This window comes from Labeo rohita, chromosome 8, assembly GCF_022985175.1.
Source record: "Labeo rohita strain BAU-BD-2019 chromosome 8, IGBB_LRoh.1.0, whole genome shotgun sequence".
Lineage (NCBI taxonomy): Eukaryota > Metazoa > Chordata > Actinopteri > Cypriniformes > Cyprinidae > Labeo > Labeo rohita.
In genome coordinates, this window is record NC_066876.1 from 32,925,330 (window position 1) to 32,990,783 (window position 65,454).

The following is a 65,454-nucleotide window of genomic DNA, read 5'->3' on the forward strand; positions in this document are numbered from 1 at the left end:
ATTTCATATTCATTATGATATCTAATCTAACAACTTAAATTCTTTAATTAAAGAATCTAATCTTAACTAATCTTAAATTAAATTCTATTCTTTAATCTTATTTTATAATTCCTCACTGTACTGCAAGAAAATATTTTTTCAATATTTGGGAAATTTTGTCTATTATTACATGAAATTTGTAACAATCTGAGAATTTGAAATAAATGGATTTATTTAAAATTACAACTTGCTGTCCAAAAATGTCAAAATTTATGCAATCTACACCACTGGTCAAAAGATTTTTTTTCTTTAAGTCTCTTCCACTCACCAAGCTTGCATTTTTTTTTTTTTAAAATATTTTTACCATTTAAAATAACTTTACTATATTAATATATTTTAAAATGTAATTTATTCCTGTGATTTCAAAGCTACATTTTTAGCATCATTACCTCACTCACTTGATCCTTCAGAAATTATTCTAATATTCGGATTAGCTGCTTTAAAAAAAAAATAAATAATAATAATAATAATAATAATAATAATAATAAAAAAAAAAAAAAAAAAAAAAAACAGGCTTCTCTGATGAATAGAAAGTTCAGAAGAACAGCATTTATTGGAAATAGAAATTTTTTGTAACATTCAGCAAATCAGCATATCAGAATGATTTCTGAAGGATCATATGACAGGATTAAAGATGCTGAAAATTCAGAATTGATCACAGGAATAAATGGCATTTTAAAATATTTAAAATCAAAAGCAATTATTTTAAATAGTAAAAATATTTACAATTTTTATTGTCTTTGCTGTACTTTGAATCAAATAAATGCAGGCTTGGTGGAAAAAAAAAAAAATCTGACTGTTCAAAAACTTTTGACTGGTAGTGTACATATCCAATTTCTAACAAAACAAATATTACTCTAAAAGTAATATGCATTTTACTTGCGTAACTAACTTTTCCATGCTGCAATGGATCGTCATTAGACAAGCATTTTAACGTTTATCAAAATTCAGTCCAATATTCAGTCCGTAAAATATGAAAAAGAATGAGACTAAATACATTTATAAATTTAACTCACAGACTCCATAAGCCCTGCATACAGTTAACTGCAAGATTAAAACCAGGGTCCAAATGGACCAGGATTGTATAGTTTTATGGCCAAATCACTTTCTAAACAAGATCTCAGTGACTGTCAAATGTCTTTCGCTCACCATTTTGCGCAGTTTGACCACACGGGTGCCTCCATTTTTGTCTCCACCAACAGTTTTGGTGACCGTTGTGGGAGCCCTCTCCTTTACTTTCTTTTCAATCTGAAAGACAGAAGACACAGCATTATAAAACACCTGCTTTGAGGTGTGGGTTCATTCTAAGACAGCCCCTGCAAACACTCACCTTTGTCACAGGAGCTTTAGTCTTCCTCTTGTACATGGCCCGGCGGGCATACATGGAAGACCGGGAATAGCGGCCGATACCCCGGGCCAGGACGGGGTTACGGCTGCCATGCTTATGGGCCTTCTTCTTCTTGTCGCCCTCAGCCATCTAAGAAAAAAACAGAAGTTATTATAACATGCATGCACAAAAGACAGTTCATTCAAGAGTTCTGAAAACATGCCCATTGTGAAAAATACTACAGCACTGACATCTCAACAGTGCCTTTCAACAACATCAGTACAGCTATTTTACTAATTATACTCACAATTCAATGAGAAGTCTTAAAGTAAACAGTAACTGACATTAAGAGTATTTGAACGGTCACATATAGAGACTGTTGACCGTGCAACACTTAAAAAAATGGAGTTAAATTAATATACATACATAATACTCGTCAGCATGGGGCTGCAGTTACTCAACGTGACCTGCTCTAGCATTGCTAACATGCTAAAGCACATACATAAACACCTATATAGACTGATAAACATCAATATATAAGCTATTTAACACTGCATTCACATGACAATCTGTCACGTACGACTTTACACGTCTTTAATGTGAATATAAACATACAAATCCCGTTTCGGTTCACACAGACCCGGTGTCAGGCCTCAACCCGCACCGAACACTCATAATGTACGTTAAAACACACACTAACATTACATCCACAAATATTCACAGTTACTAGCGCTATAGGTATCTTAAAACATTCATAGATGATCCAGAGTGCGATTTTAAGATCAGATGATTCGGATTAATACAGATTGTACTTGGAGAAAACAGACACGAAAGCCACAATTACCTTCAGCTAGAAAAAAAGACCGACATCCGGGCATTTGACGTATATATAGTCGTGACGTATGACGCCCGGGATTCTTCTTCCGTCATGTTTTCGTCTTAAAGGCACAGGCGCTTTTAGGGCCGCACGATGGACTCGTGAGCGCCAAACATCAGTCGAGGAGTGGAAATACTTTAAAACCTTTTAAAAAAACAAATTGTAAATTTGTACGTTGTTAAAATCAATTAAAGCAATAAAGCAGCTTTAGAAACGGAAGGTCATACTGCATTCATATAGTAGAGTAGTTTTTGATTATTTTGCTGTTGTCAATGCATACAAGCATATATATATATATATATATGTGTGTGTGTGACCCTGGACCACAAAACCAGTCATAAGGGTCGTTTTTTAAAAATTGAGCTTTATACATCATATGAAAGCTGAATATATAAACTTTCCATTGATGTATGGTTTGTTATTATAGGACAATATTTGGCCGAGATACAACTATTTAAATATCAGGAATCTGAGGGTGCAAAAAAATTTAAATATTGAGAAAATTGCCTTTAAAGTTCTTCAAATAATGTTCTTAATAATGTATATGACTAATCAAAAATTAAGTTTTCATACATTTACAGTAGGAATTTTACAAAATATCTTCATGGAACATGATCTTTACTTAATATCCTAATGATTTTTGCCATAAAAGAAAAATCAATAATTTTGACCCATACAATGTATTTTTGGCTATTGCTACAAATAAACCCCAGCGACTTAAGACTGGTTTTGTGGTATATATATATATATATATATATATATATATATATATATATATATATATATATATATATCTATATAAACGATTTAATTACGATTTTTAAATGTTTTTATGTGTCTTCTGCTCACCAAGGCTGCGTTTTTTGGATCAAAAATGCATTACAAATTAAAAATTGTAAAATAATATTATAAAGTAAAAGAACTGTTTTCTATGTGAATATATTTTAAGATGTAATTTATTCATGTGATCAAAGCTGAATTTAAAGCATCATTACTCCAGTCACATGTTTCTTCAGAAATCATTCTAATAATCTGATTTGCTTAAAAACATTTATTATTATTATTATGATTATTATTATTATTATTATTATTATTATGTTGAAAACAGCTGAGTAAATTTTTTTCAGGTTTGTTTGATGAATAGAAAATTCAAAAAATTTAAAGCACCCTTGCTAAATAAAAGTATTAATTTCTATAATTTATAAAAGAAATTACAAAGTTACAAATGCTTTTATTTATTTCAGATAAATGCTGATCTTTGAATCTGTCTATTCATCAAAGTATCCTGAAAAAAAATGTAGTCAGCTGTTTTAAATATTGACAAATAATAATAATTAAAAAATGTTTCTTTAACAGCAAATCAGAATATTAGAATGATTTCTGAAGGATCATGTGACTCTGAAGACTGGAGTAATGATGCTAAAAATTCAGCTTTGATCACAGGAATAAATTACATTTTAAAATATGTTCTGATAGAAAATAGTTATTTTAAATAGTAAAAATATTTCAAAATGATAGTTTTTTTTTTTTTGCTGTACTTCGAATCAAATAAATGCAGGCTTGGTAAGCAGAAGAGACTTCTTAAAAAAAAATATTAAAAATCTTTTCAAAAACGATTGTCTGGTAGTGTACATTAAAAATTGTAAAATATTAAATATTAAATTAAATTAAAAATTATATTAAATTAAAACAACTTCTTTTAAATGTGAATATTGTCAATTTTAATTTATTTCTGTGAAGCATCATTACTCCAGTCTTCAGTGTCACATGATACTTCAGAAATCATTCTAATATGCTGATTTGCTGCTGTATGTATACACTGTATATATACTATACACACATTTTACTAACATTTTAATCCCAAATACAATATTTCACATATGCAAGTTGGGTTACACTGCTTTTATTTATATGCAGCTGCATGTGAAACATATAACAAGATAGCCCTGGATTAACTCAAACAGAATCTAAAGACTGATTTAGAATCAGAAGACTAAAGGTTATGCTTAAATATTTATTTTCTTTAAAGACTCGTAGTGTATCCAAAGGTCAGAATCTAGCTTTGTTATTGTAGTATGTTTATCTCTGTTTAACTAATATATAAACACATCTGCAGGCCAAAGAGAAATTGCAGTATTATACAGCTCATTCTTTATTGATAAGGACAGTCAGGGCTCAGGTGAGTGAATGTGACAAGCATTCACTCCAACAATTTTAGTCAGCATTCCATACAAAACCATTTTCAAAAGTTACACGGAAACTGAATACATTGCATTTCTGGAAAACAGCTTATTTTAGATTAGGCACAGAGACTAAAAGTAAGGCACGTAACAGCATCACTGTCCCGCAACCAAACATCTGAACATATAGGAGCTTCTGCTCAGAAACAGCTCCGTCACTGATCCTGAAGTCATTTTATAAGCACAATCATGTTTTTACTCGACATTTGTAGATGGACACTTGTGTGACACATTGGGACGGTGTGAATTAGATTTTGAATTTGACTTGATTTGTTCTCAGTGAGTCTCCTCAACACGTGTGTGTTTGTTCTTCTCAGTTTGTATTTTCTAAGACAATGGCGATGCCCTGACCGCCGCCGATGCAGGCAGAGCCGACTGCATACTTTCCACCGCGTCTCCTGTAAACAGAGAATAGAATGACTTCATGCAGTATAAATACAGCAGTGCATGATTGGGATTATGCAACCTAAAAATAAATCAACAGCAAAATGCACAAGTTTTCATGCAACGCTGATTTTTCATGCAATTTTTTCACTAATATTCTCAGTTTACGAAATATTTATATATTCATTTATGTATCATTTATATTTTTTTCCAAAAGAAATAATAAAAAAAACCTGTAGTTTCATGCCAAAAGGTGTTTTATTTATATTTAAAAAGTTACTGCATTAATGTTACATTTTCTGGATAAATGAATCTATTGTTTTATTTATTTGTTTTATATTTTCCTGTATTTCTATATTGAACATTTACTAGAAAAATGAATAAAAATAAAGTAAAAAGAACTACAAACATTTCCTTCCTCATAATAAAATGCATTAATAAGTGGTGCACCAGAACTGTGCATTAGGAAAGCCATTTCATGTTGACTTTAAAGAGCACCCATGTAAATCTGTGTTTTTACCTGAGCTCATGGACGAGGTGTGCAGTGATTCTCGTCCCAGAGGCCCCAAGTGGGTGTCCAATGGCAATGGCTCCTCCATTGACGTTAGTCTTTGCAGGGTCCAAGCCCAAAGCTTTAGCCACGGACAGGTACTGAGGGGCAAATGCTTCATTGACCTGACAAACACATGAAACAGATACATGAAGCCTTGGATTAAACCTGCTCGAAACATCACCACCTAAATCCAGTTTGGTTAATGTTTAAAGCAAATGAAAAACACATAGTATGTTATTTTAATCTACCTCCACCAGGTCCATGTCTTTGAGTGAAAGACCAGCCTTCTTCAGAGCTTCTGTGATGGCTGGTACAGGCCCTGTTGCATTTACAAAATATTACGAAAAATTGTATGCATTGTTCTTCTACATTTAGTGGAAAAAATATTTGTGGACAGAGCACTCACCAATGCCCATGATGCTGGGATCACAGCCTGAGGTGTGATAGGACACGATTCTAGCCAATGGGGTGAGTTTGTGAGCCTTTAGCGCGTCCTCACTGGCTATGATCACGGCAGCAGCCCCATCAGACACGCCCTGTGGGAGGAGCCAAAAACAAAATAAAAGATATGCAAAATTGCACTGAAAACTACAAAATGACTACAGTGGCACTGCTTAATTACATTAAAACAAACAAGCATAGGGGTTAGCCTGGCTGATTATCTGCACCGATATTAAACCTTTTCATGGTTATCGGTTATCGGAGTCATTTGACGATAAAATAATTTAAACGCATTTAAAGAAAGTTCTTGTCAGAGCCCTTGTTATTCTTAATTTTAACATAAATTTAAATTTTTACACCTGACATATATATTGGTTCAAAATATTGGTTATCACTCTACTATGTGTAGATAATAAATATATGTATATATTTTTTAAACATTTGTATGTGTATATATAGTTATACTTGTATATAATTTATATAAAAATCTAAATATTATCATTTTATACTGATTATTACAGATCAAGCAGACCGATAACTGCTATTTTGAACAATATTTAACATATTTATGGTTATCGGTATCAGTCAATTGCCAATAAAATAATTTAAAAGCATTTTAAGAAAGTTCTTGTCAGTTTTTTGACATTAATTTTCAGTTTTACACCAGATATATACATTGGTTCAAAATATCGGTTATCGGTCTACATGATCTATATTAATAGGTATTGGCCCTGAAAAACACATATTGGTCGACCACTAATACAATGTATTTTATAAATATATCTTATATAACATATATAACGTATGTTCAGATATACATTATATACTGTATGTAATATATATGTATAAAATACATTAGAGGTCAACCAATATGTGTTTTCAGTGCCGATACAGATTATTACAGATCAAGTAGACCGATAACCGATATTTTGAATGGTAAGCGTTTTTATAGTTATTGTATTGGTCATTTGTCTATAAAATAATTTAAAAGCATTTAAAGAAAGTTGTTGTCAGAGCCCTTTTTATTCTTAATCTTGACACTAATTTTCCTTTTTACACCAGACATATATATTGGTTCAAAATATCGGTTATTAGTCTACTTGATGTGTAATAATCGGTATCGGCCCTGAAAAACGCATATCGGTCGATGCCTAATCTAATGAATTTCATATATTTCATATAAATTTCATATATACACACCTTTTTTTTTACTTGAAATACATTAGTCAAAATCCAAATGCTGTTTAAAAGCACATCCTCTCTCTGACTTTTATTTTGTAACTGATGGTTCAGAAATGTTTCACCCACCGAAGCATTGGCTGCAGTAACAGTGCCTCCTTTCTTGAAGACGGTCGGCAGCTTTGCCATCTGCTCCAGTGTGGTCTGAGGACGGGGGTGTTCATCAAATGTCATGGGCACTTTCCCTTTCTTGGCCTTCACCTCAATGGGTGCGATCTCAGCGTTGTAATAACCAGCCTCATGAGCTGTGGCAGAGACAGATGGATTGTGTGTGAGTGTGTGTGTGTATTGATGCAGTGTTGAACTGCTGTTGATCTGCTTACCTGCTTTCCACCTCTGCTGCGTCTGATACGCATGCTGGTCACATTCCTCACGGGTGATCTGGTATTTCTCTGCCAGGTTTTCTGCTGTGATGCCCATAGGGAGCTTTATGTTCAGATCCGTCAGTCCTGCCCACAGTGTGTCTTCCAGCTGATTCACACACAGACAAGAAGTATTATTCAGAGCCACTTACGTATTACATGCCTAACAAGACTACCTTAAATTCAGAATCAGACTTCAGTTGATCAGTCTGTTCTTTACCTTCAAATCCACTCCAAACTTGGTCCCGAAGCGGATGTTCCTGACGGCGTAAGGCGCTTGGCTCATGCTCTCTGAGCCTGCACACAGAACAACCTCTGACTCCTTAAGGCAGATTTCCTACAGCACAACACACACCGATCAGCACCTCACTGAGGAAACCACTGGGTTGTTTCAGTTTCGTTTAGGTTTGTACCTGTGCTCCGTTAATTATGGCCTGGAACCCGGAGCCACAGAGGCGGTTGACAGTAAGCGCCGGCACTGGGATGGGAATACCACACCGCAGACCCATGTGACGTGCAATGTACGGGGCATCTGCAGAGCTCTGGATTGCAGAAAGAAACCAATGACACAAACACAGATTTCAAAAAATGCTCAATTCGTGAATCATATTGTGTGTGTTAAATGATTTGTGATCTACACTCCAAATCCTGATCTGAAATGATTATTCACAAATCATTGTTTAGATCAGCGGATCGCAAATAATTCGATCTAGATTGGAATTTTCTTTTATCATGAATCATTTGATTTAGATTGGAACTTTGGAGCGGGCTTGTGAATCTTTTGATTCAGATCGGAACTCTGGAGCAGATATGCAAATCATTTTGCAAATTAAACGATTCAAGAAGCACGCTCCAAAGTCCCGATCTAAAACTATGGTTTGAATCATTATTCAGAATGGGACTATGTGGATTGTGAATCATTTGATTGAGATCAGAACTTCGGAGGAGGCTTGTGAATCTTTTGATTCAGATCAGAACTTCGGAGCAGGTTCGTGAATCAATTGATTTAGATCGAGACTTCAAAGCATGGATTGCAAATCTTTTGATTCAGATCAGAACTTCGGAACGCAGATCTCAAATTATTTGATCTAGATTGGAATTATGCATATCGTGAATCATCTGATTTAGATCAGAACTTCTGAGTGGGTTCATGAATCTTTTGATTCAAATTGGGACTTTGGAGCCGGTTTGCGAATCATTGGATTCAACTGAAACATCGACGCAGGTCCGTGAATCTTTTTTCATTCAGATTGGAATGTCAGAGTGAGTTTGTGAATCATTTCGCCAATTGAATAATGATGGTTTGCGAACCTTTTGATTTAGATCGCGACACAGTTTTTACTGCTTTAGGATTAACAGAGATTTGGATAGTTTCCATATACTTGTCTAGATCAGCTTTGAAAAAAGAAAAGAGAGTTTTAAAGACAGATTTTTGTGTTTATGTAGATTAAGTTTTACTTTCCTATATTCTCTTTTGAGCAGTCAAACAATCCAAAGAAAAAAAATTAAACCAAAAGAAAAGTGTGGGTACATTGCCAAAGCAAGTGAATAAATCTTCCTCAGAAGAGTGACAAAACAGCCACTGCAATGTCTGACTTATAGCCCATATAAGTACGTCCATCCATGAGCTTTTTGTAAAATTTGAATGAACTCATTCTTCATCTTCATATGTAAGGAAAGAATTATAGTTTCCAAATTAAGTAGAATTAAGTAAAGATGCTATGACATATCCCTACCAATATCCAGACACTACTAAATTGTCTCTATCAATAATTTTAATCAAACAATTAAATGACTGTTGTCTGCCTGTTAGGTCCCTATCAATGCCAAAATCAAATCTACACCCTTGGCTATTTGTACTGGTCATGATTCCTATGTATGTCTCTAGTCATTCAGAGCTGTCCATTAGTCTCTCACTTGCATGACATTTCCCACAATGACACTGTTGACCAGCTCAGGAGCCACATTCCCTGCAGCGAGAGCAGCTTTAGCAGCGTGTTCGGCCAGATCCGTGGCGCTGTGGTCTTTCAGAACTCCTCCATATGTGCCGAACGGCGTCCTCTTGGCCGAGACTATGAACACACCTAAACAAAACCAGAGAAAAGACAGCTGGTTATGTCCCTGCAGTTAATACACAAAACAAACTCAATGACAAAATCAATCATTTTTATTACTCAAAATACAGATATTATTACATTATCACCAACTTGCAACAATTTATACATAGGTAATGCCAAAGAGTAAACATTACAAGATTAAAGAGCAGCTTATGAAATGTCACTGACCTCTCCTTTAACCTAATTGTGTCAGTAATGACTTTTATACATAGTCTGATCTGATGCTTGAGTCTCCTACAGAATAAGTCGCTTTTTTTACTTATAATATTTATATTTATTACTTGATTTGGAATAAGAATTCAAACTAAAGCATTGAAACTCAATAAATAAGACAGAAACAGTAACTGTGCACCTATGAATATTTCAGAGGTGTTTTTACTGTTAAGGAAATTAAAACGCGTCAATATTTTTAAATATGAAACACAGGTAAAGTATATTAATAAAGTGACATTGAAGTTCAAGTGCAGTGCAAAAAAAAAAAACAAGCGCAAAATCAACTCAAAACAAATCATTCGAGCAGTTTCAGTATAATGCATTATTTCACAGCAAAAGATATAAAGTTTATTTACCTCTTAGGAGAGACATGATTACGATTGTGATCGTTTGAGATTCACTGCAGACTGACGGACACACACCGCGCTGACCTTTCACCCACTTACCCTCAACATTCACTTCACAACATTCGACAAACCTCTCAAATATTATGTTATGCCAAATTAACTTCTCACTTTTCACGTAAACTTACATTTTAAAATATCTATGTAATAAATATAATATTTAATTATACTTATTGATTGAATAATGGAAATAGATTCATGCGGAAAGTGCGTTTGTAATAACGGACGTGTTTTTACCCTGACCTACAGATCCACATTGGTCCACCGGAAGGTGTAAAACACTTTTAATTCCTCAACGCTGATGTCTGTAAAGTCGAAATTTATGTAAAATATGGCGGGGATTGTGTGTCATACCGTAAGCCGGATTTTATCAAGTCAAGCATCATGGTACGTATTTGGCATTAGATATCCATGCGTTGTAATAATATCAGTATGTCTCTCATAGAGGTCATTATGATGATAATGATGCAAAACTACTCTTTTACAGTAGCAGTTCTGTGGTTGCTGTCAGACACAGTCACTGGTTCACATCAGTGCTTTCCTTGAAAACCTCAATGCCGTTAAGGTCAGTGCAAATACAAATTAAACACATGTATTATTAAATACAAAAAAATAATACATTCAAGATGGATAATGTTTGTTATATATATACATACATATATATATATATATATATATATATATATATATATACATATATATATATATATATATATATATATATATATATATATATATATATATATATATATATATATATATATATATATATATATATATATATATATATATATATATGTGTATATATATATATGTATGTATATATATATATATATATATGTATGTATGTATATATATAGCAAACATGTAGTTTCTGTATATTAATTTTATACATTTGCATACAAATATTGGTAATACAGAGCAGAACCCAAGAAAAAGAAGAAGGTGGATCCACGTCGAGAGATAATGATGAAAGAACGTCTTAAGAAGAAGCTCAAAAGACTTGAGAGAGTTCCACCAGAACTGATTCCCATTGAAGACTTTATTACACCAGCCAAGTGCTTTGACGAGACCAGGTGAAATAATACACACAATAATCCATAACTACACCACCAGTCAAAAGTCTGTTTTATAGATGTTAGAGTAATAGTAAAATCTACGCACGTATGTGAATTATGTTTACTACCAGTCAGAAGTTTAAAATAATTCTGCATTTATTAAAATGCAGTAGAAATATAATTATTGTTAATATTTGAATATATTTTAAAATGTAATTTATTTCTGTGATCAAAGCTGAATTTTCAGCATCATTACTCCTGTCTTCAGTGTCACATGATCCTTCAGAAATCATTCTAATATGCTGATTTGCTGCTCAAGATAATTTCTAAATATTATCAGTTTTGACAACAGTTGTAAAATAGTGTACTCTTTTCAGTTTGAATATACACTACAGTCAAAGGTTTTTGAACAGTAATATTTAAAAAAAAAAAGTCTCTTCTGCTCACCAAGCCTGCATTTATTTGATCCAAAGTACAGCAAAAACAGAAAAAAAAAAAACTATTTGAATATGTTTTAAAATGTAATTTATTCCTGTGATTTCAAAGCTGAATTTTCAGCATCATTACTCCAGTTTTCAGTGTCACATGATCCTTCAGAAATCATTCTAATATTCTGGTTTGCTGCTCAAAAATTTTTATTATTATTATTATTATTATTATTATTATTATTATTATTATGTTAAAAACAGCTGAGCAGAATTTTTTCAGGTTTCTTTGATGCATACAAGTTCACAAGAACAGCATTTATTTGAAATAGAAATCTTTTGTAACATTATAAATGTCTTTATCATCACTTTTAAAGCATCCTTGCTAAATAAAAACTATTAATTTCTATAATTTCTTTACAAAAAAAAAAATACACATCTTTTTTTTCAGATAAATGCTGATCTTTGGATCTTTCTATTCATCAAAGTGAAAAATCTAAACTCAACTGTTTTAAAATTTGATAATAATAAATGTAAATAATAAAAATGTTTCATAAACAGCAAATCAGCATATTTGAATGATTTCTGAAGGATCATGTGACACTGAAGACTGGAGTAATGATGTTGAAAATTCACCTTTGATCAGAAATATAGAAAAAAATTTTTATAAAAACGTTTTAAAATATATTCAAATACAAAGCAGTTATTTTAAACTGTAAAAACATTTCACAATATTACTGATGGTACCTTGGGTTAAAATAAATGCAGTCTTGCATTTATTTTAAGATTAAAAATCTTACTGTTCAAAAACTTTTGACTGGTAGTGTATATAAAAATGTAATTTATTCATGTCATGTCAAAACTGTATATTTCCAATTCAAATAATTAAAAAAAAGTATCCTGAAAAATATTATGCAGCAAAAACTGTTTTCAACATTAATAATAAGATTCACTACTACCATTACTTATAACTGAGCACCAATAATAATTAATCAGCAAATCAGCATATTAGAATGATTTCTGAGGGATCATGTGACACTGAAGACTGGAGTAATGATGCTGAAAATTCAGCTTTGATCACATTGATTACATTTTAACATAATTCACATGGAAAACAGTTATTTGAAATTGTAATAATATTTCACAGTATTACTGTTTCTACTGTATTTTTGATCAAATAAATGCAGCCTTGATGAGCAGAAAAAACTTCTTTCAAACACATTTTAAAAATCTTAAAGAAGTTCACTTCCAGAACAACAATTTACAGATAATGTACTCACCCCCTTGTCATCCAAGATGTTCCTGTCTTTCTTTCTTCAGTCGTAAAGAAATAGTTTTTTTGAGGAAAACATTTCAGCATTTTTCTCCATATAATGGACTGATATGGTGCCCCGAGTTTGAACTTCCAAAATGCAGTTTAAATGCAGCTTCAAATGATCTAAACAATCCCAGCCGAGGAAGAAGGGTCTTATCTAGCGAAACGATCGGTTATTTTCATAAAAATAATACAATTTATATACTTTTTATGTCAAACGCTCGTCTTGTCTTGCTCTCCCTGAACAGTTTTTTCCGGTTCATGACAGTTAGGGTATGTCGAAAAACTCCCATCTCATTGTCTCCCTCAACTTCAAAATCGTTTTTTTTTTTTTTTTTTTTTTTTTTTGTTAAGGGTGTTTGATTACCTTTGCATGTTCACTTTGCAAAGACTGGGTCGGTACTTCTGCAGCAATTTAGGATGATTTTGAAATGATTTTTGAAGTTGAGGGAGAAAATACGATTGGAGTTTTCCGACATACCCTAACTGTCTAGAGCCAGAATACACAGAGTTCAGGGAGAGCAAGACAAGATGAGCATTTGACATTAAAAAGTATATAAACTGTATTATTTTTATGAAAATAACTGATTGTTTCGCTAGATAAGACCCTTCTTCCTCGGCTCTGAGCATTTACAGCCGCGTTTAAACTGCATTTTGGAAGTTCAAACTCGGGGCACCATATCAGTCCATTATATGGAGAAAAAGCTGAAATGTTTTCCTCAAAAAACATAATTTCTTTACGACTGAAGAAAGAATGACATTAACATCTTGGATGACAAGGGGGTGAGTGCATGATCTGTAAATTATTGTTTTGGAAGTGGACTTAATTATTCCAAACTTTTACCTACTAGTGTAGACACAAAAAATTTAAACAAACCTTTTATATTATTAACTTGGTTAATGGTTTCACAATGAAGGTGGGTGGGACTTACTGTATTATTGCAATTAGGTCATTTGAATTAAAATCGAATGTACTCTCCAGGATCCGTGACGCTCCTAAACTCTCTTTTGAGGAGAGCGAGCGCAGAGCCCTTCTGCTGAAGGAATGGTCCAGATACAAGTACGCCCAGCACCAGACAGAGATGGACACCATCAATGAAGCGCTGGAAGCCCAAAGACAAGCACTGGACGAGCTGAAGCTGGAGTCAGAAGAGCTTTATAAAGCAGCGGTCAGCCCAGATACAGACATATTCCCTTTCCAGCATGAGGGACCCAGTTACACACCTCCCATTACAAACTATGAGGCTCCAGAAGGCAAATACAACGACATTACACGAGTTTACACACAGTGAGGGCTTGAGAATAAATAAAAGTGGTGTTTTTCTGGTCTGATGACTGCTGGCAAAGAGATCAAAGAGAAGTGGACTGTGAAAAAGATGACATTTGACTTTATTACTGTGTTGTGAATCGTTGTTTTTCATCTGTTTAATTAAATCAGGTTGCAAATGAATAGTTGTCAACACCAATTACAGCAACTCAATAAAAATAAAAAAAAGTTTGCAATTCTTGATGTGGTCTTTAAATCATTTGTTTCCTTATTTATACATTGATTTTGGTTTATAGCTTCAGGCTATAATGACTTTTGGCCTTTTTGACTTTTAGGTGGTCAATGCTCATGATCACTTTTAAATATTTATTACAATATGTACTGATAAACTGAACACGATGCATAATGTTTCAATCTAACCTGTATTTTGAGCTGCAGCTCGTCATATTAATGGACCGTTTCACTAGTTAGCAGTAAACTAGCTACCTCCCCTGAATATGTTGGTAGATTTGTATTGGATGTTATCTATGGAATGGAAGTATTAATATTTTATTTGTAAACATAATACATTTTCCACATATTTCAGTTAATGTCATAAAACTAAGGAGCTAAACCAGTAGTAGTACAGTACTGACAGTGTAAACATAGCTGAAGACGCGAAAAGAGGAACAGATGAACCAAATCATTTGAGTCATTTATGCTGGAACTGCTCCGATTGATTCAAATTCGTGACTTCGATCATTTAGTTCATTAGCAAAAAAAACAAACAAAAAAACAGATTAAATTAAACGACCCATTAATTTGTTATGATTTAAAAAGTACTTATACTAATGGGTAAAACGTAGCTTTTTGAAACTCCGAAGTAATTAGTACAATTATTGCGCAAAGTGATTCACTGCTCCAATTGGATCGCGTATCTCATATCATTTGATTCAGATCAGTTTTGCGAATCATCTTAGCCTGGAACTTCGCGTATCGCGAATCGTTTGATTTCGATTTTGCCCGTGATCCTCGCTGTGAGTCCTGATCTGAAATGATGGTTGGCGAATCATTATTCAGATGGGGACTTCGGCGCGAATCGCGAATCATTTGATTTCGATCGGAACTTCGGAGCGGGTTCGCGAATCCTTTCTCGTATTAAATGATTCGCGATCCTCGCTCCGAGTGCTAATCCGAAATGATGGTTCGCGAATCATTATTCGGCGCGAATCGTGAATCATTTGATATCGATCGGAACTTCGGAGCGGGTTCGCGAATCCTTTCTCGTATTAAATGATTCGCGATCCTCGCTCCGAGTGGTAATCCGAAATGATGGTTCGCGAATCATTATTCGGCGCGAATCGTGAATCATTTGGTTTCGATCGGAACTTCGGAACGGGTTCTTGAATCATTTCGCGTATTAAATGATTCGCGATTCTCGCTCCGAGTCCTGATCCGAAATGATGGTTCGCGAATTATTATACAGATGGGGATTTCGGCGCGAATCGCGAATCATTTGATTTCGATCGGAACTTAGGAACAGGTTTGCGAATCATTTCGCGAATTTAATGAATTGCGATCCGAGTCCTGATCTGAAATGATGGTTTGCGAATCATTATTCAGATGGGGACTTCGGCGCGAATCGCGAATCATTTGATTTCGATCGGAACTTCGGAGCGGGTTCTTGAATCATTTCGCGCATTAAATGATTCGCGATCCTCGCTCCGAGTGCTAATCCGAAATGATGGTTCGCGAATCATTACTCGGCGCGAATCGCAAATCATTTGGTTTCGATCGGGACTTAGGAACAGGTTCGCGAATCATTTCGCGAATTTAATGCATTGCGATCCGAGTCCTGATCTGAAATGATGGTTGGCGAATCATTATTCAGATGGGGACTTCGGCGCGAATCGCGAATCATTTGATTTCGATCGGAACTTCGGAGCGGGTTCGCGAATCCTTTCTCGTATTAAATGATTCGCGATCCTCGCTCCGAGTGCTAATCCGAAATGATGGTTCGCGAATCATTATTCGGCGCGAATCGTGAATCATTTGATTTCGATCAGAACTTCGGAACGGGTTCTTGAATCATTTCTCGTATTAAATGATTCGCGATTCTCGCTCCGAGTCCTGATCTGAAATGATGGTTCGCGAATCATTATTCGGCGCGAATCATTTGATTTCGATCGGAACTAAGGAACAGGTTTGCGTATCATTTCGCGAATTTAATGAATTGCGATCCGAGTCCTGATCTGAAATGATGGTTCGCAAATCATTATTCAGATGGGGACTTCGGCGCGAATCGCGAATCATTTGATTTCGATCGGAACTTCGGAACGGGTTCTTGAATCATTTCGCGCATTAAATGATTCGCGATCCTCGCTCCGAGTGCTAATCCGAAATGATGGTTCGCGAATCATTTATCGCGAATCATTTGATTTGGGGACTTAGGAACAGGTTCGCGAATCATTTCGCGAATCATTTGATTTCTGAAATGATCGGAATCAATTTAGCAAATCACAGGTTAGGAACGGGTTCGAATCATTTCGCGAATTTAATGAATTGCGATCCGAGTCCTGATCTGAAATGATGGTTCGCGAATCATTATTCGGCGCGAATCGCAAATCATTTGGTTTCGATCGGGATTTAGGAACGGGTTCGCGAATCATTTCGCGAATTTAATGAATTGCGATCCGAGTCCTGATCTGAAATGATGGTTCGCGAATCATTATTCAGATGGAGACTTCGGCGCGAATCACGAATCATTTGATTTCGATCGGAACTTCGGAACGGGTTCTTGAATCATTTCTCGTATTAAATGATTCGCGATTCTCGCTCCGAGTCCTGATCTGAAATGATGGTTCGCGATTTAATCGAATCACGAATCATTTGGTTTCAGATGGGGACTGAATCGCGCGCTCCGAGTCCTGATCTGAAATCATTTGATTTCAGATGGGGACTTCGGCGCGAATCCCGAATCATTTGATTTCAATTGGAACTTCGGAGCGGGTTCGTGAATCCTTTCTTGTATTAAATGAATTGCGATCCGAATCCTGATCTGAAATTATGGTTCGCGAATCATTATTTAGATTGGGACTTCGGCGCGAATCATTTGATTTAGATCGGAACTTCAGAGTGGATTCGCGAATCATTTGACTCATATTGGGTTTTCTGAATTTAATGTTAAATGTGCTTTATTTCTCTTTCTGTTTTTGTTCATAAAATTAACATCATAGCATACTTTTTTTAAAAAAGTATAATTTTTTTAAAAGTATTTTTGAAAAATCCTTGAAACTCTTGGAATTTCATTTTGCAGTATATGGACGAATCCTGACAATCATTTCTGATTTCTGTAGCACAATAAATAAGGTATCTAGTGAAACAAAGGCCAAACTCTTGTACGAACATCCACAAAAACATTTATGATTGCATGTTTCCATTCATAAACACGTGTACAGAATTAACATACCTTCCGCATAACAACAACTGTGGTTTTGCGATACATTTTTAAATGGCAAATAAACAGAAGTAGGATAATATTCCTTTCTTATATGTGTTATATTGATTTATTCTTCAACGTTCACTCTGTTAATTCTGTCCTAACTTGATCAAGACTTTTCAAGCTGCTTTGCATTGAGCACCGGGAAAATCAGATCTACAACAGAACAGAAGTGCATCAGTCCAGGAGAGGTAGTGTGAGGAGATTCCCAGCTCATATACTTTCATGCGTCATAAATAGTCCCGTATGATCAACATCGGTGCTTTACGAGTCCTGTGGTTTGCCCTGGTTGAGCGGCAGGTGCCAATCAGCCGGAGGCGTCTGCCGAAGCTCCCAGACTGGAGTGAACTTCCTCTGCTCAGCGACCCGCTTCCTCTCGCTTTCCTGGAGGGATTCCTAATGGTGCATATGAGATGATAGATGAGTAGAAGTTGAAAAAGTATGCGATATTTGGCAGAGACCTAAAGTTAACAGTGACATACGTCCTACATCGGTCTGGACTCACCATGGCCTGTGTGCTGTGGTTTGTCTCCCACTCTTTGCAGGTGTAATAGTCTTCTTTCCACTGCTGGCAGTCTGGTGCTCTGCCGTAGGTGTAGTATTCATGGAATCTGTTAAATAAACTCTTGCAGTGCTTAAATTCACTCCAGTAGACGTCACATGAACGTGGTGGCTGTGGACAAAATGAAAAACATTTTTTTTAAAGGAAAAGTTTGTTCAAAAATTTAAATTGCACACATTCAAACCTTAAACTGCTAATAAAAACATCACAATAATCCATTTCACACCACTCCAGTCCATCAATTAACACTGTGAGAAGACAAAAGCTGTGCGTTTGTAAGAAACAAATCCATCATTAAGTCATGTTAACATAAACTAGTTGCTTCTGGCTAATAATCCAGTCCATAATCCAGAATAATGCTTCCTCAATTATTAGCATTATTAGCAGTGTTGGGAGTTTTAAAAGTAATGCATTACAATATTGAGTTACTCCCTAAAAAAGTAACTTATTACTAATTAGTTACTTTTTACTTTACTTTTGCGTTACTTTTTAAATCTGGGCAGGGCTTGATTATTTGTTTTTAATATAAAAAGTTCTATTTTTGGCAAATGTAAAAGCCTTTTCACACCAAAAGCCTCAGGCTTTGAGAAAAGTAAATTCACGTCTGTACAGTAGACCGCAGAAGACAAAAACTCAACTCTTCAGCAATAAAAAAAGGAAAACAAATGTTAGATTATCTTGAGTAATTTTTGCTTATTAGTATGGTTGAATTGCATCACTGAAGGTCGGCAGCAAAGACATCGGTTAATAAAATGGTATTAAATGCATATTTATTTGTATTATTTAACATATTTAATTATTGCAGGTTTGCGTCATATTCTGAGTTGAATTTCACTGTTTTTATTCATTTTGAGGAATACTGAATCTGTTTTTTGTGAGTGAGATGAATTAATTCATGTTCACATTTATTCTAGAACTAACGTCTACTCCCGATTTCTCGCAACATGGGGAAAGGACAGCTTTTAAGTAATAAATTCGGAGAAAAGTAACTCGGATATTTTCTTGTCAATTAAAAATTAATGCGTTACTTTACTAGTTACTTGGAAAAAGTAATAATATTACGTAACTTGCGTTACTTGTAATGCATTACCCCCCCAACACAGATTATTAGATTACAGACTCGTACTTGAAGTTAAAACATCTTGATGGATTTATTTCTTACAAACAAGCTTTTGGTTTCTCAGGATGGACTACTTGTGGATTATATTGATGTTTTTATCAGCTGTTTGGACTCTTTTTCTGACGGCACCCATTCACTGCAAAGGATCCACTGGTGAGCAAGTGATGCAATGCTACATTTCTCCAAATCTGATGAAAAAAACAAACTCATCTACATTTTGGATGGTCTGATATTTTGATATATGTTACCATAGTACTGAAAGATTACTAGAACTGTACCATAGTACTGCCACAGTACTTATTGGTACGAAGAACACGATGGTTTTACCAAAGTAATTCCACAAAAACATAGTAATACCATGGTATTTTTTGTTCGAATCATTTGAGCATAAAATCCTGAGTATACAAACATATATCATGGTCTGACAGTACACTTCACGATTGCAAGTACACTTAAAAATTGTATAATACACTATACTTACAATACAACTGCAAAACGAGTTACTTAATCAACATTTAATGCAAAATACTTAAATAAAATAATCGTATACTGACCCTCCAGTGTGAGTGTGACCCTGCCATACTGCGCGTTGTTCTCTGGTGAATTTCAGCGAGTCGCGATCGGTGTTTTAGTTCTGCACTGCCATCTACTGACAATGTCCAATAAATAATATTTGTCTTAAATTAAATATATATATTTTATTTTTTAATAAAGATATACTTTAATCGTGTTCACAATCTATTTACATGTCTGTAATATATGCTAATGCTTCATAAGAAATTTACACGAACAATAAAAACGTGTATTTAAGTCGTCGCCCAGACTTTTATTTTGTAGTCTTCATCAGGCGGAAGTGCCAGGGAGCACCGGCAGCTTGTTTAGGCTATGGCGGTATGTCTAGTTAGTTTCAAGTAACGCTAAAGTAAATCGGCGTGGGGTAAAAACACTTTAATGCCTCCAAAATGCCATCTGAAAATCTACGATGGGAAACGTTAGAAGCCCTGAAAAACTCTCCGAAGGGGAAACTCAAGTACAGTCCAGACTGGCTGGAAAAAGGGGAGGTAAACATGCTGACAAACTAATAACTACGAACGCCTTATTTAGTCCGTATTTTAACATTATGGGGTTTAATCACCTTAATTATTAATTAAACGTACCTTGATGCTTTTTGAAATGTGTTCCCTGTTATTCTGATATTATGATGCATGTATGTGAATGTAACTACATATCAGAATACCATGGCATTTTTATGTGGTACGATCACTGTACCCTGGTACAGCCACGTTACCTTGTTGTAAAAGGTGTAAGTTATAGGTCTTACTCTGCTAGAGCCAAAATACATTATATATAATAATAATTATGATAATATAAAAACATTATACGTTACCAGTCAAAAGTCTCTTCTGCTCATTAAAGCCTGTATTTAGTTGATCCAAAGTACAACAAAAGCTGTAAAATTGTGAAATATATTTACTATTTTAAAATAACAGCTTTCTGTTTCAATATCTGTTAAATTGTAATTTATTACTTTAATCAAAGCTGAATTTTCAGCATCATTACTCCAGTCTTTAGTGTCACATGATCCTTCAGAAATCATTCTAATATGCTTTAATATGCAGAAACATTTATTATTATTACTATTATTAGTAGTAGTAGTATTTAAAACAGTTGAGTACATTTTTTTTAGGATTCTTTGATGAATAGAAGGATCTAAAGATTAGCATTTATCTGAAATAAATAGCTTTTGTAACATTATACACTATACCATTCAAAAGCTTGGAGCCAGTATAAATGTATTTATTTTATTTTATTTTATTTTATTTATTTATAAAAAAAAATTTTTTTTTTTTTTTTTTTTTTTTTTTTTTTTTTTTAGCGTGGATGCTTTAAATTGATAAAAAGTGCTAAAAACATTTAAGATGTTACAAAAGATTTCTATTAAAGATAAATGCTGTTCTTCTGAACTTTCTATTCATCAAACAAACCTGAAAAAAATTCTACTTAGCTGTTTTTAACATAATAATAATAATAATAATAAAAATAATAATAATAAATGTTTCTTTAGCAGCAAATCAGAATATTAGAATGGATTTGAGGGATTGTGATGTAAAAAATTAGCTTTGAAATACAGGAATAAATTCCATTTTAAAATATTTTCAAATAGAAAGCAGTTATTTTAAACTTTTTTTTTTTTTTTTTTACTGTTTTGCTGTACTTTGGATCAAATAAAAGCAGGCTTGGTGAGCAGAAGAGACTTCTTTAAAACTTTTGACTGGTAAATAATGTACACTACATTATTAAACTCAACTTATATAGGTATTAGCTTTACAGTTTAATTGCAAAGCAAGAAATATGTCAAGAAATATAATTTATTCTTCTCAATTATAACATTTGTATGTCATTTTAGCTTTTATTCAACTAAAACCAAAACATAAAGTGTTAGTTTATAATAAAACTTTAAGTAGTTGTTTTGAAACAGCAATTAAACGTTCAATAAATGTATCTGATCGACCAATAATGTCGAAATATTTCTCCGTTTTGTCTTGTATTTCTTATTTCTTTTCCTAACCTTGATCTGTTTTCCAGGATATTCTGTCAGGCTGTATCGAGGTGTCCAGTCTGTCTCCTATCTCAGGACAGATTCTGAAGAGACTGAGTCCTCGCCCGCTGCTCAAAACCTACTCTCTGACCTCATGCATTCGTGATACAAGTCCCAGGCCTTCAGAAGATCTTTCTGCCGGCGCTTCATTTCCCATCAGTCCCAGAGAGATTTTATCTCCTACCTCTCCACCTCCGGTCTCCATCCACGCTGAGGAGGATGAACAGGTGATGTCCTCGTTTTTTTAAGCCACAAAAATTAATGACTCGATTTTGTGCATTTATATTTATTTATTAGGCAGACACTTACGTAAGTCATTAATTCAGAACAGACAGCAACTTAAGTGTTGCAATACAAAGTTTCAACTTTGAACATTTTTGTCTTTTTCGAAAATCTGATATACTCTGTACATCTCTTGACTTTAATAGTTCACATAATAACTCTCATGCATATCTATTGTTCTGTTTCCTGCTTGAGCTTGTATTGGCTTAGGACTTCAATGCTGAATTTTCCTGTTTTCAATCATTTTTGATCTCAGAAAGCAGAAGAAATAAAGGAGGATTCTGTTGAGAGTCCTGTAGCAAGCTCACCTCCGGCGATTTCCGTCCTGTCGCCCAGAGCCACACAGATGGCCGGTTGCATCCGCATGTGTGAGCAGAAACACAAGGCCAAAGCAAAGGTACCACATCAGGAACTCTAGGATGAATATGTTTTTGTACAAAAATAAATACTTTATTCAGCAAGGATGCATTGAATTGATCAAAAGTGACCATTAACACATTTATAATGTTACAAAAGATTTCTATTTCAAATAAATGCTGTTCTTTTGAGCTTTCTATTCATCAAAGAATCAACACTGATGATTAGAAATGTTTCTTCAGTAGCAAATCAGCATATTAGAATGATTTCCAAAGGATCATGTGACACTGAAGACTGGAGTAATGATGCTGAAAATTCAGCTTTGCATCACAGACATAAATTACATTTTGCAATGTATTCACACAGAAAACTATGATTTTAAATTCTAATAATATTTCACATTTTACTGTATTTTTGATCAAATAAATGCAGCCTTTGTGAGCAGAAGAGACCTCTTTCATTAATGCATGTACTGCGTGTGTGTTTTCTCTCACAGGCGGAGCTGAGTCTCAGACAGGAGCAGCAGGAGCGGCTGGTGGCCACAGTTGCCAACCGTGAGTCTGAGCAGCTCAAACGCTATGAGGAGTTCATGGAGCTCAAACAGAGACAGGAATACCAGAGCATGAGGGACATGATGGAAAAAGCGTATGTGACTACTGAACTGTTCATCCTCATTAACAAGTTAAAAAAAATTTTGTTTGAATCACATGCTGAATTAGCTGTTTAAGCAGTGTTTTGTGTTTAAAGGACACAGGAGAGTCTCGGCCGGCAGGAGAAGCTGCGAGAGGAACACAAACACAGAATGAAAGTGAGTCTGAATGGAACATTTGGATCTGATATTTCAGAAATCTTCCGGCCTGAGCATCAGTAAAACTCTCCATTTGTGATGTAATGTCTCATACTAGACAAAATATGTGACCCACTACCACAAAACCAGTCATAAGGGTCAAATTTTTGACATTGAGGAGTGTACTTCATCTGAAAGCTGAATGCATAATCTTTCCATTGATGTATGGTTTGCTAGGATAGGACACTATTTGGCCAAGATACAATTATTTGAAAATCTGGAATCTGAGGGTGCAAACAAATCAAAATATTGAGAAAATCACCTTTAAAATTGTCCAAATTAATTTCTTAGCAATGCATATTACTAATCAAAAATTAAGTTTTGATATATTTACAAAATATCTTCATGAAACATGATCTTTACTTAATATCCTAATGATTTTGGGCATAAAAGAAAAATCAATAATTTTGACCCATACAGTGTATTTTTGGTTGTTGCTACAAATATACCTGTGCAACTTAAGATTGGTTTTGTTGTCCAGGGTCATATATATATATATATATATATCTATATATATCTATATCTATATATATCTGTATATATCTGTATATATCTGTATATGTATTATATATATTTATTATTATTATTATTATTATTATTTTATTTTATTTATTTTTTTTAACTGGTTCTGGATTCCAGAAGGTCTAAAAACAGAAATGTGCAGCTTTGATTTTTTCTAAAGCAAAAGAAATGGTTTGTAATTAACTGTAAAAATTATATGATCACAAAATTAAAGATTTAAAAAATGAGTTGAAATGACATTACTTATACAAATTTAATTAGACTTAAATTTGAGGCAGCAAATAATTTTTTAATTTAATTTGAATTAGGTATATAATAGGTAAATATTTTTGTTACTTGTAATAAAATAAACATTATTTTATTTTTGGTAGTTGCCAAAGCAACATTTCTCTCTCTTTTTTTTTTTTTTGTTTAACCTGACGTGCTAAAAAAAGCTACAACTAAAACTGAAATAAAAAAAAAATAATGAAAACTTAAGGGAAAATGATATTAGAACAACTATAGATATTACTATATAGATATAACTATAGATACCTATAAATATTAGAACTTTATATAATAACTTAATATATAGCAATACCTGGAATACCAGACCGATGTTGGGGAAAAGCTTGTCTTTGATATTTTTTTGGCTTCGTTCTCTTTAGATCCTGAACCTGCGCCTGCGGGAGGCGGAGCAACAGCGTTTGCGGGAGGCGGAGCTTGAGCGACAGCGGCAGGTGGAGGGCAGAGAGCGGCACAGAGCGATCAATGCCATACAGGAGGAAGTGCTACAGCTCAACCAGCTCCTACAGCCACGCCCCTCCACACTTACAGACCCCGCCCTCGACCACGCCCCCTACATCACACGAGGCAACCAGCTCTGCTCGCAGGTGTCAGAGGTGGTGCCGGCTTCTGCAGATGTGAGTCTACATCCTCATATATAGATTTTTAAAAGAAGTCTTTCCAGCTCACCAAGGCCACATTTATTTGATGAAAAATACAGTAAAATATGTGAAAAATTATTACAGTTTCAAATAATTAGTTTTCTCTTTTAATATATTTTACAAATTAATTTATTTCTGTGATCAAAGCTGAATTTTCAGCATCATTATTCCAGTCTTCAGTGTCACATGATCCTTCAGAAATCATTCTAATATGCTGATTTGCTGCTCAAGAAATATTTAGGACCATTTTTAATGTTAAAAAAAGTGTATGCATAATGTAAAATATAAATAATTTGCATTTTGCAGGGTCAGTTTCCCAGCGTGGAGGATTTGACCGTGGCAGAGCGAGCGCTACAGGAAATGAGGTCACTGGTCAGAAACCTACAGGACGAGGTGGCACAGGCTGCCGAGAGGAAGAAGAAGGAGCAGGAGGAAGAGGAGGAGAAGAAGAAGAGACATGAGGAGCTGAAAGCCCAGCAAGAGGAGCAAAAGAAAAATGCTGCACGCTCCGCTAAAGAAAAAGCCAAAAAAGAGGGTAAGGGAGCAAATGAACATTCATGAAGGTTTAAAAGAAAGTAATGTGTAATGTAAACATCGCTAAAGTCGTAAATGTGACTTCATCACGTCTGCAGGTCTGCAGACAGGAGCAGATGAGAGCACTTTAAAATGGTACAACATGCTGCAGGATCAGGCCAGTCAGTGCGCTCAGGCGTTTGACGAGCTCAGCAAAGCTAAAGACACGCAGGTTAGACGCCCGTCAGCTCTGTGTAGCGTTTATTGGATACTATATGGTGTTGTAGTGAATAATTATCTTGACCTTTCTTTGCAGACAAAGAAATTAAAAATGGAGCTCCAAAAAGCTGCAACCACACCTGTGAGCCAGATCGCAAACATCTCAGGTGAGACGAAAGACAAACAGAAAAACTGACATAAAGTAGTGTTGCACTGAAATAATTTTTTTTGTCAGCTGTGATTTTTCTATGCACATATGCACGTCTTTGTTTTACTTTAGTATGACTTGATACACTATTATAGTTTTTATTAATAATCTGAATCAGATTTTATCTTTATATTTGCTATTTTTACTTTAATTTAAGTTAGTTTTAAGTTATGTTGTTGTTTTGTCATTTTTGTTTTTTTTCCAACATGTCTTTTGTTTGTTTGTGTGTGTGTATATGTACTATATTAGTATTTTTTTGTACATAGTGTATATATAGTTTTTATATTTCTTCATTTTAATTTTAGTTTTAGTATTTGAAGTTAAACTAAAATAAAAAAAAATAATATAAAATGCAATGCATTTAATGTTAATTTTATTTAATTAAATGTAATGTTTGTTTTATTTCAAGTAACGAAAAGGATTTTTTTGGTTTTAGTATATTTAGCTGAAAACCAAAAATAGTTTAATGGTAACAGGGTTTGTACAAGGTGCTTTAAGTGCTTCAGTTTGACTTTTTGAAATTTAAGGCCTGAAAACCCTTAAAATAGCAGTATTCCTGCAGAGGTACTTGAAAAGTGCTTGAGTTGTTGAAAGAGTGTATCTATGAAATCAGTGTTTAATTTTTCAATAAGCACATTTTTTTACACAAAATTCAGCAATTCAAAAAACAGCATACCTTTTTTTGTTTATTGCAGTTAATGCCATAAAATTAGCGAGCTAAGCCAGTAGTAGTACTGACAATGCCATATAGACTTTTGCTGTTTTAATTAGTATATTTTTATTTATATATTTATCTGTAGAATTTAGAATTTGAAAGAGAAGAGACTGATAAGTAAAATCTCTGATTAAAGTAACTGAAAATCAAAAAAGAAATGTTTGAAAAGTCCTTAAAAGTCCTGGAATTTCATTTTACAGTATGTGTACGAACCCTATGTTAATTATTAAAGTTTATTTAATGATTAATATTCAAATAAAAACTGAATTTTATGCAACATTTAAAAGAAATCTTTATATATACTTTTGAATGATATGATGTTTCCCCTCTAATTCACTGTTATAATCTAAACATTTAAGCACTTGTTATCATTACAGATTTATTTAAACATATACTCTAATATATTGGACATATTAAGCAAAATGCTGCCTTCTAGAGTTATTTTTAGGCTAATTAATGAGCCTTGGATTTGTCACGCTACGTATTGTTTGACGTTTGTTATCAAGAAGACAACATTTGAAAGTTCAGGCTTTGTTTCATATCAAAAGTAATAAGGCACAAAGTTTATTGTGACTAATGGTTGGCAGGTGCTACAAATAATGTTTAGTGAGTTTTTTGGGATTTAAAAATCAATATTGATTCACCAAAATGAAGATATATTGAAAACTAAATTTCAGTGCATCACTAACATAAAGTGCAACTCATTTGTGCTAATTGTCATGAAACATGGTTTGCACGTAGGCGCCCCACTGAGGGAGGCCTTTGAAAAGATTGATAAGCTGTTGTCCAACCATCCCGTCACGTCCGCTGGAAAGACAGTGTCTACGTCCCATCATCCTCAGGGGCTGGAGTTTGTCAGTTATAAACTAGCAGAAAAGTTTGTGGTAAGGCAGATGTTTGCATAAATACACAAACAGTGATATTTTTGAGGGCAACAAGGTTTATTTTAATAACGCATTCACAGAAACAAGGAGAAGAGGAGGTGGCGTCCAATCATTCGGCAGCGTTCCCCATCGCCGCTGTGGCGTCTGGCATATGGGAACTTCATCCTAAAATTGGAGAGCTTATCCTCGCCCACCTCCACAAGAAGTGCCCATATGCTGTGCCACATTATCCACCCATGGAAAGTGGCACGTCTGTGGAGGATTACCAAAAGTAAGTACAATGCTGCACACCAAAAGTGTTTTATGATAATATTAAGGAGCTGAATTGCTGCGTACAAATTCAAATACTTGCACTATGCCCTAAAAGTATGTACTATTTTTGTGAAGTCTGTTGCTAAGTTACATGCATCCTATCACTATTTAAACTGCCCTGTCAATCTTGTCACAGTTAACAACAACATCCACATTCTTTTACCCCAAGAACTTTGCTCATGTGTTTGCATAAGGATGCATTTAGAAATGAATGACCAAAAATATATTTTTAAAAGATCATAATGTTGCTGCAGATGAAATATAACATTGATAACATTAAATACATATTTTTTCATCAGGTTAGATATTGATTATTTATCATTTAACCCCATTTAACCTGTCCATCAGCCTTCCATATCCACCATGTTTGTAGTGTTTTTTTTGTTTGTTTTTTTTTTAAACACTTTGAGTTTTGTAGTTCTAATCAAATGTTCATCCAACACACAATGGGCTGTGGGCAATATTAGCCATTAGAGTATGCACGGATCTTCAAATTCAAATTATCACTGGAAATAGTAATAGTAAACCATCTGGGTACCTTTGGAATACTCATTTCAACATACTACGATTTGGGACATGCTAATTCCAATTCTGAATACTGTTTAGGACGAATAGTATGCAAATTAGGACACAGCAAATAGAAAAGTATTTGCATTCTGTCTGCACTGATTTTTAGCTGTTTGTGTATGCACACATTTTAGTCTTATTTTAGTATCATAGATAGCATTTTGTTAGTATTTTGAATTACATTATCATGTTTTGTTTTTTTTTTTTTTTTTTTAAGTTAATTTAGTTTTATTTCATTTTATATATATATATAATATTTTAAATATTTATTATTTAAATATACTAGCAGTCAAAGTAGAGTAATAATAATAATAATAAATGTTTTTCAGCAGCAAATCAGAATATTAGAATTTATTTCTAAAGGATCAGGTGACATTAAAGACTGGAGTCATGAAGCAGAAAATAACAGGAATAAATTACATGTTAAAATATATTCAAATAGAAAATGGTTATTTTAAAAAGTAAAAATCTTACTGTTTTTGATGTTCTTTGGAGGAAATAAATGCAGGCTTGGTGAGAAGAAAAGACTTAAAACATTAAAAATCATACTGTTCAAAACCTTTTGGCTGGTAGTGTCTTTCAGTATATTTTTTATATATTGCTTTTATTAATTTTTATTCATTAATTTTAGTTTTAGTTATTTCAAGTTAAACTAAATAGAAAATAAGAGATGTTGCACTTGCAATTAGCTAAAATAAAATGTTTGTTTTTAGTTGTAATAAGGGATGTAATATTTGTTATTTAGAGATTTTTACAATTTTAAAATTAACATTCAATTACTCATTCATTTAAATGCATATAGACAGACCTTTTAAGTTCTTTACACATTTTTGACTGCAATATAAATATCACTTTTATGCCAATTTATACTAAAGAAATGCCTGTAATTATAGTTTTCTTCATTGTAAATTCAAAAGCATTTTAATAGATCAATGTTTGGTATTATTAATGTTATACCATATTAAAAAAAAAAAGTTTCTTCTAGAAAGATTTATTTTAATGCATGAACAACATACACTACCGTTCAAAAGTTTGGGGTCAGTAAGACTTGTAATAGTCTTTAAAGAAGTCTCTTATGCTCATCAAGGCTGCATTTATTTGATTAAAAATATAGAAAAAAAACAGTAATATTGCAAAATGTTTTTACAATATAAAATATTGTATATTTATTATTAGAATGATCAATGTTGGATAATATCAACAGTTGTGCTGCCAAATATTTTTTGGAACCTGTGTTTTTTTTTTTTGTTTTTTTTTCCAGGATTCTTTCATGAATAACAAGTTTAAAAAGTACAGTGTTTATTCAAAATATAAATATTTTATAACAATATAAATTATTTATTATTAACTTTTAATAAACTTTTAATTATTAACTTAATACATCCTTGGTGAATAAAAGTAGTAATTTCTTTAAAAAAAAAAAAGAAACAATAAAAATGTACTGACCCCAAACTTTTGAACGGTAGTGTATATCAAATGATAACGTTTACTGTATGCAATAATTCCACTTTTATTTCAAAGTACTTTCATTCTCTTTAATTACATTAAAGTTAACATTAATGCACACATGGAACATTAATTACAGAATTCTAACAAAATGTGTGTGTAAAGCATACAGAGGTTATCACAGGTGTTTGTTCAGAAAGATCAACATCATAACATGCAGTCTGTTGAAAGTTATTAATCAAAAAAATAAGATGAATCGATTCAGTTATAAACAACTTGCAATCAATCAATGATTAATCATTTACATCTAGTTCTAATAACCCTGCTGCCATAAGCACCATATTGCCTTTTTAAATACAAGAGCATCTCTCAAACTTTGAGCGTTTCACCTGATCAAAGTTTATGATGTATTTAAGCATCATGTATGTACCTTTCCCATCAGGATTCTGGGATACCGTGTGGAAGACTCCAAAGTGGAAGGGCAGGACAGCTTTCTGAAGAGAATGTCGGGAATGATTCGTCTCTATGCGGCAATAATCCAGATGAGATGGCCTTACACCGGCAAACAAGGGGTGTGTGATATTCCTTTACTTCAGCATGTATTAACAGAGTTGAATTCCGTATGTAAGAAGCCGAATATCTAACATAAGCATGTCTCTGCATCAGCCTCATCCTCACGGCTTGAATCACGGCTGGCGCTGGCTGGCACAAATCCTCAACATGGAGCCGCTTGCTGACATCACAGCAACTATTCTCTTCGACTTCCTAGAGGTAAATTCATCTTCCTGTTGCAAATGATTTGTTTTTTTTTGGTTATTGTTCACACATTTTTTTGTCATGTCCGTCTCTTTAGGTCTGTGGAAATGCCTTGATGAAACAATATCGAGGGCAGTTCTGGAAACTGGTATTGCTTATTTATGAAGAATACTTCCCAAGGTAGTCCTTTTTGTTTTGTTTTGCTTTGCTGTTTTAGAGGAATAGTTCACCCAAAAATGAAAATGTGCTTAAAATGTACTCCCCCTCAGGGCATCCGAGATGTAGATGAATTTGTTTTTTCATCAGATTTGGAAAAATGTGTTATTGCATCACTTGCTCACCAATGGATCCACTGCAATGAATGGGTGCCGTCAGAATGAGAGTCCAAACTGCTGATAAAAACATCACAATAATCCACAAGTAATCCACACCACTCCAGATCAATCGGTTAACATCTTGACAAGCCAAAGGCTTTGTAAGAAACAAATCCATCATTAAGAAATTTTTTTACTTCAAGCCATTGCTTACAGCGAAAATATGAGCCCATAATCCATAATAATGTATCCTCCAGTGAAAATGTTGTCTGGTCTGAATCAGGGGAGAAATCTGCACAGATCAAGCATCATTTACAAGCAAAACCAGTCCAAAATAGTTTAAAACAAATGTGTGGCTGTATTTTGATGCAAGATGACAACACTTTTTCACATGGAGAAAGCATTATTATGGATCAGGGCTCTACGCTTACTTTTCTCTTTAGGAGCACTTGTGCTCCTAACTTAAAAGAATTAGGAGAACAGTCAAAATTTCAGGAGCATCTTCTAATCAATAATCAAAAAACCTGATTGAAAAAAATTAGCCTTCCCAATACGAGGTGATATTTGACTCCTTAAAGTGATTTACAGGGGAATTTTGTTTTTACCTTTGTAATCATATTTTTCTAACTTTATTAAAAGTATGTCATCTTTTATGTCAAATGTTTTAAAAATTATCTGTTTTTTAAGCTTTTTAAAATTTCTAATTTAAACAACAAAATAAGAACAAGTAGAATAAGAGTAAGTTACCAATCAATTGAAATCAGTATTAACGAAATTAATTTGTACAAAAGAACACAAGTGGATTGTAGGTGTATTTTCATATAACTAATGAGGATCAGAGGCGAAATGGGTGCAATAAAATTCATAAACTCATGTTGAGATTGTTTTAAATATAAAATTTTGAGTACAGAAATAGTAAATTATTTAACTGGAAAGATGCTTTAAAAATGAAACTAAAACTGCCAGTAGGTGGCAGCAAGTCACTTTAATTACTGAGTCATTCATTTGATTTGTTCAAATGGCTGATTCATCTAGGAATAAAGCAAGTGACTCTCTTTATGAATGGGAAATTAAATCATTGACTCACTAGATTCGTTTAAAAACCCACGTTCATTCATAAACTAAACACCGCACGGCTCAGTTGTGACTTGTTTCAGACTATTTTTGACGACGAAATAGAGCAAAATAAGGCAATAGTGTTGTAGTAAGACAATGTAAGTCGCTTCATATTAACTTCTTGTTTATTTAACTGTTGTATTAAATCAATATCTCATTTACAAAATTACAAATTTAAAAGAAGCTCTCTACACTGCACAATCAATCTCTTATTTACACTCTCTCTACATTTTGTTTATGAGAGGCTTTGTTAGATATGACTGTGATACATTACTCAACAATGCAAAAACACCTAGAAACCCTTGAAGCACTGGTGCTCCTAAATATTAAGTAGTTTTCAGTCACAAATGCGACTGAAATGGTGGTATTGTAGAGCCCTGTGGATTTTAGCCAGAAGCAACAGTTTAAAGTTACAAAACAACTTAATGATTTGTTTCTTACAAATACGCAAGTTTTGTCTTCTCAAGATGTTAACTGATGGACTGGAGTGGTGTGGATTATTGTGATGTTTTTATCAGCTGTTTGGACTCTCATTCTGACGGCACCCATTCACTGCAGAGGATCCATTGGTGACCAAATGATGCGACGCTACATTTCTCCAAATCTGAACTCATCTTGGATGGCCTTAGGATGAATAAGTTTTCAGCAAATTTTCATTTTTGGGTGGAGTGTATTTTAAATATCAGGTGTAAACATAAATGGACCTCCGTTATTAAACAACCAAAAATTAAATGCTAATACCTGAACCTAATTTTCTCAGAATTGAAGCAGTCACCAGCACCGGTCAAATGGGCTCTGTAACCAGACTCAAACAGTTCCTAGAGGTATGTGTCATGTTTGTATCAGCTGAATGATATTTTCTAGATTTTTAATAGCTAATAGTCACTGTATCTGTTCTTTTTCTTACCTAGACGTCTTTAAGAACTAAGCAGATTCCCGCTCCTAAGAGTGAGCTTGGCTCCGCCTTCTTCAGGTCCTGATTGGTGGAAATCAACTCTGACAAATGTTTCAAAATCTTCTACACTGAAATTTATAAGTATAAGCCAGCACTGTTTAATGGACGTTTGTCTATTTGCATGAGTGTTTAAACATTACTCTCATTAATAGGATTTATATAATCAAGCATCATGCCATCTTAAGTTTTTCTTTTATTTGACCATGTAACGAAATGATCTCCTTTTTTTCTATTTGTTTTTAACACGTTGGTGTTTTAATGTATCCGTCCGATCTCAAATTCATGACAATTATCCCCCAAGCAAAGCTTAGTATCTGTTTTAGACAAATGTTATCAGTTTACCCGAAACATAAGCCTTATTTCTGTAATATGATGATGGCGTGTAATCTCATGTATGTACACTAAAATGAAATATACTGTATATTGATGTGGATATTTATGATTTTGTGTGTTTTAAATCCAATGAGAGTTTTTGTTTTTACATTAGTACAGAACTGTGAAAGTAAGAGGAGTCTACTACAAACCTGGAATAAAATGAGAATAAATCTGTTTCTAATTTGACATTGCTTAATGATTTTTAAAAGCTCATAGTGATGGTTTTGCATCGCAAAAAGATTCACTGTTTCAAATCGCTCCAAACGGATCACCTATCACTAATCATTTGATCGGGACTTTGGAGCGGGTTCACAAATCATATCGTGAATTGAATAATTTGCGATCTGCGCTCCGAGTCCTGATCTGAAATGATCTGAAATTCCCGAATCATTGTTTGGGACTTCGAAGCATGGATCACGAATCATTTGATTTAGATCGGGACTTCGGAGCAGATTCGCAAATCATTTTGCGAATTAAATGATGAGAGAACTGCGCTCAGAAGTCCCGATCTGAAATTATGGTTCGGGAATCATTATTTAGAAGGAGCGGAGCGTGGTTTGCAAACCATTTAATTTAGATCTTCACTTTGGAGCGGGTTTGTGAATCTTCTGATTCAGATTGGGACTTCGGAGCGCGGAGCGCGAATCACTTGATTTAGGTCAGGACTTCTTTGCGAGTCTGCGAATCACTTGATTTAGATTGGGATTTCGGATCATGGATCCCGAATCATTTGATTCAGATCGGGACTTCTCTGCAGGTTTGCGAATCATTTGATACATATTGGGACTTACACAGTGTCTACACCGGACGTGAGCGGCAAGGCGCGACAAAATACAGTAGAACCCATTATAATCATTGATGCTGTCTACACTGGATGCGGCACGACGCGACACGACAAATCCCTGACAGTAAACTGCTACTGCATTCTCGGTGTTAGGAAGGTTACCTTGGAAATGTAATAGGTTACAGATTACAAGTTACTTTATTTAAAATGTAATAAGTAGTGTAACTTTTCTATTACTTTAATAAAGTAATGTAACACATTTTTTGATTATTTTTCTAAATTTCTAATTGTTAATCATTTTAAAACATTTAAATTAGGCAGAGTTAACCTTACAGTAGCACTCAACACTGATTACTGTCAGGCTGTCAAAATCCTTTATCACTTGAATTAAAATGATAATAAATAAGGGATAATATACATCTTTATTTTGCAATAACAACTGGCTGGATGTACATTATCCCACTTATAACACAGCTGCTTGCCACACAAGTAAATAATTAGACACAAAGCACTGATCTGAGTTTAAATATTTGAACACAAAGGTTCCATGAAGTAATCGGTTGCTAGCAAGTGGCAAGTTGACAGAATTAAGAAATTGTACACATAATATTGAATTGAGTTTTAACAGTTTATTAGCTAACCAAAACTCAAAGCTTCCACCAGGAAAAACTATCACGCGTATAGCGCTGACTTAAGTTGACCAGATGAGTCTGAGTTAGCTTTTACCAGTTGTTATCGGGGAATAACATGGAATAACCTTGGAATGTCATGACTGACCAATCAGAATCAAGCATTCCACGGAGCCGTGAAATAATTTAATTTAAAGCACAGCCACACAAATTCAGACTTGACACCTCTTATTTATTTTGAGATCATTCTGAGGTTAAATACAGATTTGAAATCATAACAAGAAATAGTTTAATATGATGTAACCCTTTTTGTAATCATTAACATTTTCAAAAGTAACTGTAATTTAATTACACATTTCTCAGTAACTGTAACTAATTACAGTTACATTTATTTTGTAATTAAATTACGTAATTCCGTTACTAGTTACTCCCCAACACTGGTTACAGATTACAAGTTACTTGATTTAAATAAGTAGTGTAACTTTTTAATTACTTTATTAAAGTAATGTAACTTTTAATTACTTTAAGTAATTAATTTTTTTAAATTTCTAATATTTTCAACTGTTAATCATTTTGGAAACATTTAAACGAGGCAGAGTTAACCTTACAGTAGCGTTCAACACTGATTACTGTCAGACTTTCAAAATCCTTTATCACCTGAATTAAGATTATAATAAGTAAGGGATAACATACATCTTTATTTTGCGATAACAACTGGCTGAATGTACATGATCTCACTTATTACACAGCTGCTTGATAGATTATTTAGATGTTTTGTGTCAAAATTATTAGACACAAAACACTGATCTGAGTTGAAATATTTGAACGCTTCCATGAAGAAATCAGTTGCTTGCAAACAGCAAGTTCAAACTAGACATTTTAGGGATACAGTGCAGTCATACCAGTTTTCTTACACAACATTTCACCACAAAAATAGTTAAGCAGTAGTACTAGTTTGTTAGTTTTTTTTATAATCCATTACAGTGTACAAAAAAAAGGCAGCAGCTGTGTTTGTACGAAACAATAGAAGAAAAGTCCACAATACCAGGATGACAGAATTAAGAAATTGTCCACATAATATTGAATTAAGCTTTACTATTTTATTAGCTAACCAAACGCAAAGCTTTCGGCAAAAAAAAATTATGACTTAAGCTGCCCTGACTGAGTCTGAGTCAGAGGCATTTCTAGGATTTGAAAACATCTGGGGCTGGTGCCAAAACATCAGGCTAGTCATACTTACGTAAAATTTTGTTAGACACAGGTGGGTGAACCTGGATCCCTCTAGGGAAGTTATGTTTAGGGCCCTTTGAAATTGTTACCAAATTTGTTTTGGCATGTTTGTTTATTTGAATGCATAAAACAACTTTTATTTATTTCTACAACAGCCTTATGAAATTCTGTGTTGTGTATTTAAACTTTTCAGGTTATCAAATAAAGGCATAAAATATTAATTTATCTTTTAATTAATGAAAATTAAATGTTATTTTTGACAAATAAAGGGGATGTACTATTAAAATTTAAAAGATGGAAGAAATATTGTGTAACAAAGTTTTATTAATTTTTCAACAGTAGTAGTACAGTTCGTACATTCTACTGAATGATAGTAATATATTCAAAGTTTGACAAATTCCGTGAATTCCTTGGAAATCATAGGGCGATACCAACCCGTAAAAACATTCGGGGCTAGAGAAAAATCTTTCGGGGCTCGGCCCCGAATGATTAGCCCTAGCGACGCCCCTGGTCTGAGCTGTGTAATAATCAAATTTTATCAAAAAGCGCAGCCACAAATTCAACCTTTTTTTTTACTCATTTTAGAGCAGTCAATGCAATTTATGAAAGAAGTCAATTGAATCTGTAAGTGTGTGTGGGTGTGTGAAAAAATTCAGATGTAATCCCCTTTGTAATCACTGGCATTTTTCAGAAGTAACTGTAGAAGTAATTTAATTACACATTTTTTCTCAGTAACTGTAACTAATTACAGTTACATTTATTTTGTAATTAAATTACGTAATTCCGTTACATGTACTCCCCAACACTGCGGCATTCTATTTAAGATCATTTCTATTTAAGAATCATTTGCGGGTGCGGGTTCGTTTGATTAATTTGGAACTGCGGACTTTGTGTCACAAATCTTTTTTCTGATTTCTTTTTTTTTATTATTAAACAGTACAAAGTTCAACCATTAAGGCAGTACAATTATAAAAAACAAAAAGAAAAAAGAAAGAAACACACAAATACAAATCCCTTAAGAAATTCACAACAAATACCATGGTTAAACTGGTTAAAAAAAGGAAGGAAGGGACGTGACGTGTGGCCAAGTATGGTGACCCATACTCAGAATTTGTGCTCTGCATTTAACCCATCCAAGTGCACACACACAGTAGTGAGTAGTGAACAAACGTAGCAGTGTAGCAAAACCACGGTTAATTTACCATGTGGTTACCACTACAGAAACCATGTTTTTGTTGTTGTTGTTGTTTTCACTTTAAGAAGACATGTAGGTTGAACATAGAGATACAGTTTTCACTGCTTTAGGATGAACAGAGCTTTGGATAGTTTCCATATACTTAAGATCAACAGAGAGGTCTGGAGCCAGATTTTTGTTTATGTATGTGAAATTTAGCAGGAAACACAAATTAAGTTATATTTTCCTATATTGAGTAGTCAAACAATCCAAAGAAAACATCTTTAAAACAAAGAAAAGTCACTTACAAAATAAATTTAGGTACAAATTTAAAAAAAAATCTGACCAAGTGCCAAACAAGTGAATGACATCTTCCTTAGAATAGTGACAAAAACAGCAACTCTCTTCCGTGACTGACTTACAGCCTATATAAATACGCCCATAAGCTTTTTTGGTGAAATTTGAATGAACTCATTAACCTGTGGTTTGAGCTTTTCACATTTAAAACAACAACCATACCTGCAGGTGTACATATGCTTTTTAAAAGCAGTGTATGGACAACAGCACTTTATGTCGATCCTTCTAGAACTGAACATACCTCAGTTGGCTCTATCTGTTTCTCTGGGTTTAAACCTAATAACTATAAGATTAGATCCCTGTTTTTAAATAAGAGTAATTTACTACTGGAACAGTATCTTTAATAATATAAATTGGTCTCAGGTTTGGGCATTACCTCAAAAATTTCTCCTTTCAAATAAGGCTAAGGAAATCTCATATAAATTAATCCACAGAGTTTGTCCTACAAAAGAATTTCTACAAAAATTAAAATCGATACTGATTTAAAATGCTCTTTGAAACAATCTCTCATCTGTTTTGGTCCTGTCAGTACACCCAGCATTTTTGGAATAATGTGAAAGTTTTCATTGATGGTAATATTTAAAAAACATTTTCCTTATCTTATAGACATGTGATTTTGGGTTATTTTTTATTAAAGATCGTTCTTTAAAGGATGTTTGTTTTATCATAAATTTCATTTTATGATGTAAATTTCACATTCATAAATGCAAGTTTACAAAGTGCAAACCTCTTTTTTTAGTCCTTGAAAAAGAGATTAAGATGTGATGTCAAAATCTAAAAATAGTAAAGTGGTTAAAATGATTAATATATGCTCATCCCTTAACATTGTCACATAAAATAAGGTTATTTAATGGTGCTAATCTGCAAAGTATATTTCTGTATTAACATGGGAATATCATATGGAATGTAAATATTTGTGTAAGATATATTTGTCGGTAAACTGCTTATGTACCCTCTCTTGTTTTTTTTGTTTTTTTTCCTCCTTGTTCCTTTATTCTGAGGCACGTGAAATGTGTTTTGTTATACATTGAGTTATGGCATTGTACATGCTATTTGTTGCAACAACAACAAAAAAACCCTAATTCATCCCGCCTTTAGAGGGCGCTGTGATTTGCACAGTGATTTCGCAGTGACGCTCCAGTAGTTTGTGAGTCTGTTTCAGCTGTAGCCACTTAGAAATGTGGTGTGAGTAAATTCGCTTTTAAACAAACATTTAATTATACCACATTTTATATGAGCGTGTTTTAAGACTAAAAGAACCACTTGTTCTTTTGTGCTGCGCTCGTTACGTGCAGCGGTGCTTCAGCTGTCAGTGGCGGGAAGTGTTGTTTTCTCTCAGGATGGTTCTAATAAAGTTTCCCGCCGCGGTGTGTGTCGTGGCGCTGTTGTGTGAGTGGGTTCGGTTCGGCCTGGGCTGTTCGGGGCTGCTGCTGTGCCGCTCCTGCGGGCACGAGGTGGCGGAAGACACGGACCTGAGGTTCGTGCCCAGCCGCCTGGCACTGTCGCACCGGAACGACACGGTGATCGGAGGGAAACGCGTCTCCGTTCAGCTCTTCGAGAATCCGCAAGGCTTCCAGTTTGAAGTCGTGACTTTTAAGCGAGCAGATGTGCTGAAACACTGGCCGGCGGACAGTCACTTCACCTGGTATCCGGGTCTCGCATGGACCGTCGCCACCTGCCCGCGGTGCAAAACACACCTAGGTGGGTGTTTGGAGGGTGTTCGATATTTGTTCATATGAAATGCAATAAAAAATATTGTACACATTGTATATACACTACCAGTAAAAAGTTTATAAACTCTAAGATTTTCAATGTTTTTTAAATAAGTCTCACCAAGTCTGCATTTATTTGATCCAAAGTACAGCAAAAACTACAATTTTGGAATAAGTTTTGCTGTTTAAAATAAGTGGGTTTTTTTTTAATATACTTTAAAATGTAATTTATACCTGTGATTTCACAGCTACATTTTTAGCATCATTACTCCAGTCACATGATCCTTCAGAAATCATTCTAATATTCTGATTTGCTGCTTAAAAAACATTTATTATTGTTATTACACTGAAAACAGAGTAGATTTTTTTTTTTCAGGTTTCTTTGATCAATAGAAAGTTCAGAGAAACAGCATTTATCTGAAATCTTTCTATTTCTATTATAAATGTCTTTATCATCACTTTTAATCAATTTAAAGCATCCTTGCTAAATAAAAGTATTATTTTCTGTATTATTTCCCAAAACATAAATAAATAAATACATATTGGTGTTAAGAACAACAACAATAATAATAATAATAATAATAATAATAAATGTTTCTTGAGCAGCAAATCAGAATATTAAAACGTTTCTGAAGGATCATGTGACTGGAGTAATGATGCTGAAAATTCAGCTTTGAAATCGCCGGAATAAATTACATTTTAAAATATATTCAAATAGAAAGCAGTTATTTTAGATATTTAAATGCAGGCTTGGTGAGCAAAAGAGACTTTTACAAGAAGACAAAACAAAACAAAAAAACATTAAAAATCTTGCTGTTCAAAAACTTTTGACTGGTAATGTACGTAGTACAAACAAGTATTTAAAAGCACAATAAGTAATGCATTGCTCAAACAGTAGAGAATGGTGATAGCCATATTAAGGTCTTGAGTTTGTTTGCTATGGAAAGCAAAAACTGGTGTCACTTGCTCACCAATCTGCAGTGAATGGGTGCCGTCAGAATGAGAGTCCAAACACCTGATAAAGATATCACAATAATCCACACTACTCCAGTCCATCAGTTAACATCTTGACAAGCCAAAAGCTGCATATTTGTAAAAAAACAAACAAAAACAAATCCATCATTAAGGTATTTTAAACTGTTGCTTCTAACCAAAATTAGACCATTAATTTATAATAACACTTCCTCCAGTGAAAAAAAAAGTCCATCTCCTGTTGTCTCTCGCATCAAAACCCAGTTTTTTAGAGCTACTTTTGATCTGTATACAGATCTCATACAGACGTCTTTTTCAATGAAAAAAGCATTATTACGCGCAGAGGACTCGTATTTTAACCAGAATCAACTGGTTGACGTTAAAAAAAAATCTTAATGACTGATTGGTTTCTTACAAAAATACAACTTTTTTTAGCTTTTCAAAATGTTAACTGATTTGGAGTGGTGTGGGTTGTCAATTAAATTATTGATGTTTTTATCAGTTGCTTGGACTCTCATTCTGACGGCACCCATTCATTGCAGAGGATCCATTCGTGAGCAAGTGATGTAATGCTACATTTCTCCAAATCTGATGAAGAAACAAACATCTACATCTTAGATGACCTGAGGGCCAGAGGATGTTCTCAGCAAATTGTCATTTTAGCATTTAATTCAAGTGATATTTTTTATCTCGTCTTCGTTGAAGGTTGGGCATTTCAGCCCAGTGACTGGCCCAAGACGGTGACCCGAGAAGAATTTGAAGGTTCGGACCAAACATTTGTGGCGCTCATAGTTGACAGACTTCTTCAAGAACACTTTGCATCCACACTGCTGATGACACCAAAATCTTTTAGAAGTTGACACTTAGCAAAACCACACTTTATGCCATTTAATAAAGCTATTTTTATGGGGAATATTTTATGTGACTAGAATCCCTGGTTTTGTTCTTGACTTGACCCAAAATTAAAATATTGCTGTCCACTGACTTCTAAAACCAACAAAACAATTTGAACCTTTATTACTCTTCTTGCAACTAAAAGAATCCCAAACATTTTTATTTGAACAAAACCAACTGAACAGTTTTAAGTAAGGGCAAAAAAAAAAAGTTACAAGCATGATTTGACTCCTTTTTTTAATATTTTATTTTCTTTATCAAAAATGTAATCCATTTGAAATCTGGTGAGTGTCTGTAAAACAAGACAAGATAAAAATCAAAGACTCAATGATGGTGTCCACATACCCTCTTTCCTCAGCCCTCCTGAACAGACATAGTTACAAGAGGTAACAGGGATACACTACGGATGCCTATCTGCTGATTAAACCATGAAGGGTTTAAACACCAAGAAATAAAGTAACAAAACTGTGGAGAACGCTAGAGCTAGCAGATCACTGTGCACCATGGCTTCTGTTCAATTAACCACACAAAACTTTAACAGGAAGAAAATTATACATATTTGTACATATATATATTTATAAAAAAAGAAAAAAGAAAACAAACAGAAAACACTACTCGCAAGTCTACTCCAGACGACGTGCGGCCGATAACTACAGTGTTTTGCTTTTTACCTCGAAATGCATTTGGAAATTGAGATGGTAGATGCCATGTCGGCAAGATTTTGCAGTCAGTTTATTGTGAGTCTGTTCGGGGGACTTCAACATGGCAAGTTCAGGATAGAGGAAAGATGGAGCTCAAAAAGAAAAAAAAAAGCAGGAAAAAGAAGCATCTGGCTCCCCAAAAAAACAACAAAAAAGCCAAAGAAGCAATTTGGAAACAGGACTGGGGAAATGTGGATAATATTCCTCTGTTTCAGCTTCAGTCATCCTCGCCTTCATCATCCTGCAGTAAAAAAGCACAATTAACACTTGAAGACATTTGAGAATCAAAAATGTAAGAAAATTAGAAATTGGTTACATACCTCTCCATCATCATCCTCCTCTTCCTCTCCATCATCTTCTCCCTCTTCGTCAATATCATCCAGACCTTCCTCGTCTTCCTCCTCATCCTCACCCTCTCCTTCCTCATCCTCCATGTCTGGAACCTGTCAGAGTTTGAAATGCAAATGAATGACTCATAACTTCCATTCAGCTGCATAAACTGGAAGAATTGTTGAGCCACATCATTTAAATGGCTGGAATGGAAACTTTCTCTGAGCAAATTATACAAACCCACCACTATAACCAAGTTCTACACAAGTTTAATCTGAATTTTTTTTTTAAAGCTTTCCATTTGTATGTGGATGTCATTCCATATTTGAGTTTACCAAGTAGTACTGAAGAGGATTCGGCCAAATGTCGTCTTTGATGACTTCGCCCAACTCGTCGGCCCCTGAATCGGCGTGATCGGTAAACCAGGTGAAGAAACTCTCAGGTTCTTCATGTTGCCTCTTCTTGCCCGCTTTACTCTGTGTCTGACTGGATCGACTTGTGAGGTCCTGCAAAAGAAGAATGGATTTGCATTAAACTACTTGCCAGAACTCAATCACAGAGTAAAACCCTTTTAAAATCAACACCATACATACTTTTCCTGGTTTCCATTTGATCTCTGTTGACTTTGAGGTTGGGTCTCCACTTTCGTTCAGGTGAATTTCTTTGGAGAGGACTTTGTTCTCAAAATACATGTTTTCGTCGAAATACTAAAAACACAACAGAGGAGATGGTGAGTTATGGAAACAAAAGCTCCAAGTCGAAAAAAAAAACAAAAACAAAAACAAAAAAAACTATGTTTACCACTTACAAAATCTATTCTGTAGCCGGATTTGATGTCTTCAAACTCTGTCACCTCTACTCTGGTCAGATAGTGAAGCGCCTCCTCATCCTCCTCCCCAAGAAGAGCTGAGACTGTGGAATTAAAACAATATTAGATTAAACGTTCACTAAACAATGTGGTTAAAGAAGAGTTTGCACAGGATCTTACCTTGTGGGTGGTTGACAAATGTTGTGACCCAGAAGTTGGGGATTTTGGCTATGAGTTCTGACCTCTTCTGGAAGAACGGCTGGCGGAGTTTGTTGTATTTCTGTTCAACCTTAAGAATTTCCTCACTCGCCTGCTCATTCAGTCTGGATGAGATGAGAAAAACGATTTAAAATCCATTCATACGCACTTAATTTATACCGCGGTAATTCTGTTAAAGCGCGGATTACCGCGGTTTCTCTTTCAATAAAGTTAGACGTACCTGTCAATTTCATTCTGTACTTCATCGATGTGCTCGATGGCTTCTTGTTGCTCTTTTTCTAAATGAGAACACAGTGTTTTAAAAAAAAAAAAAAAAAAAAAAGACATTTCACGGCAGCTTTCGCGCTAAACAATAACAAACAAGCGCAACATATGCTAAAATGCTTTTATTCCCAATTCACATTAGTGAAGTAGAATAAAAATAAACTTTTTAAACGTCACATCTGTGGGTGATTTTTAATAAAAAAATCTGTATTGTTAGCAGTACATTTTCTGTGACGTGAATGCAGAGCCGCGCAGATGCCGCGTGGTTTAAATGTGCACCGAATCGCTCACGCTGCACCTGCTTCCGCCGCGAACCCGTAACCACCTGAACGGCCGATACGCGTGTAAAATCGCTTCATCTTTAATTTCCACCATCATTCAGTCGTTAAAGTGCATAAACAGCCATTATCCCGTGCTACATCATGGCGGAGACGTGGCTCGGCTAGGCTAAAGCTAAAGCACAACAACAATAAAGCAGCGTGCGGACGCTTCCGTTCCGCATGTTTAACGTTCTTTAACCGCACGCGTTCTTCGAAAAATCCGTTGGCAGAGACAATAAAACAAACTCCCGCGCTTTGATTTTTGAATCACAACGGTTTTCGTGTGCGTCTTTATGGGGCTTTGTGGCGCGCTCAGTGCGCGCACGGCCAGAAATCAAACATGGCCTCCGCCGCCGGCTGCTGCCGTCCCTCCGCGAACATCCAACCAGACCCGCGGCCAATCACAAGCACTGCACATCGCCACAGTCTACAGAATCGAGTCGTACTCGAGCCGCTGCTAATTAACTAGCGATAATAGCGTTTAAAACCCCGCTTAAGAGAAAAGAGAAAGTGAAAATGGCCGCCGATCGTTCTCGCTTACCCGAGGTCTCGTCCCCTCCGTCGTGGTTCGAGTTCAGTTCCTTTTTACTGACTTTAGCCGCTGAGGCAGACATGATTTCACTGATCACGACGAGAGGAGTTTTCAGTGAGAATCAAGCGCGGTGGTTTTTCAGCTCGCAGAGGTAGAAGATCGTCCTCCTTGAACTCGGTTTCTGGAGACTGTAGTAGGACAAGAACAGAAATGAGTGAGCCCGCGCTGCTCCACACACAAACTTACAGCGAGGGAACGAACGCAGATTCTCACGCGCTCTCTTTCGGACAGAACGCGCCCCACACGAGCTCGAAAAATGAACTCCGCCCCTCCAAGAACAACCCGCCGAGCTCGACGTTGGGCCTCGAATCCGCTCTCTGATTGGGCCGCGCCGGTGGGGGCGGGGCGGGGCGTGGAACCGCTACAAAAAGGGCGGGATTTTACTGAGGCTCTCATAACATGTCATCTGAATGTAGTTAAAATGGTTCCAGACATCACAACACTGAGAATAAACACACACGTTTGTATGTTTATGTAATATTTAAACTGAACGTGGACAAATGACGCGTAAAAGACGCCGTTCGCATAGAACGCATTTTGTATTCCGCCGCGCTGCTGTTCCATTGTTTTCATACATAAACTTAAGCGAGAATGACGTCTTTGTTGCGAAAACGTTAAAAAACGCGGCGCTCGAATAATAAAGTTAAACTTTTTTTAAAAAAACGTCGAAACCTTGCGTTTTTAACGTAAAAACGCGTTTCTGTGTAACTTGCCCACAAATCCTGTAGCTCTAAATGGCGCAAGCAACGCCAAGGTCATAGGTTCGATTCATATGATTGAATGAATTCATCAAATGTATAATTTTAATATCAATTCAAGTTCGAGTGTTTGTCAAATGTAATTAATTGGAAGCACAAAGGTTATAGTGCATACTCTCTCTGTCGCTTCTCCACTGTCAAATGAAGGTAAAATGCCAGTAAAAATCATGATATTTCTGAGAAATACACTTAATACCTGACGTTCACTAGTTTTTATGGTGACCCTTGCTAGTGCACTGACTGCTGAACTAGGGTGCTGTAGATAGAAATGGATTACAAGCCACAAAACTCTTTAAGTTAGTGGTTCTTAACCTTAATTTTACACAATATCCCAATGGATTTGCATGTCTTTTCCAGTCGTTTGTGCTTTACTGGTTTAGAATTTTCAATAAAATCTTTTTATACTCACCATTTCTTTCCAGCTAAATATTTTAAAGCTTGAACTATAGATAAGCACATATTCTTAATAAAAAATGGCAATTGATTTAAAACGTTTTTATTTATATTATCCAGGTCACACTTTTAAAATGAGGATACCTCAAATTTTCCAAGATGGGAACCCTGATTCTTCAAGGAAATGAAATCAGTTGTTGAATTAAAAATATGTTTACATATAGTCCACAAGAGAAAATAATATTTGAATTTATAAAAATGACTCTCTTTAAAAGTTTACATACGCTTGATTCTTGATACTGTGTTATAACCTGAATGATCCACAGAATGATCAACAGAGTCTCTTGTTTGTCCTGAATAGTTAAACTGCCTGCTGTTTTTTAGAAAAATCCTTCAGGTCCCACAAATTCTTTGGTTTTTAAGCATTTTTTGAATTTGAACCCTTTCCAGCAATGACTAAATCATTTTCTTTTCACACTGAGGAACTACAGTAGGTTCAAACGCTCACTGACGCTCCAGAAGGAAACACAATCCATTAAGAGCCAGGGGGTGAAAACTTTTGAACAGAATGAAGATGTGTACATTTTTCTTATTTTGCCTAAATATCATATATTTTTACAATTAGTACTGTCCTTCAGAAGCTACTTACATGTTTCACAGAAGACAAAATAAGTTAAATTTACCTGATCTTCAAATTCTAAAGTTTTCACCCCCCGGGTCTCAATGCGTCGTTTTTCTTTCTGGAGCATTAGTGAGCATTTGAACCTTCTGTAATAGTTGCATATGAGCCCCTTATTTGTCCTCAGTGTGAAAAGATGGATCTCAAAAACATACAGTCATTGTTGAAAAGGGTTCAAATACACAAAAATGCTAAAAACCCAAAGAATTTGTGGGACCTGAAGGATTTTTCTAAAGAACAGCAGGCAGTTTAACTCCTCAGGACAAACAATGGACTCATGAACAACTATCACTATACAAAAAACACAGCTGTGAATCATTCTGGTAACAACATAGTATTAAGAATCAAGTAAATGTAAACTTTTGAACAGGGTCGTTTTTATAAATTCAACTTTTATTTGCTCTTGTGGACTATATGCACATGTCTTTTAAGTGAAATATCTTATTCAGGTCAGTACTAAATAAAAAATAATATGATACTGCTTATTTTGGTAAAATAATTAACATTTTGCAGATTCTGCAAGGTGTATGTAAACTTATGACTTCAACTGTAGCTTGTTTAATACTTGCTTTATGCTGAATAAATTTTAAGTCATCTTGAGGCTCAATTGGAAGTTTGCCCATTGCTTTAAGTCAAACAAATCCAAGTTTGTGGTAAGTTTCTAAACAGAAATTAATTAATAACCTGAAAGTTCTTAACTTCAATCATTACAGCATTTTTTTCTGCTTATAAGAATGATTCATTAGTGAATCAATAAAAATTGTGTGCAAAATTTATTTAGTCATATATAAAATTAAGTTAACAAACAAATAAAAAGAAAGGGTTAATACAAACCGTCCCTCGTTATGTAAACGGATATACATCACGCAACAAATACGTATAAAACAGACCAAAAACATCGACCAATCACCCAGTAATTGTGGCACAGGATGAATAATGGCGTAATTAAATTAGCATGTAGATACTGTACATGTTCCCTGCAGCTTTACTACATGAAATGATGAAAATAACCACATCACATCAGTATTAGTAAAAACACGATTAATGTTGGGTCTAAAGAGATGCTTTGAAGGGCTCAATAAAACACTTTTCCTTCATGAAATCCAGTCATACATTCCCGTTAGTGTGTCTAATGTAGATCCTCTCCCATGCTACCGTCCCGCAGACGCAGCAGAAGTCCCACAGATTGCAGATGACTCCTCTGTCGAACGGGTTCTCCTCCGAGTCGCAGTGTTTGAGGTACACGATGCGGTGTCGTGACATGAACTCCCAGGTGGTGGTGTTCACCGAGGCCAGGTAAATGTGAATGCACAGCAGGAGCAGCACGACCACCGAAAACACAGCCGTCAAGGCAAACGCCCCAAGCAGGAGTCCGTTCTGAGTGAACCACTGCTGCCAGGTGGGTGCAAAGACGACGCCGGACCTTAAACACACACGCTTCTGGGTAATTCATAGTGCATTTGATGCATTATAAATAACTCCTTATTCTGGACTGTGAATAATTAGTATTTCACAGCATATTGATGTTGACTGATAAAACATCTTAACTTGATCAATAGAGTCGAGTGTGTAATGAGGGGAAAGCGCAAATCAGCTTAATTAATTGCTTCTCTGGAATCAATAAAGCTAATGCATTGCTTACTGTATGTTTTACAGTATATACCACAGGGGGTTTCAATCTATAACATGCCACAGCACCCGCAAATATGATCAGCCTCATCCTAAAATTTTAAAATAAAATATTTAATGTTTGAACAACTAATTGCTACTCTGACAAATGAATATTATAAATATATTAAAATATTATTTGGAAAACATTCAGTTTCTGTTACTTTAGATTATGTCTTTCTCTATGCACTATAATACTGTTAATTGTATAAATGAAATCTGACTTACATGAATAATATTTTAGTCAAATTTTATATTTTTTATATTAATCATATGCATTTATTTACTTAGCTATTATTTATTGATTTAAATCAAAATTTATTTATTAGTTATTTAAATAAAACTTTATTTAGCTATTTGAATATTTTTTTTCTTTATTTTAATCCCATCTTCTTTCATGTTTCTTTATTATTTATTTGTTAGTTAATTTATTTATTTAATGAATGTTTTTATTTAGGTTCAATTGTATTTATTTTAATCAAATGTATTTATTAAATAACATTCTTTATTTATTTACTTTTAGATTTTTAAATCAAATCTGATTTATTTATTTAATTAAAAATGTAAGTTATTTATTATTTAATTTTAATAATAAACTTAATTTATTTTCTTTATTTCATGATTTTTTTATTTTTATGTATCGTAATTTGGCTTATTTAATCAAATGTTATTATTTTAATTATATTTATTTAGATATTCATTTAAATAAAAATTCATGTAGTTACTTAATTTTTTCCCTTTATTTTAATCCCATCTTCTTTCATGTTTATTTATTATTTATTTATTTTATTTAAGTTAAATTTAATTTATTTATTTTGTATTTACTTATTGATTAAATAAAATTATTTACCTTTATCACGTTTATTTAGCTATTATTTATGTTTAATAATAAACTTAATTTATTTTCTTTAATGAATGTCTTATTTTTATGTATTTTAAATTGGCTTAATTAATCAAAAGTTATTATTTATTTAAATAAAAATTTATTTCGTTATTTGAATTTTTTTTTAAATCACATCTTCTTTCATATTTCTTTATTTGTTTGTTTATTTGTTAAATTGCATTTATTTATTTTAAACAAACGTATTTACCTATTAATTATTTTTTTTTTTACGTTTATCACATAGTTATTATTTCTTTGTATACCAACTCTGATTAATTTATTTTATTAAAATTGTAATTATTTTTTATTGATTATTTAATTTTAATAATAAACTGATTTTTTATTTTTATGTATTTTAATTAGGCTTATTTAATCAAAACCTGATTAAAAAAATTATTTGAATTATATTCATTTAGTTGTTTATTTAAATAAAATTCATTGATTTCAGTTTAATCAAATGTATTTAGTCAATTGGTTTAATCTTATTATTATTATTATTTTTATTTATTTATTTTATTTTTTTACTCTTTCTTCTCTACAGACCCCCTAGCACTTTCTTTGTGACCCCCTGGGGTTCCCCAGACCCTAGTTTGAAAACCCCTGGCATATGCACATAGTATGTGAAACTGTGCATTATTAATAAAAGCTAAAAAAAAACAGCAAATGCATGTTCTGCTCAGACTCACCACGAAGCCTGTAAACCCCAAGATACGGCGACAAACTGCACACACAGGTAGAGCAGGAACCATTTGTGATTCCTCTCACCAACACAGTTGTCTATCCAGGGACAATGATGGTCAAAACGCCTCACACAGCGCTTACACATCTTACAGTGCTTGGCCCTCATTGGTTGCTGGTTCAGAAAGAAAAACAAGAAAGATTAAACCGATTTTACTGGATGAAACACACACACACACAAAAATCATGAACGTCAGTTTATCATGGAGCAAAACGAGCATTTAGGTTATTGCAGTACCATTAAGAAGCAGTAGCCACAGCGTCGCTGCTTTAACGAACTGTGATCTTGAGGAATCATCTTTTCCAGTTCTTCATTACTGTCCACTGATGTTGCCTGAAAGAGCCCAAATATTAGCCTACATTAGACAGTTAGTTGAGTAAGATATTATACAGACTTTACTTTCATACCTACCTTTGTGTCGCTGTCAGACAGAACAAAACCAGGATCCATTAGAGACACAGTAAAGTACAGCAGTACAGAGAGCAGAACCACAGAGCTGAACAACACAGGCTGGAACAGATCTCCTCTCTCCTGACACTTACGGAGATCTGCACAAAAACGTGACTTTTAATATTTAATTTTAATGTCAATATATAAAATATATATTATATAGAAAAATAAAAAGTAAAATCTATAAAATAAATATTAAAAGTAACATATCAAAAGTTTCTTCTGCTCACCAAGCCTGCATTTATTTGATCCAAAATACAGTAAAAGCAGTAATATTGTGAAATATTTTTGCTATTTAAAATAATTGCTTTCTATTTTAATATATTTTAAAATATAATTCATTTCTGTGATCAATACTACATTTTCAGCATCATTACTCCAGTCTCCAGTGTCACATGATTCTTCAGAAATCATTGTATTATACTGATTTGCTGTTCAAAAAATAGTATTATTATTATCAACATGTAAAACAGTTGAGTGCATTGATTTTTTGATAAATATCTGAAATTAAAAGCTTTTGTAAAATTATACACTATACCAGTCAAAATCCTGGAGTCAGTATAATTGATTTTTTATTTTATTTTATTCTATAACAAAGTTATAGAAATGAATAGTTTTATTTAGTAAGGATGCTTTAAATTGATGAAAAGTGATGATAAAGACATTTGTAATGTTACAAAAGATTTATATTTCAGCAAAACATTTTATTCATCAAAGAAACCTGAAAAAATTCTACTTAGCTGTTTTCAACATAATAATACGTTTTTTTGTGCAGCAAATCAGAATATTAGAATGATTTCTGTAGGATCATGTGACTGGAGTAATGATGCTAAAAATTAAGCTTTGAAATCACAGGAATAAATTACATTTTAAAATACATTCAAATAGAAAGCAGTTATTTTAAATAGTAAAAATATTTCACAATTTTACTGTTTTTGCAGTACTTCGGTTTTTAAAGAGACCTTTAAAAAACATTAAAAATCGTACTGTTCAAAAAAATGAAACCTCACTTATTAAAGAATAAAATGTACCTGTGTTATGCAGAAACAGGACTAAAGTTGTGAGCCATGTCAGAATGACATGAACAGTCCGCACCAAACAGCCTGATTTAAACATGTTCTTACACATCCTGCGACTTATAAACAATAACTATATCAAGAGCATAGCTAGATTATTAAATATACAAGTTCTATTCTGTATGTAATCTTATAATGAAACACATTAACATAAAGTAAACCATTTTAAACTAGTTGTTGAGATTGAATCGCTACTTGTGTATGTTTTTATTCCTCTGATTTTGTTGTATTGACGTTTCCTGGTCTCAGCGGTTGGTTGGATTTCAAAATAAAAGTCGTTTTCCCGATCCGGATTTCAGAATAAAACGATCTTGAATATGAATTGTTCTAGAACTACGTGTTTTAAATTATTACATTAAAACTTTTAAGAATAAAATGTTGGTTTATTAAAATCCAGTAAAATGCCTATATCATGTTCAAAACTGGAGAAGGAAATAAATAAATCGTATAGAGAAAATTGTGCGTATGTCTTCTGAAGTACATGCAGTGATTTGACCTGCAGGTGGCAGTGTTCAATAACTGTTTAGGACAAAGAAGAGGCCTACATGAAATACACAGTTTAATTTAGTCACAGAGATATGATCCATGTAACTGTTCTGAGACCAGGTCAAATCTAAGTAGGACTGAACCCTAATCTTGTGTAAATAGGTCAGATGTTGAAATATAATATTAGCTGTTTCACCATATTATGTAAGAAAGGCATCAGCAGTTTTTAAAATGTGCATGTGCATGTGCATATATATATATATATATATATATACATATATATAGGGTGCATTTGCAAAAACAAATCTGTTTTGTGTGCATTCCAATTAATCTCAATCAAACTGCAGTTGGGTTATTTTAATTTGGTAAAAAAAATAAAATAAATAAAAATAAATAAAACTTACAGCTAACACAATGAAACAAAAACATCATTTTGTTTTACGTTTTATATATATATTAATTATATTAATATATATATTAATTATATTAAATTACATGTAATCATATATATATATTTTAATAAGATTTTGTTTAAATAGTTTTTTAATATATATATATATATTTATATATAATATAATATATATATATATATATATATAGAAGTTGTAGTTTTAAGCAGATTTAAAATATTTTAATTTAAATATAAATTTAAAAATATTAAATTGAATTGTTTTTTTAGAATGCTTGTAGTATACACATGTATTACTTTTTAATATTTATTAAAACCATTTTGGTGACACATATTAGCAAATTATACAAAATTTGATTGCATTTCTGAAAATTAAAAACACCAGACAACATACTTTGAATATTAGGTTTTTATTGAAAAAATAAATTACATTTAAAGATTTTTTTTTTTTTTTAAAAAATGATCTAAAACCAAACTAAAATAAGAGCCACTTTGACTGAAATGCTGTTACAATGAATCATACTTCAAATCATTAACTTCCAAGAACATCCATCTTAAAGCAGTTTCCCAGTGCTCCAGAGGCTTTTCACAAATCACATCAAAACAGTCTCAAACAAACCTGTGCATTTATAAGTTGCAATTAGTGTACTCCAAACCCCCAATACTGCAAGTAAGCATATCATGTGCATTTATTACTCGAACATATGGTCCCCATTACAAAACTCACACGCTCTGACAACATTTACGCTAACTGCATTGCATTCATAATTGACTAAAGCATTTAAAGTGCATTCGTTTTCAAATCAACCAGACATGATGGCAAAGCTAAGAACATCGGTGTGCCGATTTAAAATAACCACAATTAACATTAAATTAGACAGAAGTTAAACTACTGAAAAACACTGGCTTCTGAAACTCTGTGCAACACATTCATTAAACTCTAAGATGCCACAACAGAAATAAATATCTGGTTATAAAGATGTATAAATACATTACTTTAGTCAATATAAAGCAGCATTAGTAAGAAACGGGCAATAAGGCATTTCACAGTAGTCTGTAGTGTTGATTCAGTTGCATTGCCCGACTAGATCATAACAGCATTTGATTTCTTCTCGCAGTGGCACTTTACACATACATGACAAAACACGACAGTCACATGAAATCGATAAATGTTGGTCCCTGATTTCAGCTTTCAAACTTCTTTTTTACCAGTCTAGAGCGCTAAATAAATAATGAGATGTTAACGGCGTTGTCGTCCTCGCTCGCATTCACAGAATGAGATGGCCTCCACACCTCAAGGTGCAAAACCTCGAGATTTATGCCTCATGTCCGTTCGTCAAGGCTTTATCTTGACTGCACGCCTAACGTCGACTTGATGTGCTCGTACACGACGTAGCTGATGCTGACGGCCGGGATGACCTTCAGGAAGTTTGGGGTCAGACCCCGATAGAGACCCGTGGGGCCCTCGGTCTTCACGATCTGCTTAAAGAGTCCCGTCATTGAGACTTGGGATGCGCCTTCAATCGTAGCTGCAGAAATAATAAAAACAATATTCAGTACACGCGTACATTAAAATGCATTATGAAGTAAATATATAAATGCACATTAAATAAATTAAATGCATTAATTAATATATTATATATATTAAAATATATTATTATTATACACTTAAATAAATGTATTACTATTAAAGTTATATTAAACAATATAAATAAAACAGATATTAAATAAAAAGTTAAATAAATTAAATGCATTAATATATTATATATTAAAATATGTATTAATATTATACACATTTTAAAAAATGTATTCTATAAGTTATTAAATAATATAAATAAAACGGATATTAAATAAATTAAATTCAATAATATATTATTTTGAAAAACATTAATATTATACAATTAAATGTATTACTATACGTTATATTAAATAATATAAATAAAATGGATATCAAAATTTTACATTAATTGTATTAAATATATAAATAAAAAGCATATTAAGTAATATAAAATGTATGTTTAAAAAAAAAAAAAAGTAAAAATTAAAAATAAACAATTAATGAAATGTATACCTATTAAATAAGATATCTTATTTAAACCTATTATAAACCATGAAACTCACCTTGTGCCTGCATGCGTGTTCGTACGAGAGCTAGCGGGTAGCTTGCGAGTTGACCGCACGTGCTGGAAACTGTACCGCAGGCTAGCAGCACAAACACACCCGGATCCGCATTATCTGTCCCGTAGCGCTGAAGCCACGAGTTCTTTAATGTCTATCAAGAGCAAATTAGGAAATAAAATTAGTTTTTTTTTTTTTTTTCCCCCATTCATGAGTGACAGCAGCAGTTGCTTTAGTTTGTGTTCGTCTGCTCACCTCATAGACTGCCAGGTCGATGCCAGCGTACGGGATGATGCCCAGCATGTTGGGGACGTAGCCTTTGTAGAACGCGGACACTCCTTCACCCTTCAGGATCTGTTTGGCACAGTCTGAGATGCCGTTGTACTGGCCTGTCTTTCTCAATGCCAGACGGGTTTTGAGAACCTGAAGAGAAGAGCATTACCAGCTTAATTTAAATGGCAAAACCATGTGTGAATTACAAATTAAGACCGATTTTTCCAGTTTAGGGTTGCTAGAACACTAGAATGGTGTAAAACTCACCTCCATGGGGTAAATGGCGCTCTGGGCAATGACTCCTGCCAGGGAACCTGCTACAAAACGCTCCGTGATCCCCAGAGTTTCCTGACTGCTTCCCATCAGCCGTTTAATCTGACAAAGAAGAGCGATTCATTTAAGTTTTTGAGTGGCATTTACACACAAAGCAAACGTGATGAGCAAAAAAAATTTTTTTTTTTATTGCCATGGAATAATACTGTATTATAGTATTAATAAAGAGTATAATAATTTATAGAACAGTAAATTACTAATATTTATGACCTGTTTGTTGCCGCATTACTATTATTATTAATATGCTTATAGTTTCTTAATATCTTGAATTAGAATTATTTGTAAATTAAATAATATTTTAAATAGGTTTTATTCATTTAAGGTTTTAATATTTAGTTTAATTTTATCTTAGTATTATATTCCTTGCCGTGCTACTATTACAGTTTCTTAATATCCTGAATTATTTATTTTTAGATTTTTAAATGTATTTGTTAGTTAAAATTGGAGTAATGTTATTAAAAACAATATATTCATTTATTTATTGAACAGTTTTTATTCATTTAGGTTTTATTAAGTTTTAGTTGATCTATTTTGAATTATCTTAGCATTATGTTCCTTGCTGTGCCATTTTATTATTATTATTGATGTACTTTTACAGTTTCTTAATATCCTGAATTAGATTTTATTTGTAGACTTAGTAGAATTATCTTACTATTATATTCCTTGTCGTGGGAATAGAGTTTTCAGTCGTTTATTTAATTTCAAATTCGTTTATTAAAGTTTTCAAACATTAACCACAGAACTACTATTTTGTAACTGCATTGAAAACAGCAATTTTTCATTATGACACAGGTCATAAAAATGACATCCCTGACAAAAGAAGTGCATCAGCTCCGATCCATTACCTGCTCATAAGCCATGAATTTAAGGGCTGACTCGGGCGCGATTTTGATGACGTTGATGCCGTTGCCTCTCCATAACGAACGCATCCCTCCTTCTTTGATCATCTGTGCGAGACCACTCACAATACACATCTTGTTTCCATGAGATCCATGCACCTAAAAAAGAAGAGCCAACAATATAGGTTTATTAGAATAGTGCATCAATATCAACACACGAAATCATACTTTAGTGGTTTTAGTGATCAGATTGAAGCACTTAATTGAAACTAGAGCAAAGCTGAATATCTCGGAAAATGTAGGTAAAAGGTTTTGCCCCGAATCACCGAACAATCAAAGTCCGATTGAGTAACAGCTGACATAAACATGACACAGATCTTCACTATCGCTCAGCAGTGACGACGTCAAACCGCAAGGTGGTCTTGCGACACACTATCTCGCATCTGACCAATCAGAGCGCAGCACAGAGGGTGTGCTTGACTCCTCAGATTCTGATTGGTCGTCTGACTGAACCGTATAACTATTCACAGAGTCCACATCGTTTTCTGGAACATGCATTTATGATTTACTGATTAACTCCTCTTAATGACTCTTGGGTAACAAAACCAATTGTTCAGATCGAAGCCTAACGGCCATATAGTTATGAAGCCAGTTTACACTTAAGTTTAGATGAATGGGAAATGCTTGTGTAAATAAAACCTCCTTCAGTCTACAGAGAAAGTTGAGGTTGGGATTTAGTAAACACCTATGCCCTTGAGTCAATAACTCAAGAAAGGATTGCTTTATTAGTTTATTATAGCGTAGAAACAAACAAGATGTAACACTAATCTAGTTCTGTCCACCCTACATTGACTTTGCGCTGTGATTTGGGCATTTCGCAGGTTATCATAAGGTGTGCGCATCACCGTACCTGCATGAGGACTTTGAGACGGTCGAGCGGGGCAGTGCAAGTTCGGGAAACGGCTCCAGCTCCTCCACCAGCAACCAGGTGTCTCCACCACATCCCTGTCATGTGCTCCTCTGAGGTAAACTCATCTGGGACCATCATGTTCTCACCCACATCGAAGATCTGCAAACAAATACCAACATGGTTAAACAATGAACACAGAATATAATAACCAGCATAAAGATATCAGTCAAGCATTGTTTTTAGTAAACACCTACGCTCTAAAAAATGATTTTCCAAGTCATAAAACATGCTCCAATAATCTCTTTATTTACATGAAATGCTATTTGAGACTTAAAGTTTAATTCCACATTTAATTCAATGTGTTACTTTCCATTAATTATGGAATTTGCTAAGTTAAAATGGTTTCAAAACAAATCCTACAGTGTAACAAAATATTTTTTAAAGCTGTAAATAAAATACAATGACCTTGTAAAATGCAGTAGTAAAAAAGGTTAAAAATGACTTTTCAAAGCTGTAAATAATATTATTAATATTTTTATTGTTTAAAAAAAAAAAAAAAATCTACTTTTCCTACTTACAAATTTCATATTTAATTCAATGTGTTACTTGCTGTTTCTTTGTAATTATTTGTGAAATTTAGTAGTAATTTTTGAACGAAAATCATTTTAAAGCTGTAATTAAAAAACAATTAACTAGTTTATTGTAATATGTGAAATTCAGTAGTGAAAATGAAAAATTTAGGTATTTTTAAATTTTAAAAAAAAAAAAAAAAAAATCTCTTTAAAGTTGTAAATATTTATGTTTTACAAAAAAAACTAAATTTACTTTTCTGCTTAATTTCACATTAAATTTAATAATATGAATTTTACTGGCAAGCGTAAATGTCATTGTAATTAGTTGTGAAATTTACTAGCAACTTGTTTTTAAATAATAATAATAAAAAAACACTTTTAATTCAGTGTGTTACTTGTCATTTCTTCTTAATAATTTGTGAAATTTACTAGCAATTTTAGTCATTTTTATACCAGATAGTTTTTCCCTAGTCTAGTATTTGGCATAAGTGCAATGGTCAACTGCAAGAAACCTGAAGTGCAAAGACCTTGGCAGCAACAGCGTGTGCGTCAGAGTCGTCTGACCTAAGCAGTGACGCTGGCAAAAACTTGGAACTAGTCTGTGTTTTTTTTTTTTAGGGGATCAACGTGTTGTTTGATCCAAAAAATCCATTGTGGACTTTACAAACTCATGCAAAACCGATTGCACACTCGTGCACATTGCAACAGATTTCCAAGTCCGCCTCACTGCGCGCCGTACTCTGCCTCGTGAGAACAAAGACCACAATCCAGCTTAAACTGGAGTTCAATAAGCATCTAATGTAGGTCATTGATACTGAACTACAATAAAGTCTCAAAATGAACATCTAATTGCGAGAGTCAACAAGTGCTGTTGCTTAAGAAGATAGCACAGTTAGTTCCGGTTTAATTTGAGTGCTCTGACATTTGATTTACATTTTTAATAGATGGATTTATGCACAAACTCTGGCGTCTGTATTAATAGAAGGATGCTCTGGAGACAGACTAGTTAAGATTTAGTAGCTGCAAGGTTATACCTATTAAATTGGACCTCGTCCTAGATCACGGTGTTCCAGTAGGACTGGAGATATTTTAGGCAGTCACGTTAAGACTGTCATCAGCCAAATACCAGGCCTACGTTCTGAACCCATCCTAAAACCCGAACTGGCATAAATAATGCCCATTTTAAAGAATCTAAATCATTTCAAGCAGTCATATTAATGCCACTTTTCAGTCCAAATGAATAAAACAGCTTGTACTAAACAATCGGTCTCAATTGTTCTGAAGGATTTGGACTGGTATTAGTTTGAGTGCAGGGTTTGTGTGGGAGAAAACGCTTACGGTTGAGTGTTTCCAGTACAGGATGATTTCGGGAATGTTTTCGGCAGGCTGCAATGTGGGATACTTCTTCCATTCATTCCAGTCAATAGTCATTGTGCCGTTTTTGTCCATGCTGCATGAGGAAGATGGGACAAAAAAAAGGTCATTTAGAGCCTGTAAATTAGTTCTGTGCTTTACAGTAAATTTAAGCGATCATAAAAGCTGACTCAGTCCACTGAGAGATAAAATAATCAAGAGGTTTTATATAATCTGCATTTATATAGTCATAAACGAAGGGTTTGGTTTCTTTGTAGAGTAATAAAAAAAGTACTATAATAAATTCCTATGAAATTATGAGTAGAATTAACAATGCAATAAAATTGCTTAAAACTGTGTTTCATAATAAAGCAAAAAAAAAAAAAAAGTAATAATAATAATAATTAATTATGTTTTCATTGAGTTACTCAGTCAAACAGTGAAATTTTAAAGACTTAAACATCACCATTATTATTATTAGTCAAAGCCCTATCAGAAAACGATTTCAATATTGTCCGTTTTTTTTTTTATTCAAACAATATTTCACCTTTGAAGAACTCTTTCCGCTTGTTGCAGGGAAATATGGACGCCAAGATCTCGCAGGGAGTTCACAATGTCGTTGGCGTTCACTTGACCTGACATGGGACAAATAATTAATCATCAGTTATTTCAGTTCACCTGGTTGCAATTTGTAAGTCTTAGGTATTACATTAAGGTTTAATACCAGCAATCTTTCTATCCAGGCTTCTGAAGACAAGCTTCAGGTCTTTCTCGTGGTCTTGGAGGTAGTGCACAAACTCTTCAAAATCCAGTTCTCCATCATGCTCTTTCACTTCAGTCTTCATGGTTTTCTGTGAAGAGAGAAAAAGTTGCAAGAAAGTGTGTGAGAGAATATCCAATGCACTGCATATGGAAATCATTGCACAACCAGTAAGTTAATGTGTGAATATCAACAGCTGGCAAACTAGAACAGACAGAATAAGAGCGTCAAAACCTTGTACAAATATCTCCTTAGACCTCCTTAGACTCTTCTTTCATTGTAATCACTGCATGCATTATATAAAACATCAGTTCATGAGATTATAAGCATATCTGCACACTCATCCAGATGATTGCAGCAGCTCAGACAATCATAATCGATAAACTTTCAAACCTGTCAATTGTCTCAGTGAAACTGCACCACTAGGGGCGCCATACAGTTTTCAGTTCAAGGACATCTGTGTTCAAGTCTAAATCTAAACGTGTAATTTACAGAACCATGGTATTGATGTGGCTAGACAGCTAAACACATTATTAATACAATTTAATTAGCCGATAGTAATAAAAATTAGCGGTTTTATGTTTTGTGCTGGGGAAACTCCATATATGGTCATTTAAACGGAAGAGCCCGCGCACCGGAAACGTCATGCGTCAAAAATGTGTAGTTTCTTTTTGAAAAATTAAATAATTAAATAAGTAAACTACTTAAGTTTAAGCGATTCAACTACTTTAACTTCTTTTTAGGTTACATTACAATGAAAATATATGGATGGGCAACGTTAATTTTTCTTACCTTCCTCCATTTTCGGTATGTAGAAAATTCCTGCGACGGCAGAAGGACACTGAGGGACTTGAGCGACTTGAGCTCGGACGGTAATCCATTCGATTCAAAATACTCCACCTCGACTTGATCGAATTATGGACAGGCACATAGAGGCACAGGCACAACATCTTGAAAATAATAAAAGTCTTCGACAATAAATAAATAAATAATACAAGAACACTCTCGCCTGCCGGCGGTTAAACGCTCAAATGCCGGTAAAGCGCCTGATCACGTCGAGAAAAGTCCTTAGGCACGCCCACTGAGTAGGGCGGCGGGCTCTGATTGGTTGCTCGTTTTACGCATTTGAACCGAACGTCCAATCACGTGTGATATCCATTGCGGTCTATGTAAATGAGACCCTCCTCTTTCACTACACACGGGGCGCACTGCCAGAAAACACATGTGACTTGCTGTGAAATTCCAGTGTTAGTGACTCATAGAATTTCACATTTTCTCAAGTGAAACGCCACAGAACATTGAGAAACCGGTACAGACCTGTAACATGTTGTATACTAAAAACAAAAAAATACAGAATGAATAATTATCATAAAAATAAACCCGTTATTTTCCTCCCTAAAGCTAGTTAACATGCCTTAAGGCAGGGTCCTTATAGTTAGCCAAAACTAACTAAAACCAACTCATTTGTTACTCTTTTGTTACTTGAAATAAAATGAACTTAAATAAAATGAACTCAAATTAAATTTCTCATTTTCATTTAGTTTAACTTTATGTATTAAAATAATAAAAGTAAAACGGAAATAAAATAAATAAAAACTATATAGACATATTTTTAAAAAAATAAAAAAAAATAAAAAAACGACAAAAATCTAAAATTCTAAATATTTTGTCTCTTTTAATGTCTCTTCTGCTTACCAAGCCTGCATTTATTTGATCCAAAGTTCAGCAAAAATAGTAAAATATAAAAATAGTCACATGATCCTTCAGAAATCATTGCTGCTCAAAAAAAAAAAAAAAAAAAAAAAAAAATAAAAAAATATATATATATATATATATATCAATAGTATTATTATGTTTTAAAAAGTGGATTTTTGATGAATATGAAGGTCAGAAGAACAGGATTTATTTATTATAAAATGTCTTTATCATCACTTTTGATCAATTTAAAGCATCCTTGCTTAATAAAAGTATTCATTTCTATCATTTCTTTCCCCAAAAAATAAAAATAAAATAATAATAAAAATATACTGACTCCAAAGCTTTGAATGGTATAGTGTATAATGTTACAAAATCTTTTTATTTCAGATAAATGCTGATCTTTGAATCTTTCTATTCATCAAAGAATCCTGAAAAAAAAGTACTCAAGTGTTTTCAACATTTATAATAATCAGAAATGTTTCTTGAGCAGCAAATCAGCATATAAGAATGATTTTCTGAAGGATCATGTGACACTGAAGACTGGAGTAATGATGCTGAAACTTCAGCTTTGATCACAGAAATAAATTACATTTTAAAATATATTCAGATAGAAAGCAGTCAAATAGTAAAAATCTTCAAAAATTTTTTAATGTTTTTGCTGAACTTTGGAGCAAATAAATGCAGGCTTAGTGAGCAGAATTCTTAAAAAAAAAAACATTAAACATGTTGCTGTTCAAAAACTTTTGACTGGTAGTGTAAATATAAATAAAATGACAAAAAGCTAAAGATTGAACTAATGATGGACATGGAAAAATTAAAAAATAAATTCAAAACATTAATACAAATATAATAGTATATCAGTGATTCTAAAATAACACATGAGTTTTTAATTGCCCAAAAACTCATAAGATGAAACTTGTGCAACTGTGCCATATCTGTGTATTTTAGTTCACCTATATATTTCTTATGGCCATTTACATAAAAGTGCTTATAAAGTCTATGTGGTTGCATATAAAATGACAAAAAAAAACTACACTTACTTTCATGAGATGTCTCCACAATTGTATTTTTAGATGTGCATTACTATTTATATGCTTGTTGTAAACACAAATACATATGATACATTTTCTGTGATTTATCAAGCTATCTTTAAAAAAGTCAAATATTTTAAATTACACAGAAGCTAAAAGCTTAATTATTGCTAATTAGAGTTTAAAAAAAAAATACCAGCAGGTCAGTACACAGTATTTCTTGGTTAGCAGCAGCAAATAATGTCAATAGGCTCAAATATAAATGGCGACGCTGAACTTTGCAGGGCATAATCCTGCAGCAAAGCTGTCTGCTCCGGTTGCAATATTACGTCAAAGTCTGGTGGAGGATAAGCGTCCGTGCCAAGACTAACTCCAGAGAGATTTATAAGGTATCTGTGCAGAGGGGGACACCAGCCTAATGACGATCTGTAACCTGAATACAGGGCACGATTTAGACATTGCGAGGGAAAAGCCCAGTATGGGAAGGACTGGTTTTTACATCTCTTCATATGCCAGAATTATGAAAGGAGTTCTCCCAAAAATTGATTGATGAAAATCTGCTCACCCTCAGACCATATCAGATGCAGATGAGTTTATTTTTTCATCAAATTTGGAGAAATGTAGCATCACTTGCTCACCAATGGATCTTCTGCAGTGAATGGGTGCCATCAGAATGAGAGTCATAAAAGCTGATAAAAACATCACAATAATTCGCAAATAATCCACACCACTCCAGTCAATCAGTTAACATCTTGAGAAGACAAAAGCTGCATGTTTTATGTTTTTAACTTTAAAACATCATTTCTAGTCCATAACCCGTACTAATGCTTCCTCCAGTGAAAAAGCTTATCTTAACAAAATCCAGCCGTGCATATATTTGTTGTTTTAGATTGTTTTAGACTGTTTTGGCTTGTAAGTGTTGGTTGATCTGTGCAGATTTCTCTCCTGATTCAGAATAGATTACTTTTTCAGTGAGGAAAACATTATTATAGATTATGAACTCGTATTTTAGCTGGAAGAAATGGTGTAAAATTAAAAAACTGGAGTGGTGTGGATTGCTTGTGGATTATTGTGATGTTTTCAGCTGTTTGGACTCTCATTCTGACAGCACCCATTCACTGCTGAGGATCCATAAGCAAGTGATGGAATGCTGCATTTCTCCAAGTCTGAACTCATCTACATCTTGTATGGACAGAAGATGAGTACATTTTCAGAAAAGTGACTGTCCCTTTAAAGAATTTAGAGAATTTGGGTTATCTTTCATTTGGCAGTACACCTAATGTATATATATATTTGCACTGCCAGAAGAGTACTGTCATACGACAAACCAATTAGTGAACTTGCATTAAAAACATAAATGTATTACATTGTAATTTTAAATGTATTACAGTTCCTTTACTCTCAAACCAAAATAGGCCATGCAATAGGCCATAATTTCTTGCCATGCATCAGCGGCTTTGTAACACAATCCAGCGCAGCTGGAGTAAAGCAGTGCACTCATGTACTGTATGCAACATTGCCTTATGATTGAATTTGACTCCAGTGCTCTCTAAAAACTAATTTTAGCCAAGTCACACAGTGGGGATCACTAAACACATGGATAGGGGATAGACGCAGGTTTTGGGAGTCAGTACAGAGCTCTGATTTCATCCAGCAGGGTTGTTCGGTGCAGAGAAAGACAACTGGTCTTATGTAAAATAACATCAACCTGTGATACTTGATTTGTTCAAGACCTTTAGCTCATGCATTCCAGACCGTGAAACAGAGCAGAAATAGTAAAAGAAATAGTTTGAAGTAGAAAAATAATGTGCAGTAGAAAAGTATTTTTCTTGTAAATTATTCTTAATCTTTGTTGTGTTTACAAAAAAAAAAAAAAAAAAAAAAAAAATATATATATATATATATATATATATATGTATTGTATTTATTTATATTTTTTTATATTATTATTTTATTATATTTTATTATATATTATCTATTCTGTGCCTAGTTGTACTTGAGTAAAAAGTATATATACATATATACAATTTAATATATAATTGCAGATAACATTTATTTTATTTTATGTAATATTTTTTTTTAATGGTTGGTTTTAGTTTAGTTAATTATAATAATCCTGCCTGCATGTATTTCATTTTATTTTATTTTATTCTATTTTTATTTTATTTTTTATTGTTATTTTTATGTTTTAAACCTGAAATGCTGTAATAAAATAAGTTTTAAGTTTATTATTTAATATAGATTTTTTATATTTTATATTTATATATATATATATATATATATATATATATATATATTATATATATATATTTTTTAATGCAGATAACATTTGTTTTATTTTATTTTATATCTATTTTATTTCAGTAATAAGAAAGTTTTCTTTTTTATGGCCTTGGATAGTTTTAGTTTAGTTAATTATAATAACCCTGTCTGCATGTAATATAGTATAGATAACGTTTATTTTATTTTATTTTTTTTATGTAATAAAAATGTTTTCATTTTTATGGCCTTTAATTAGTTGGTCTTAGTTTAGTATATAATAGTTTAGTATATAATTTATTATTAGTTTAGTAAATAATAACCCTGCCTGCAGGTTAACTAGCTTTATGGGGTCAGTAACTTTTTTTCACATTTTATTTCCGTTAAATTTATGTAATGTATTTTTGTGCTTTTAAGATCTAAATTACCCAAAAAGTATAATAATGAAGTATAATTATTCAAATACTTTACACATCGGTGTCATAATGCAGTTATGAAACAAAGTTGGTTGTTTTTCAGAAAACACTGAGAAATCAGTGTTCTCATCAATGGATTGCAGTCCATTTACAGTATATAGTGATAAGGCCCATGTCTTAACCGTTTATCTGTTTAAGTCATGTAAAAATACATCAGTTACATGAAGATAAAAGCCCATTCATAAAGACGCCATACATTCAAACTCACAGAATGATCTCTGGTCTGAAGCTATTAAAGGTGTATATTAACCACAGCACAGACACAAGGTCATGTTCCATGTCAGCGTTCATCAGACTAGCGTCCAGTGTTTGTTTGGATCTTGGTCTGGATTACGTCTAATGACTGATCCATTGAAAGGCGTCCAATAAACTTTACCTGGGGGTCAGACTGACGGGAGAAAAACAGGATGTGCTATCTCACATTTTACGTGCCATTTGCAGATTCACGTTCACTGTTTGTCTCAATAAGAGGACACTGGATCAAGAACCTGTCAATAAAGATTCTGCTGAGATTCTCAAATGCTCTTATCAACAAAAACAAGAGAAAAGTGCAGTTTAAGAAATGCTGGATAAAAGCTGTTGTTGAGTTACTGATATCATGGATCTGTTTACTAAACAAAATAAGGATTTTTCAATAAAAAATCTACAAGAAAGCAAACTTTTGATATACTATTGTTCAAAGGTTTGGGGTTGGTAGGATTTTTAAAATGTTTTTAAAAGAAGACTCTTCTGCTCACCAGTAATGCTGTAAAAACTGTAAAAATGTGAAATATTATTGCAATTTAAAATAACCATTTTCTATCTGAATATCTGTTAAATTGAAATATATTCCTGTGATCAAAGCTGAATTTTTGATGTCACATGATCCTTCAGAAATCATTCTGATATACTGATTTGCTGCTTAAGAAACATTTCTGATTATTAGCAATGTTAAAAACAGTTCATATTTTTGTGGAAACCATCATACATTT

The 65,454-nt window shown here is 33.6% G+C and overlaps 9 protein-coding genes across 11 annotated transcripts in view; 3 read left to right on the forward strand and 6 right to left on the reverse strand.

Moving 5' to 3' along the window:
- rpl6 (ribosomal protein L6) overlaps window positions 1-1,539 on the reverse strand; it is a 2,933-nt gene extending 1,394 nt beyond the window's left edge. Inside the window, exons 1-2 of the mRNA XM_051117987.1 lie at window positions 1,370-1,539; window positions 1,189-1,287 (exon numbers count right to left, since the gene is read on the reverse strand). Of these exons, the coding sequence (XP_050973944.1) occupies window positions 1,189-1,287; window positions 1,370-1,516 (246 nt within the window). The 5' untranslated portion in view covers window positions 1,517-1,539. The remainder of the gene's footprint in view (window positions 1-1,188; window positions 1,288-1,369) is intronic.
- A 2,832-nt stretch (window positions 1,540-4,371) lies between these two features.
- Window positions 4,372-10,268, reverse strand: acaa2 (acetyl-CoA acyltransferase 2). The gene is made up of 10 exons (XM_051118109.1): window positions 10,149-10,268; window positions 9,380-9,546; window positions 7,876-8,004; window positions 7,683-7,799; window positions 7,424-7,571; window positions 7,170-7,345; window positions 5,827-5,956; window positions 5,669-5,739; window positions 5,388-5,542; window positions 4,372-4,881 (listed from the first exon to the last, which is right to left on the reverse strand). Exons 1-10 carry the CDS (start codon window positions 10,162-10,164, stop codon window positions 4,797-4,799), a joined length of 1,194 nt encoding a protein of 397 aa, XP_050974066.1. The 5' UTR covers window positions 10,165-10,268; the 3' UTR covers window positions 4,372-4,796.
- A 163-nt stretch (window positions 10,269-10,431) lies between these two features.
- mrpl40 (mitochondrial ribosomal protein L40) lies at window positions 10,432-14,502 on the forward strand. 2 transcript variants are annotated; one of them, XM_051116494.1, is made up of 4 exons: window positions 10,432-10,583; window positions 10,684-10,761; window positions 11,117-11,272; window positions 13,977-14,502. In XM_051116494.1, exons 1-4 carry the CDS (start codon window positions 10,528-10,530, stop codon window positions 14,284-14,286), a joined length of 600 nt encoding a protein of 199 aa, XP_050972451.1. In that variant the 5' UTR covers window positions 10,432-10,527; the 3' UTR covers window positions 14,287-14,502. The 2 variants fall into 2 exon arrangements, with proteins under 2 accessions (XP_050972451.1, XP_050972452.1); XM_051116495.1 differs by having other exon boundaries at window positions 10,687-10,761.
- Window positions 14,503-17,634: 3,132 nt separating this feature from the next.
- c8h22orf39 (chromosome 8 C22orf39 homolog) lies at window positions 17,635-20,072 on the reverse strand. Its single transcript, XM_051117600.1, has 3 exons — window positions 19,976-20,072; window positions 18,245-18,412; window positions 17,635-18,135 (listed from the first exon to the last, which is right to left on the reverse strand). Exons 1-3 carry the CDS (start codon window positions 20,000-20,002, stop codon window positions 18,004-18,006), a joined length of 327 nt encoding a protein of 108 aa, XP_050973557.1. The 5' UTR covers window positions 20,003-20,072; the 3' UTR covers window positions 17,635-18,003.
- Window positions 20,073-20,273: 201 nt separating this feature from the next.
- Window positions 20,274-33,520, forward strand: gle1 (GLE1 RNA export mediator). 2 transcript variants are annotated; one of them, XM_051118121.1, is made up of 16 exons: window positions 20,274-20,482; window positions 22,008-22,247; window positions 22,559-22,699; window positions 23,156-23,304; window positions 23,407-23,467; window positions 24,676-24,930; window positions 25,261-25,489; window positions 25,587-25,699; window positions 25,784-25,853; window positions 27,351-27,493; window positions 27,574-27,764; window positions 30,261-30,390; window positions 30,485-30,589; window positions 30,672-30,754; window positions 32,765-32,828; window positions 32,916-33,520. In XM_051118121.1, exons 1-16 carry the CDS (start codon window positions 20,384-20,386, stop codon window positions 32,982-32,984), a joined length of 2,142 nt encoding a protein of 713 aa, XP_050974078.1. In that variant the 5' UTR covers window positions 20,274-20,383; the 3' UTR covers window positions 32,985-33,520. The 2 variants fall into 2 exon arrangements, with proteins under 2 accessions (XP_050974078.1, XP_050974079.1); XM_051118122.1 differs by lacking the exons at window positions 32,765-32,828; window positions 32,916-33,520 and having other exon boundaries at window positions 30,672-30,758.
- A 5,124-nt stretch (window positions 33,521-38,644) lies between these two features.
- si:ch211-51h9.7 (uncharacterized protein LOC558400 homolog) lies at window positions 38,645-41,117 on the forward strand. Its single transcript, XM_051117799.1, has 2 exons — window positions 38,645-39,209; window positions 40,898-41,117. Exons 1-2 carry the CDS (start codon window positions 38,849-38,851, stop codon window positions 41,050-41,052), a joined length of 516 nt encoding a protein of 171 aa, XP_050973756.1. The 5' UTR covers window positions 38,645-38,848; the 3' UTR covers window positions 41,053-41,117.
- A 516-nt stretch (window positions 41,118-41,633) lies between these two features.
- Window positions 41,634-44,577, reverse strand: seta (SET nuclear proto-oncogene a). The gene is made up of 8 exons (XM_051117798.1): window positions 44,270-44,577; window positions 43,365-43,422; window positions 43,106-43,248; window positions 42,926-43,029; window positions 42,711-42,824; window positions 42,453-42,623; window positions 42,108-42,230; window positions 41,634-42,028 (listed from the first exon to the last, which is right to left on the reverse strand). The coding sequence occupies exons 1-8, from the start codon at window positions 44,340-44,342 to the stop codon at window positions 42,005-42,007; spliced, it is 810 nt and encodes a 269-aa protein (XP_050973755.1). The 5' UTR covers window positions 44,343-44,577; the 3' UTR covers window positions 41,634-42,004.
- Window positions 44,578-45,929: 1,352 nt separating this feature from the next.
- Window positions 45,930-51,233, reverse strand: zdhhc12a (zinc finger DHHC-type palmitoyltransferase 12a). The gene is made up of 5 exons (XM_051116387.1): window positions 50,922-51,233; window positions 49,852-49,988; window positions 49,678-49,773; window positions 49,388-49,554; window positions 45,930-47,573 (listed from the first exon to the last, which is right to left on the reverse strand). The coding sequence occupies exons 1-5, from the start codon at window positions 51,016-51,018 to the stop codon at window positions 47,258-47,260; spliced, it is 813 nt and encodes a 270-aa protein (XP_050972344.1). The 5' UTR covers window positions 51,019-51,233; the 3' UTR covers window positions 45,930-47,257.
- Window positions 51,234-52,254: 1,021 nt separating this feature from the next.
- slc25a25a (solute carrier family 25 member 25a) lies at window positions 52,255-60,054 on the reverse strand. Its single transcript, XM_051117437.1, is given in 11 exon segments — window positions 52,255-53,390; window positions 53,983-54,133; window positions 54,235-54,402; window positions 54,520-54,627; window positions 55,431-55,583; window positions 56,335-56,493; window positions 58,245-58,356; window positions 58,807-58,894; window positions 58,984-59,110; window positions 59,812-59,933; window positions 59,936-60,054. Coding segments are annotated over 11 exon segments (1,407 nt in total). The 5' UTR covers window positions 59,970-60,054; the 3' UTR covers window positions 52,255-53,205.
- Between the last annotated feature and the right edge of the window lie 5,400 nt (window positions 60,055-65,454).

Coding starts and splice junctions, on each gene's coding strand:
- gle1 (XM_051118121.1), top strand. CDS start 20,384: ATGCCATCTGAAAATCTACGATGGGAAACGTTAGAAGCCCTGAAAAAC. Junction 20,483..22,007: donor ACTGGCTGGAAAAAGGGGAG/GTAAACATGCTG, acceptor TCTGTTTTCCAG/GATATTCTGTCAGGCTGTAT. Junction 22,700..23,155: donor AACACAAGGCCAAAGCAAAG/GTACCACATCAG, acceptor TTTCTCTCACAG/GCGGAGCTGAGTCTCAGACA.
- mrpl40 (XM_051116494.1), top strand. CDS start 10,528: ATGGCGGGGATTGTGTGTCATACCGTAAGCCGGATTTTATCAAGTCAA. Junction 10,762..11,116: donor AAAACCTCAATGCCGTTAAG/GTCAGTGCAAAT, acceptor TTGGTAATACAG/AGCAGAACCCAAGAAAAAGA. Junction 11,273..13,976: donor AAGTGCTTTGACGAGACCAG/GTGAAATAATAC, acceptor TGTACTCTCCAG/GATCCGTGACGCTCCTAAAC.
- si:ch211-51h9.7 (XM_051117799.1), top strand. CDS start 38,849: ATGGTTCTAATAAAGTTTCCCGCCGCGGTGTGTGTCGTGGCGCTGTTG. Junction 39,210..40,897: donor GCGGTGCAAAACACACCTAG/GTGGGTGTTTGG, acceptor TCTTCGTTGAAG/GTTGGGCATTTCAGCCCAGT.
- c8h22orf39 (XM_051117600.1), bottom strand. CDS start 20,002: ATGGCAGGGTCACACTCACACTGGAGG. Junction 18,413..19,975: donor GGTCACACTCACACTGGAGG/GTCAGTATACGA, acceptor TTTTGTCCACAG/CCACCACGTTCATGTGACGT. Junction 18,136..18,244: donor ACCACAGCACACAGGCCATG/GTGAGTCCAGAC, acceptor ATGCACCATTAG/GAATCCCTCCAGGAAAGCGA.
- seta (XM_051117798.1), bottom strand. CDS start 44,342: ATGTCTGCCTCAGCGGCTAAAGTCAGTAAAAAGGAACTGAACTCGAAC. Junction 43,249..43,364: donor GTACAGAATGAAATTGACAG/GTACGTCTAACT, acceptor CATCTCATCCAG/ACTGAATGAGCAGGCGAGTG. Junction 42,624..42,710: donor TCAAATGGAAACCAGGAAAA/GTATGTATGGTG, acceptor CTTCTTTTGCAG/GACCTCACAAGTCGATCCAG.
- zdhhc12a (XM_051116387.1), bottom strand. CDS start 51,018: ATGTGTAAGAACATGTTTAAATCAGGCTGTTTGGTGCGGACTGTTCAT. Junction 49,555..49,677: donor GTGGCTACTGCTTCTTAATG/GTACTGCAATAA, acceptor TTTCTGAACCAG/CAACCAATGAGGGCCAAGCA. Junction 47,574..49,387: donor TGGGGTTTACAGGCTTCGTG/GTGAGTCTGAGC, acceptor TGTGTGTTTAAG/GTCCGGCGTCGTCTTTGCAC.
- acaa2 (XM_051118109.1), bottom strand. Junction 7,572..7,682: donor AGTTTGGAGTGGATTTGAAG/GTAAAGAACAGA, acceptor TGTGTGAATCAG/CTGGAAGACACACTGTGGGC. Junction 5,957..7,169: donor TTACTGCAGCCAATGCTTCG/GTGGGTGAAACA, acceptor CTCCTCCCACAG/GGCGTGTCTGATGGGGCTGC.